A 72,089-nucleotide genomic window follows, 5' to 3' on the forward strand; every position below is an offset into this window, starting at 1 on the left:
GCAGTCACTTTTTTTGTAATTCATATATTCCCATCATTCAAATCGAGGCATTTAATTACATCAAAGACTATAACTACATTAGGGGCAACTTATGAAGACCCTATCATTTTTCAATCTCTTCAATTGGGAAAAGTCAAACACGTTTTTGCACCCTAAAACCATCCTAGGCTCTCACACTAAGGGCAATTTTTTTGAAGTCCCCATCATTTGCTTCATACGATCAATAACTGGGGAAAGTCCAAACACATTTTGTGCTCGAGACCAATTCAAATTGGGGTAACTACCTAGTTAATAATCATCACCTCATCCCAGCATTTCCAAGCCCTTGACAATTTCATGGATGTCATTCAAATAGAGTTTCAAAAGAAATGATTAAAAAAAAGTATTTATTAGTAAACTGATTAGACCAAAGAAATGATTTGAAAAAGTAAAAAAATATCAAAGTAGAATGATTCCATGAATTCGAAATAACAATGAAATGTGGAACAATTCGAATTTGTTTTCAAAAAAAAAAAATGCAAAAGAAAAAGTCATACATAAGGTAATTCATACATCATACCAAGTCATGCATACATGAGTCCTTCATCTTTTTGAATAAATTAGTTTCCACCTTTCCAATCAAAACCCTCTTCACTCATATGAATGGTTATTGAATCCTTTCGTTTTAGAAGGAAGGAAATTTAAAAAAAAAAATACACAATTTTGTTTTTATGATGTTTCTCAAATTTATGGTCCTCTTCATTCATATGAATTACCAATATACCCTAAGCTCAGTTTCCACTAGCCCCTAAGCCCAGTTTTCATTAGCCCTTAAGCCCAGTTCCCACATTGGCCCCTAAGCCTAGTTTTTACTGGCCCCTAAGCCCAGTTTTCACTGTCCTTTAATCTTAGTTCCCACACTGGCCCCCAAACCCAGTTTTCACACTAGCCACCAAGCCCAGTTTTCACATTGGCCCTCAAGCCTAGTTTCCACACTAGCCCCCAAGCCTAATTTTCACATTGGCCCCTAAACCCAGTTTTCTCTAGCCTCACAGTTTTTTTTTCTAGCCTCTAAGCCTAGTTTTCCTTACTCTCAAATTAAAATAAAAGAAAAATGAAAAATAAAAAAAAGCAAATTCCACCCATGCATCCACGCATCCATGTATGCATCATCATATAGGTTCAAAAAGAAATCATAACATGCCATGCATAATCAAATCATCTATCATACTCCATAAAATCATTGAAAATCATTTTCAAAAAAAAAATAAAGAAATTTGAAAAAAAAAGTCAGCAATGACAATTTTTTTTTGTAAGTCTCACGCTGTTTGTCGACGAGGCAATGGTCATTGATTCTCTTATGTTTACATCAAGACCCTCTACGAAGCAATGGTCACAAATTTTCTCATCATGGAGGCGCTCTACGAGGCAATGGTTATCGATTTCTTTACATCAAGACCCTCTGTGAGGCATTGGTCATTGATTTCTTTACATCAAGGCCCTCTGTGCAACAATGGTCATTGATTTCTTTGTCACATTGAGGCCCTTTGCGATGCAATGGTCATCAATTTCTTTACATTAAGACTCTTTGCGAGGCACTGGTCATTAATTTCTTTGTTTACATCAAGATCCTTTGCGAGGCAATGGTCATCGATTTCTTTACATCAAGACCCTTTGTGAGGCACTGGTCATTGATTTCTATACATCAAGGTCCTCTGCGCGACAATGGTCATTGAGTTCTTTGTCACATTGAGGCCTTCTGTGATGCAATGGTCATCACTTTATTTACATTAAGGCCCTCTGCGAGGCAATGATCATTTATTTCTTTCCTTTCGATATAGACCCTCTCCTCGGGATTGGTCTAATATGTTTTTTCAAAAAGTCAGAAAAGAAAATAATAAAACAATCTGATTTGTCAGATCGTGACTCTCTAAATGGTAATGGTCACTAAATCTTTTAGATATAGACCGTCTCCTCGGGATTGGTCTAATTTGATTTTTCCAAAAAGTAAAAAAAAACAAAAAGAATTTATGTGTCAAATCGAGACCCTCTACTTGGTAATGGCCACCTAGTTCTTTTCATTCAGATACAAATCATCTCCTCTAGAATAGTCAAGTTTGTCTTCAAAGTTTTCTTCTTTTGAAACCCGAAAGAAATTAGTGTTTTTATCTTTACTTATCTTTCATTATAATAATATGAAAAAGTCAAATTTACATATTATCTAGTAAAATTTAAGTAAAGAGGGGCAGTTGTTAATACCAAATTTCGTCTGGGTTAATAAATTTATTTAAAAAAAAATAAAAAGTAAAAAGCTTTTTTAGTTAATGAAAAATAAAAAAAATGTGAAACAAAATTTTCTTCAAAGATTTTCAAACATTAATTTTAGAAAAAAAAAAGAAAAAAAGAGAGATAGAAAAAAGAAAAAAAAGGAAAAAAGAAGGAAAAGCCTAATTTGTTATCACATTCATCTTCATGAGTCCAATAACTCAACATATCTTCTAACTTTGTTCTGATAGAGAAATTGGTGATATGATTCAAATATATAAAAGCAATATCTCTTCATATAATTAGAATCAGTATTACAAATTAGGATTGATTTTTGAGCTCTGATTTGTTAACTGTTAGAATCAATATCACTGATCTTGATTGATTTTGCGCTCTGATTTGCTATGATTTGATTCTCATATTTCTTCCTTATATTGTTCATTACACTTAAGGCTAAGATTGCATTGATATTGCAATTTGTAAATATAAATAGACGGTCTGTCACATGAAAAGGGACCCAAAGAAGAAAATATTCTCTATACTTCTCTAATTCTTTCCCATCACCACTTCCACCTACATATCTTCTTTTTTATCTCTCTTTCAAAACAAAGAAAAATATATTGAAGGAGATAGAAAATCGAAAGAAAATATTCTCTACACTTCCTCTTTCTCTTCCATCACCACCCACATAAAAACACCTCTTTTTTACCTTGGCTAGGAAAACGAGAGGGTGAGATTGATATAGATGAGAACATATATCGAAAAATTTTGAAGGTACGTCATTGACGTGCCAATTTCTAATTCTTTTGATTTCGTACTTTCATTTTTCATTATTTTTTTTAACCATAAACAAATATTTTTCTTTGTCTCTTTTATTGTCTGTTCAGCCGCTCGTGCCACGTGACACTACTTTTCAAATATATTTTTTTTAGAAAATATATCAAAAATTATATAAACAAATAAAGATAAAAAATAGTTTTCTTTGTTTAATCTTAGTGTCTGTTTGCCCACTCGCGTTACGTGACACTCATTGTCAAATAATTAAAAATACAAAAAACATAAAAAGGTTTTCAAAATTATAAAAATATAAAAAAAATTCAAATCAACAATTTCTAAAAGATTTTAAAGAACTACTTAACCCTGATTCTCCATTGTGAATGGAGATACGTAGGAGCGAGGATTAATTCTCGTCGGGCCCAAAAAACTAAAAAAATATTTTTACTTCTTTTGTACATTATTTTATTGCTATTTTTGGGGAAAATTAAATATTGTGAAAAACACATTCTTTTGCATGTTTAATTTAAGGCACCGTCTAAGGACGGCCCCTAGGTGCTAATACATATCTTCCCCACGCGTTACCGACTTCTGAACCCAAAATCTGGTTTTTCGCAGACCTTATCTTATCCTTTTGGTTTTCCCGTAGTTTTCCTGAATAAGCTATGGTGGTGAAACCAAACTTTATTTTTTACAAATTTTAATTTTTGGTTCGTCGTCCCGTCGCGATTTCGGTTGCGACAATTATATTATGTAATGTTTATTGAAAAGAAAAGCATTTGAAAATTGATTTTTGAAATTTATTGACTTTTTGAATGTAAACCCGATAAAGAATGACATCACTCCTACGTATTTCCGATCACAATAAAAAAAGTGATGATAAGACTCTGAACAATTATAATAATTAGGAAAATAAATAAATGACGTTAAATAGATATTTTATGTAAAAGATAAAATGGTTTATTAGTTATATAATTTAATTATAAAAGATAAAATGGTTTTGTATTTATTTAATTTAAAAGATTTATTAGTTTGTTAATTATTTATTTATAAGATTTATTTAATTTAAACGATTTTTTGAAAACATGGTTTGGTGAACAATTATTCAATTAATTGTGGTTACAAACCAAATTCGTTAATCAAAACGAGTAAATAAGTTGGTTTTTTGGAAATAAGAGAAGTTATGAAATGAGATTTGTTACATGAATCTCTCCTAAGTTGTGACATTTAGATATAATGGAGCTTTATAAATAGGATAAGAGGAAAATTGCATATTACTCTAAAATAGGACGTATTTGAAGCACAAGAAACAATGGAGAAAACATATGGAAGAACGAAAATGAAAAAGAAAGAAACTGAAATTTTTAAGAAATAAAGGAAGCTAACTAAATTTTTTTGTATGACATTTTTTAGCAGTTCTTATTAGAATTAAATCATGTATTGGGCGAGAATTGCTGCAGAATTTTAATTTCTTACTTTAACTTGAACTTGTGGATTGATTCAATTACTTTCAAAAGCATGAATTGGGCGAATGGGTATGATTAGAATGGTTTATGGTCTGTGATTGATAAGTTTAACATGACCTTGGCATTGGCATGTATGAGATGGTTGGTAATCAAAGTGGCATGGTATTGGTATGAGATGAAATTCTATATTCATGGTTTGGGAAGGATGAGTTGATATGGACTCCACATGTGATGGGAATGAGGATTGGTTATAGAGGTTGACATGAGATTTATGTGCATGATAAATATTACTTGATTGATTGAGTATGATTGGTCCATGGTCAGTGCGTAATTCCTTGAAGTCTCTAGGTAGGGTTTCAGGCTCACGCTTTAGTGGTCGGGACGTAATTCCATGGCTCCTGTTAGTGGGTGTCCATGGTGGTGCCCCATTTATATAATTTGGTAAGGATTCAAGGTAAGGATTGCATCCTGACACTCTAAGGAGTCAATTAGTCTCATTTAGAGCGGATTGACTTTTGTGGTGAGAGTAGCAGGAGACCTGAAACTCATTAAGGGCTAACCTTGTGTGTGGGGGATTGATTCATTATAACACTTGTAACACATAGCTCAGAGCTGGGCAGCTAGGGGTTGAGCAGAGGAATCCACCACAAGTGCAAGCATCCGTTGAATCCGACTAGATTATATGTATCCGGATGAGTCAAGTCTGAGTCTAGTGTATTGTTTGAAAAGTCATAACATGTTTTGGATGATATAGAGTGCTTGGATTGTGTAATATCATGTGACTGTAAGATAAATTGTTTTCTACTCTAGCTTACCCTATTTGCTTGTTGGTTGCCTTGTATGCGGTTCTTCTCCTTTTGCGATGATCATCAATTTATTGATGTGAGCAGATGCGAGAGGTTCTCGTGGTCAACAGGGAAATGGTGACTCTGTTGCTTAGTTCGCCTGGGCTGGTTCCCGCTTAGTGGATTTTCCCTTAAGGCTATGGCCCATGTATTAACTTGTTTTCAATCTTAATTGTATTATGGTTGTATTATGTATCCTGTGTGTATTGGCATCGTGATGTGCCTTAGGATGTTCTTTTAAAACTCTTGGATATTCTTAAGGAGTGAGTTATACTCCGAACCTTTTCTCGGAATATTGTTTATGTGTGACGTGTCATTTAATTAAGTCTATTTATTAAAATGAGACGTTACATTTATGGTATCAGAGCAGTTCGTCCTTAAAATGACCTGAGGTTGTGGGTTTGTCATGCCTCGCGGGCGTGAGTAGTCATGTCTAGTCAAGTTTGTAAGTGAAACCAAAAGTTTTGAGAACAGAAAATGCCTTGATAAAGTAATGAGGGTGTACACTCATGACTAGATTAAAGGTTGTTTTTCCTTTCTTAATTCTACTGGTTGAGGAAAGAAGGGTGACAGACAAAAGGGTTTGGTTGTTTATAAATGATGGAGTGTTGTTTCGTATGTTCTAGTTTATCTTTTTATGCCTCTATGCTCTGTATCTGGTGTCTATAGAAATAAAGGAATGCAGATCTAATGTCAACTTGGCTTGCTTACCTTTACAAGTGTTGGATGAGGTCTCTGAGACAACTTCTTGCCTCAAAGATAGGAAGTTGTTTTGTGATGTATATCGTTGAGCAAGGAAAGCTAAGTTTGGGTTAGTAGTTTGAGAAAAGATGTTGGAATTTAGCAACGATTGGACTAAGGGATCTTTAAGGACAAGTTTGGGATCAAATACCGCAAGTTTTCCAAAATAATTTGAATCTAGAGGTTAGAACATATGGGAGATATCAGTGCATGCAAGTGTAACAATGTTTGAGGAAAAATCAACTTGGTTCTACATTCCGGCAATGTCGGGGTTCAAAGTTCTACAAATACATGTAATGTTAAGAGTAGTGTCATTAAATTTGGTCGTATGGCCATATCTAGTGTTTTCTTGGATTGGTGGAAGAGAAGCAATTAGCAAATCCTGGGTTGCAGAAAATAATGAGATTGCTTGGCATCGAGCAAGCTAAGAAAGATAAAGACCATGAAGTGTAAAAAGACGACAAATCTCTAGTTGGAGGCTAAGATGGAGCAGAGCTTACGAATCAGTCAAGTAAGATGATGTTTCATAAGTAAAGGAAAAAAATAATAAAATAATATGTGGATAAAAAAAAAGGAAGTGGCATAAAGGTTTCGTACTAGGTTGGATAGTTAGAAGGAGATGATTGGTCTTTGGAGTTGGTTGAAGGATGTTTCAAGGAAAAGTAGTTCACATGAGCAAAACAATTGACCTTGGGCTGAGGCCAAGAAATGTAAGTGTTGGGTCTTGTATGAATGGCAAGAGCTAGTGGGGGCAAAATACACTAAAGAATGAAAGGAGAAGAAAAGTCTGAAGAAATTGAAATGGTGTATACTATAGTTGGTGCCAGAGTGAGTAGCGCAAATGATCAAATTTGAGGATACAAAGTATAAAAGTGGTGCTTGGGATATGGGTTTGGTTTTGTTTGGGATCATATACCTCTTGGTGTCGCGCATATGGTAAAAGAGTCATGGGTGCCTGCAAGAGGGAGTTGGAGTTGAGATGGTGGTTTGCTACAGTTGCGGTCAAGTGAAGTTTACTCGGGTGGGTCTCGTGTCTCATGGTGACCAAAGGATTTAAATTCAAAGCCAATTTGAATTGTTTCCTTTACAAGGTTGGGACATAATCTCAAGGGTGAATTGGTTGTTTTCTTAATCTCATTCTTAGGAGATGTGATCCCCAACGAAGTAGTATCCTTTGATTTAAAGAGATAAGTCAGTAGTGATGTAACAAGTGTGGATCAAGCTGAAAGGTGAGGGCATGATGTCATGTGAATCAAAGTTATACGACAAAGGCAAGCGAAAAATAGACGCAAGGAATCTTAGTGGTAGAAGAGTTATAGATTTGTTCTGAAGTAAATATTATAATTTTCGCTTTGGAGTGCTGAAGTTCACTTTTGCATTTGGGTCTGAAGTCGAACTTGTGCTAATAGTATCTAATTGGAGGATTTATGCTAGGATTGTGAAGTAAGAGAAACAAGTGAAATAGTTGTTGGAGACATAATGGTATAAACTCAGTATAATCACTAGGAGGACTGCAAGTTTGGTGAATCTTTAAAAAGAAGTTGTGGTGTGTCAAGCCATTCAAGAAGAGTATTGACTAAGGTTGGAGTGGCTAATAAGGAATATGGTTTTAAAAGGATAGATACATTGTTGAGAAAATGGAATGCTAAGGCTATCAAAAGAGGAGTTTAAAGGGTTCTTCAAGTTTTATAGGGGTCTCGAGGAAGGTTTCTCAATGGTGATTGCTTCGTTGTCATGGCGAACATGAAAGGATCATTATTTTGAGTAAACAAACAAGTGACCTTATGTATGGGTCAGAGTAGCGTAGTGGGATGGTGGCAAATGACGCTTAGAAATGGTAAGAGGTGCGCGAGAAGAACTATCTTACTTATGACCTAGTGATTACTACGAAGACCAGTTCTTTAAAATCATCAAAGGTTTCGTTCTTGTGAGTATCGGGTAAAAGTGTGCAATGATCATTCAGAGTTAGAAGTGTAGGGTTGCATAGAGGAAGTTGGACCAAGGAAATGAGAGGTGGTTGAATTAGGTTTTCAAGTTAGGGTACCAACCTAGAAGTAAGGAAGTAAGAGTCGGTGCTTATTTCTATAAGAGAATTCAAGATCTAGGCTTGGCAAGGTAAGAGTAAGAGTTGGCGGAGAAGTTAGTGTCTAAGTTGGGAGAAGAGGTGAAGAGATTTCATTGGTCAAGTCATTCGACTAGTACAAGGGAGTTTCTCAAAGAGGTTGGGAGAAAAGCCAAATCAGGCAATCTTAGTTTGAGGTGTATTGTAGAGTTGATTGATACAGATCAAACTAGAGACTTGAAGTCAGGGAGAGTTATGGTTCTGAGGTTTCTATGAAATGATGGTTTCAGGTTAGGGGATTAAAGGTGAAGGTAGGACGCCAAAATGATATGGTGAAGGAAACAGTTGAAGGTTTTAAATTGGAAAAGGAACAACTCGTTATTGAACTTGTTGCCTTGGTTGAAGCCAGCAGAGGAAGCAAGAGGTATGAGTGTCATTATACATAAAAGTGGTCAAGAGTGTTGATGGTGGGGTAGTAGGCCAGAACCCAAGAGTGATCAAGTCAATGGAGTGATGCTTTAAGGAGAGAACAAGGTGATGTGAAGTGATAACGAACATGCTTTAGTTTGAGATTTGAAGTCATCTGAGACTTTGATAACAACATACGAGAGGTAGTGGAGAGCATATGGTAGGCGAGTTAGTATATCAGATACAAGTTGGTTGGACCGGTACATAGGAGCATCCCATTTGTAAGGTTGCAGGTTGGAAGTTACTTCGAGAGTAGTGACTAAACCAATCTACACAATTGAACACATATCGCTTAGCACAAAGGCAAAGTTTCCAATGACTATAGGTGTGGGAGTCATTATATTAGTCGTGTCGGAGTGGTGGTTGTTAGTGAAAATAAGGAAAACGTAGTTTTCTTCCTATCTCATCGGTGAATTTTCGAGCTCAAAAATTTTTGTTGGTCGGAAAAATATAAGACCCACTTTATTTTCTGTCCTTATTTTTAAAGGCCCACCCAAATCAGTTGGGCCTAAAGGCTGACCTATAGGGTGCCAAGGCCCTTAAAACAACCAAGGTCTTTGATTCTGCATTCGCTTGCCAAAATCAGTGCTATAACTCTTACCTCTCCTCTCCACAGAAACTCTGCTAGGGCTCAGTACCACCATGGTCAAGCTAGTTTGAACTCATTCCTTCTTCAACTTAGTAAGTTGTTCCTAGAGTTGTGGTGCTCACTGTTTGGGTATACGAGTCTTTAGGCTAGCTCTTTTCAGGTAAGGGAAGTTAGGATATTTTTTTATGCTTTTATAAATAATGTGCCTGTTTTGGTTTTGTTGGGTGCTCTTGATGATTTGATGTGCTTTTGATGGTGTGAAAATAATTTGTGTATTGTTTATGGATGAATTTTTGGCTTGGCATGCGTGAGAGCAGGTGAGATCTGCTATGCTCGCCTAAGCGAGCTATTTTTTGCCTAAATGAGAAGCTCTCGCCTAAGCGAGGAGCTCTCGCCTAAACGAGAATGACAGTAACTCGCCCCCTTTGGTTTGAGTGCTCGCCTGAGCGAAGGCCTCTTGCTTGAGAGAGATGGGCTAGCTTGAGCGAGAACTCGAAGTGCTCTCTGTTTTCAATATCGCTTAAGCGAAAGCTTTTCGCTTGAGCGAGAGACCCTTGTCGCCTGAGCGAGAGTTCCTTAGCTTAAGCGAGATTGACAACAAAGTTGTTTAAATACTTGTATGCTCCCATGATTGATTTGTTTACCCTTTTAAAGCATGAAAATATGATGCCAATGTTTTATGCAATGTGTTTGTGTTTTCTTTAGTTTTTGTTGTTTGGGATTTTGTGTTGGTACATGTTGAAACCAGTGAAAAGTTGTCAGTTTAACTTAAGCGACAGATTTTAGCTTAAGCGAGATCAGTCTAGCTTAAGCGAGAATATCTTGCTTAAGCGAGACCAGTCTAGCTTAAGCGAGATCAGTCTAGCTTAAGCGAGAATTTCTAGCTTAAGCGAGATCAGTCTAGCTTAAGTGAGAATTGCTGCAGAATTTTAATTCCTTACTTTAACTTGAACTTGTGGATTGATTCAATTACTTTCAAAAGCATGAATTGGGTGAATGGGTATGAGTAGAATGGTTTATGGTCTGTGATTGATAAGTTTAACATGACCTTGGCATGTGGCATGTGTGAGATGGTTGGTAATTAAAGTGGCATGGTATTGGTATGAGATGAAATTCTATATTCATGGTTTGGGAAGGATGAGTTGATATGGACTCCACATGTGATGGGAATGAGGATTGGTTATAGAGGTTGACATGATATTTATGTGCATGATAAATATTACTTGATTGATTGAGTATGATTGGTCCATGGTCAGTGCGTAATTCCTTGAAATCTCTAGGTGGGGTTTCAGGGTCGCGCTTCAATGGTCTGGACGTAATTCCATGGCTCCTGTTAGTGGGTGTCCATGGTGGTGCCCCATCTATATAATTTGGTAAGGATTCAAGGTAAGGATTGCATCCTGACACTCTAAGGAGTCGGTTAGTCTCACTTAGAGCGGACTGACTCTTGTGGTGAGAGTAGCAAGAGTCCTGAAACTCATTAAGGGCTAACCTTGTGTGTGAGGGATTGATTTATTGTAACACTTGTAACACAGCTCGGGGGTGAGCAGCTCGAGGGTGAGCAAAGGTATCCACCACAAGTGCAAGCATCCGCTGAATCTGACTAGATTATATGTATCCGAATGAGTCGAGTTTGAGTCAAGTGTATTGTTTGAGAAGTCATAACATGTTTTGGATGATATAGACTGCTTGGATTGTGGAATAGCATGTGACTGTATGATAAACTGTTTTCTACTCTAGCTTACCCTGTTTGCTTGTTGGTTGCCTTGTATGTGGTTCTTCTCCTTTTGCGATGATCATCAATTTATTGATGTGAGCAGATGCGAGAGGTTCTCGCTGTCAACAGGGAAATGGTGACTCTGCTGCTTAGTCTGCCTGGGCTGGTTCCCGCTTAGTGGATTTTCTCTTAAGGCTATGGCCCATGTATTAACTTGTTTTCAATCTTAATTGTATTACGATTGGATTATGTATCCTGTGTGTATTGGCATCGTGATGTGCCTTAGGATTTTCTTTTAAAACTCTTGGATATTCTTAAGGAGTGACTTATACTCCGAACCTTTTCTCGGAATATTGTTTATGTGTGATGTGTCATTTAATTAAGTCTATTTATTAAAATGAGACGTTACATTTATGGTATTAGAGCAGTTCGTCCTTAAGATGACTTGAGGTTGTGGGTTTGTCATGTCTTGCGGGCGTGAGTAGTCATGTCTAGTCAAGTTTGTAAGTGAAACCAAAATTTTTTAGAACAGAAAATGCCTTGATAAAGTAATTAGGGTCCACACTCATTACTAGATTAAAGGTTGTTTTTCCTTTCTTAATTCTACTGGTTGGGGAAAGAAGGGTGACAGACAAAAGGGTTTGGTTGTCTATAAATGATGGAGTGTTGCTTCGTATGTTCTAGTTTGTCTTGTTATGACTTTGTGCTCTGTGTCTAGCGTCTATAGAAATAAAGAAATGCAGATCCAATGCAGATCCAATGTCTATTAAAATGGGATTTTACATTATTAGTCACAAGTGTTTTAAATGGTATGAAGATAAAATGTTTTTGCAATTGGAGGTGGGTGGGTATGTTTTTATTGGATAAAGCTGAGAGGATTTTGCCAAATAAGTGTATATATATATATATATATATATATATATATATATATATATATATATATATATATTAAAATATTATGGAAATTGACTGGTTGTATATTTCTTTATAAAACTTACTCGTGGTTTTGGTATTTATTAAAATACTTAAGATACATAAATGTTGATTTTGTTTAGTTATTAGCACTTTGTGTTTTATTTCTTGTGTGGTTTTAGTAATTGTGATGATTAATTTGGGATATGGAACTTTAATGGTGTATTCTTGGAAAATTAAGAAAAATATGATGTGAAGTGAGGGATGGTCTTTTAGCATATTTCAATTTCTTTTTAAAATTATGATTATAGAATTAAATTTTTTGTCTATTGTAGTTTGAAAATTGTTCTTAAATTTGTTATGGATTACATAAGTATTTGGGATAAATGAGTTTAAAAAGATGGGTTTTGTGAAGACATATATTTTGAAAAGTTTCTATCTGTTTGAATGTGTTTCACTATAGCTAGGGAGATTATTCGAAAAAGTGATGAGTGTGTGCAATATTTGTTCTATGTATTTGATTTATTATCTTTGGTTTTTAAATTCTAAAAGTTTGCATGTTGTGAAAAGTCATTGTGAATTTATTAAATAAGTTTCATTTTCTTAGTTTGAAGTAAGATATGTGGAAGTGATATGGGGAAAACTCAAGTTATGAAAGACAAGATTTTTAAGTTTATCCATTATGACTTATCTCTCTTTTTTAGGAGTCTATTTAGTAAACTTCCATATGTTTTACTTTTAATGAGGAGGATTCACAAAAGGTTATATTTTTATGTCTCGAGATTTTATTGTGAGTTTGTTTTCAAGATTGGGGTTTTACTTTGTTTGTTAACTTGCCCTTGCATCGATGATTTCCACCTACCATGACAACATTTTATATGGGAGCATATAATCGTATAGGTAGTGAGGAATATGTACAATAGTAAAGAGTGAGAGTTAGGGGAGAATAGTTTACATTTATGGGAAACTTAGAATTTTATTCCATTGTTATTTTATTTTCTTCAATTCAAGTGAATAAAAGTCCAATGATGTAAGACATGGATTATTTTGCTATTTTATTTGTAATTTAAATAAAGTGTTAACAATTTTATATTTAATAACAATTTGAAACATGAATAACTATGTAGTTATGAAACTTAACACATGAAAAATTGGAATCTTACATGATCATGTAATTCTTAAAGAAATTATTTGAAAAAATGATTTTTTTTAACCTAACAAAAATTGACCTCGCTTATACATATTTTCATTCATAATAAAAAATCAGGAATCATGTGATTCTTAAAGAAATTATTTGAGAAAAAAGATTTTTTATTTGTTTGATGAACCCGACAAGAATTGACCTCGTTCTTACATATTTTCATTCATAATAAAATATCAATGATAACATAGTTTTTATAAATAAAAAATAAAACTATTTTGACTTTAAATTTTTATGGCTTTTATATATTTTTTTAATTATTTGTAAATAGTTGTTACGCGACACGAAAATAAACACCAAAACAAATGTGAACAAATAATTTTTTTATAAATTTTAGGAAAAATATATTTGTTTCTTTTTTTACACCGAAAGAATCCATGCTAAGAATTAAGAAATAGTAAATTTATAAAAATATATTTGCATAAATCCATAAAATTATTAAACTGAAATAACAAATAATGAAAATGACTAATAGTGAAAATAATAGACTTAAAAGAAAAGTTTTAAGTTAGGTGTAAAACAAAATAGCATCCGATATTTAAAAAAAAAATGTAATAAAAATTTGGGAATGTATAGATCCAAAGAAAAAAGAAAACATTTTCACATGTAAGGAATGGAAAACACATAACCTTGGTCCAAAACACCAACACAAATGAATTTCAAAACTACTATGTGGGTATACTCATGAAGAACCCCAATATAATAAATGGGTAAACAATTTTACCTCGTAGTGAAAACTTTTGTTCCTCCTTCTTTATTTACAGGTTAAAATACCTTTTTGTTCCAATTTTCGTCAATTTTGTTCAATTGGGTCCTTTTTTGCTAACACCGTTTAAATCATTAACGGCCATGAACAGTGACTGCCACGTGTCATTTCGTGGTTTTTTTGAATTTTTTATTTTTATTTTTATTTTTTTAATTATTTTTTAAATTTTTTAAAATTTTTATTATTATTTTTCTAAATGTACACGTGTCAACCCAGGAGCGTGCCACGTGTCACTTCGTGGTTTTTTTGAATTTTTTATTTTATTTTTTTTGAATTTTTTTTGAATTTTTTGAATTTTTTGAATTTTTTTTAAATGTCCACGTGTCAACCCAGTAGTGTGCCACGTGTCAAAATCAATGTTCTATATTCAATTTGGTCCCTATATTTGTTATTTTTGTTCAATTAGGTCCCAATTTTTGTTAACATTAACTAATTTGGTCCATATCGAAGATGTGACCAAATATAATTTTTATATCAAAGTTATAATGATGTGAATTTTAATATATTATATAAAAATATTTAATAAAAATGTGAATTTTAATATAAAAACTAAATTTGGTTTTAATTTGGAGAGGGACCAAATTGGTTAATGTTAACAAAAATTGGGACCTAATTGAACAAAAATAACAAATATAGGGACCAAATTGAATTTAGAACATTGACTTTGACACGTGGCACGCTATTGGGTTGACACGTGACATTTAAAAAAATATTTAAAAAAAATTCAAAAAATTTGAAAATAATTCAAAAAAACCAGAAAGTGACACGTGGCAGTCATTGTTCATGGTCGTTAATGATTTAAACAGTGTTAGAAGAAAAGGACCCAATTGAACAAAATTGACGAAATTTGGGATCTATTTGAACACAAAACCAAAATTAGGACTTATTTAAAAAAACTTGACGAAAATTGGGACCAAAAAGGTATTTTAACCTTATTTATATTACTTTATTCTCTATCCAACTCCCTTTCTCATTTTTTTCTTTTTTTTTCTTCCATCTTGCCTCTTTCCCTAAGTTTTTATTTTTCTCCCCCAATGAAGATTCTCCCAGGTTTTAGGTTTTGGATTTTGGGTGTGACTCCAACATCATGGCTCATAGAGTGAATTACCTAGATTTTTTTTTCATTTGTTCTTTTATTTTGTTTATTATTATTATTATTAGTAGTAGTATTATTTATTTTACATTTTTTATGTTTTTTTTATCTTTCCTCCTTATTTTATTTTTTTGTTATTTTTATAGTTATTTTATTTTTATTTGGTTTAATTACTCGGATGGTAGTGTGTCAATTTGGTACCAACTTTTAAAAAAGTGTCAATTGCATCCCAACTTTTGAAAAAGTGCTTAAATTAGGTCCCTTTCAAACGGAGTTGACTAACGCCGTTAACAACATGTCGCGTGTCAGTTTGTGGTTTTTTTTTTTTTTTTGAAAAAAAAAATTAAAAATGCCACGTATCAGGTCCCTATGTGTGACACGTGGCATTGTTAGTGCCACGTGTTAGTGTCACTCTCAGATGACATTGTGTTGATTTCTATTTAGTCCCCATATATATCATTTTATTTCAATTTAGTACCTTCTTATGTATATCTAATAGTGACACTGACACGTGGCATTGTAATGCCACGTGGCACTATGCCACATGTCACACATAGTGACCTGACACGTGGCATTTTTTTTTTCAAAAAAATTTAAAAATCAAAAAAAAATAAAAAAAACCACATACTGACACGTGGTACGTCGTTAACGGCGTTAGTTAACTCCGTCCGAAAGGGACATAATTGAATCACTTTTTTAAAAGTTGGGATGTAATTGACACTTTTTTAAAAGCGAGTACCAGATTGACACACCTTTACCAAAGTGGGTACCATCCGAGTAATTAAATCTTTTTATTTTTTTATTTATTATACTTTTGTTTTTAACTTTTATTTATTTATTATTTTATTTGTATTTTTTATTTTTAAAACTTTTTCTCACCTATTCACATCGTATTTTTGGAGGGTCTTTTTTTTTAAACAAGTTGTATTTATCCATACGAAATTAGCATTTACAATTAAGAATGTAGATGTTTCTATTTGTGGTGGTGTCCCATTGGATCTCTTCATTGACATTTTAGAAGGTTTACAACACCTAGATTCAGCTCATTGTAGTTTTCAGACATTTCATAATTTTTTGACATCTAAGGAAACTCGTTTTGTGAAGGAATTAAAAATGACCTCTAAATGGACTAATATGCTTGACGAGAGAGGAGATTTTAATTCGGATGGTGATGATGAGACGATTCTACTACAAGAAAATGTAATTGGGTTAAACAAAAGAAAGTTAATACTAAATCTTCTAAACAAGTATTTCTAAAAAGCATTAATGAGTTATAATGGTCTTTTTTAGAATTTATATGATGATGAATTTGATTATTGTGCTTCATTTTCTTACTGGTGCAGTGTTGCTTTACTTTTTTTCTTCTATGTATTTACTTAGTTTTTACATAATAATTATACTTTGTTTATGAATATGATATTTTTTTTACCATGGATTTGGTATAGTCCTCTCTGTTTTTTTGTTATTTTTGTTATATTTTAATAAAATCTTCATTGTTATGTGCATGAGCTTATTTGGAAGCTAATCGAACTGTCGAGAGATAATGAAAATTAGTTTCGTAGAGCAAAAAAGTTGTTCAAATGAACCAAAATTTATGAATAAGAAGTAAAAAAGATAATTTCTTTATATTACGTAGTAAATGAACGATTTGTATTACTAAACAATTATACTGAGAGTTAAACATTCTCATGCATTAACAAAATTATTTAAAATAAATAGAAATATTCTTTTGAGTGTTATACAAGGTTACCTCATGACAACAAAAATGTGAAAAACTCAAATCTAGAAATATAATGAAAGAATAATAACAAACATTGCTAACGACTATTCAAAACATAAAAAATGTTGAATCAAATTTGTGGTATATGGATACAAGCTACATTAGCCATACGATTGGAAATAAATATTTCCTTTTACTTCCACATGAAGATGCTTAGTCTATTATGAGTTTTGGAGATTTCTCTATAGTGAAAATGATGGAGAGAAGGTGATATTAAAATAAAAACCAAGAATGGTTTTCTTGAAACAATTTCTAGTGTGTTATATGTTTCTGATTTACAAAGCAATTATTTAAATGTTGGAGAATTGCAAGAAAAGGGCTACATTCTGATCATAAGCAAAGGACCTAATGAAAATTATGATTCTGTTATCGGTGTTAACATTGACGTAAAAATGAGTTGAAACTGGCTCTTCTCTCTAAAGATTAAGAATATTCAATCTATTTTAATAGAAAAATAAAATGATCCTTCTTAACTTTGGAATTACTGTTATGGGCATTTGCATTTAAGAGGATTATAGTTCCCAAACAAAAAAGAAATAGTAACTGGACTTCTACAAATTTTTAGGTGGGTTGCATATGCCATATTTTAGATAAGAAGTGAAAAAATCTTGATAACAAAAGGAGAAAAATGCATTTTTCTGTGTTAGTGAGCGATCTAAAGGGTACACATTATACAATCCTATTACCAAGATAATTTTTATTAGTCGCGATGTAGTGTTTAATGAAGACCAATTTTGGACTTGGGATGCATAAAAAGTTGAACAACAACGACTAGTTGATTCTGATGAAATAATAAATTTGATGAAGGGAGGGAACAACCAACAATACAAGTACAAAATGAGAAACATGCAATTGAACCAACAAATGAGCGTTCTCAACATAACAAGTAGAAATGTCAAAATGGGTTCCACTCGTAAGCTAACTTGGCTCAGCACAGGTTCGAGCTGAGTTGGGTTGAGAAAAATTCAATTTTTTCAAAAGTGAGTTGAACTGAATTCGACTCACTTAACCAACGGGTTTTAGTCGGGTTGAAGGTGAGTTGAACCACTTAACCCATCAACATTTTTTTACTACTTCTAATTATATAGGTTCAAAATTTCATATTTTTAAATGTTAGAATGTTGCTCAATAATATTTGAATAGTTTGAATTTTTAATTAATTTATAATAATATTTCGATAATTAGGTGAACATTTTGATTCCTCTATTATAAAACATAAATTAAGTCAATTTATTCTCATTATAATGCAATAAATATATAAAATAAATTACAAAAGAAAAAGAAATCGTAAGTGAGCCAATCCACCAACTCATGGTGGGTCGAATTGGATTGCAAATTTATGCTTCACCAAAAAGTGAGTCGGGTTGAGTTGACCCTTTTTTAGCTCAACCCACATGGTGAGACAACCCATGTGAATCGGGTTGGCTCACTCTGACACCTCTAGAAACTAGAGGAGACATACTTGGATGGAGAATTTTGTGGTAAAAAAAATTATTAAAGAGGAAATTACTCATTTTCCTTTGTTTACATATTGTGATCCACAATATTTTAGTATACAATCAAGGAAGGAAAATGGAGAATAATAATGGATGATGAAATGAATTCCATTGAGAAGAATGACACTTAGGAGCTTTGTGATCTACCTGAAGGATATAAAAAAAAAACCATTGGTATAAAGTGGGGTTCAAAAACAAAAATGGCAATGCATACAAATATAAAGCATGCTTAGTAGCAAAAATGTGCAATCACAGTATGAGGTTGATTATACAAAAGTATTTTTTTTTTCTGTTGCAAGACATGTGTCAATCTATTTGATAGTTGCACTAGCAACACAAAATTCTTGGTCAATTTTCTAACTAGATGTCAAATCATCATTCCTACATAGATATTTAGAAGAATGGATGTTTATTGATCAACCCCTTGGATATGTTAACGTTGGACATAAAAATAAACTGTATGAATTAAAGAAAACTTTTTATAGGCTAAAACAAGTCCCAAAAGCTTAGTATATTTGCATAGACACTTATTTTCTAAATATTGGATTTATGAAATGTCGCTAAGAGCACACATTGTTTGTTAAACTAGGAGAGAAAGAAAAAAAATAATTCTTATAGTATGTTTCTTATATTCTCTAGAAATTGTACTGAAATCCAGAAGTCATGATGAATGAATTTGAAATGTTTGACAAGGGTTTGATGCATTATTTTTTTGACATGGAAGTGATTCAATTAGAATAAGGAATTTTTCTATCGAAAATAAAGTATGTAGGAGAAATTTTGCACAAGTTTCAAATGAAGAATTGCATTTGTGTATGTACTCTAGTTGAATGTGGCACAAAGCTACATAAAGATCATGATGAAAAGAAGGTTGATAAGACATATTTCAAGAAAATTGTTGGCAGCTTAATGTGTCTTACTACAATTAGGCTAGACATCATGTATTATGTGAGTTTAATTAACAAGTACATAAAAATCTTACTAAGTTTACATTTGTTAACTACTAGAAAAATTCTCCGCTATTTACAAGCAAGTTTGAGAAGAGAGGTAAAAAATATTATTTGATTGAATTTACAGATAAAGACTATGCATATGATTTAGGTGAAGAAAAAGCACATTTGGTTTAGTCTTTATGATTGGAACAAGTTTTATTTCATGGTCCTCTAAAAAGCAATTCGTTTTTACTCGTCTAGCATTAAAGTTGAATTTGTTGCAACTACAACTTGTGTTTGCCGAGCCTTATGATTGAGGAATATTCTTAAACAACTACAATTCCAAATGAAGGCTACTACACGTGATAATAACTCAACAATCAAATTACTAAAAAAATTCAGCCCTACATGGAAGAAGCATGCATATTAATGTAAAATTTTATTTCTTAAGGCATTTTGGAAAAAAAAAAAAAGTATTGAAATAGTACATTGTAGGAGTGAAGATGAAGTCGCTATTGTAGGAGTGAAGATCAAGTTGTTGACATATTCACCGAAACTTTAAAAGACAATCATTTTTGAAGTTAAGAGAGTTGCTTGATGTTAAGGCTAAATATGTATCAATTTGAGGGGTTGTTAAAATTTTAATGTAATAAACCGAGTCAGGTGAATATTATAGTAAACAATAATACGTTATAATATATGTTACACTCTTATGTTTCTTAAATTTATTTTTTAATTTTTTTAGTTGATAGACTTATTGATTTCTTGAAATGTTTATTCTCAATTAAACATGGAAAAAAACAATTTTTTATCAAAAAATAAGTTATTAAATAATTAGGTGCATATTGAATAGTTTTCTAGAAAAATATTAACAAATCCTAAAAGATTGTAATTCTTAATATATATATATATATATATATATATATATATATATATATATATGTATATTTACTCTACATTTTTAATAGAATAGAAAGAACGAGAAAATAATTGAGAATTATCAAGAGAACAATACCCTCCTAAACCGGAAGAGTGACAAATTCAGTGATGCACAGCAGCACAAAAAAGTACACGTGTAAATTCATTACACATATAACATTTAAGGAGCGGGCATTTTATTTTATGACCCACGACAAAACTGCCTTCTATTTCAAACTAAACAAAAGATAAGACGTCAAAAAAATGTTACGCTGTTCGTAACGACTGTGAAATCCATCTTTAAATAACATGTAACTGAGACTTTTTATTTATAAAAAAGCATTAACATAGTAGGGCTACTTACAGTTATTGCAAGGCCCTCCATTGACACCCTCGTTACCAGCCAAGATCATATACTTGTCTTTTCTGGTCAAGCTGGTGCACTCAAATCCTAAAGCATTCCCAATCTCACGTTGCACAGAATTGGCAACCTCGATTCTTGATTTCCCACCTTCCCGACATGTTTGTGACCGAGGTAACCGGTCTAGGATTTTTACAAAGTACGTAGGATTTGGGTTCAAGAAGTGAAAAAAGGGGTCCAAACATTTGTGCCCACTGGCTGTTGTTCCGTAGAACATGGTAACCTTCACATCGACAGCCACAGGAACAATGTCATCTGTGAGCTCTGCAAACAGAGGACTGAACCTTAACAAATAAGGTTCCCTGCAAGTTGTTCCCTCAGGACACACCACGAGGTTGCCCAGGCTCAGCAATTTATCCATTGTCTCTCTGTCTCGCTCTCTGTCTCTTGTTAGTCTTATAGTTCTGATGGGGGCAACAAGCTCGTTGAATCTACTCAAGCTGTATGTGACTGCGGAGAGAGGTTTGTCCAAGACATATGCAATGTAAAGTGGGTCAAGCAAGGTTCTGTGGTTGCACACATAGAGCACACCCTTTTGGTTTTCCTCATCGACCAAAGACAGAGGGTTGTTGTTGGGTCTTGATAAGGTTGTTCTTGTCCCTGAGAAGGCCAATATTGGAGCAGACACATTGAAGGGTAGCGCAATGCCAAAGGTGAATCTGAAGATGGAAAGGAATAGCCCAAAGGGTAGCCACATGAAGAAAGCCAAAGCTGATGCTGCGGTTGGTTTGAAAGCCAACCTTCCATCATGGAAGATCAGTGGCTTTGGATACCTCTCTTTTGGAAGGACATGCCAATTTCTCCTCTCCTGGGAGCTTAGAATTAGGCAAACCTTCTGCAGACACAGAACCGGTTAGAAAAATGGAGTCCCTCATAGTAATTTTAATCACAAGGTTAAGATTTTGAGATACTGACACACTGTGACTTCAGATACAATAACTTTGTTCACAATTTTTCAAGTTAATGAAAATTGTGCATAAAATAATCACAACACTGATTTTAAAACCTTTATATCTGGTATAAAAAAGCATGATACATATAAGAGTGCACATGTATGAATTTATGTATTTTGCTTGGAAATAGGCAAACCTTGAATTCAGGGAAAAGTTCTCGGTCAATATACCCAATATGGCTACCAGTGATGCGAATCATGTTTTCGTTGTCTTGTTTTGCCTCGTATAAACAAGTATTTTTTTCCTTAGTTTCCTCGAACAGTCCCAAAAAATACCCTTTGAAGGATTTAATGTCTCTTGCTAAAACACTTTCAACCCCTAAGTAGTCCTTCAAGAAACCTTCAACCATGACCCTGGGCAACTTACTCAATGCCACCTTTCTCTCACACCGCATAACAGCTTCAAAACCTTCCCACCCCACATCTTCTAAGAAGAACTTTGGCAGAACAGCTGATCCTATTCTGAACGTGTCCTTTCTGATTCCAAAAAGGCACAAGAAAACCATAATCTTTAAGCCATGTTGTTCTTCACCCAGCAGCCACACCAAAGGGTATGAGAGAAACAAAATGAGAGATCTTAGCAACCCACCGGCTTCAAAAGCAACCAGCATGAAGTAAGAGAAGAGTGAAGTTGATCGTAACAGGGTACTCTCAAATTCAAAAACCACTGTTTTATTAGACAGTTCTTGCGTTTTGTTGACAAGAGAAACTGTTTCTATCTTGCTGGGACTCATTGGGTATCAAAGGAAATGATTTTGGCTATGTTCTGGTTTTCAGCTTTCAAGACCAAAGAGTTTTATTTGCATGCTTCACTTGGCTAGATGGAGTGCGATGCCTAAGAATAAATAAGCATAGGTTGCGTGACTGACTGAGAGGTCATGTGTCAATTTCAATAATGGCTTCAAATTAGCAAAACTTTGTTGGTATCAACTTTGGGGTTACATTGATGTGGGTGAACAAAGGACGCTGATAAAAGCACTGACACTATTAATCATCCCCACGAGGCCACAACCGTACGAGTATTTAGTGTCACCATCACATGCCAACCGAACTAATTCAATTTTACTATTTAATGGCAAAATTACCTATCTAGACCTTTCGTCGACAAAAATGTAATCTACAACCGGTTTCGGATTGAATTGGGGTGAAAATGAAAAAAAAAATAAAAAAGTTGCCGGTAAGAGGAGAAAAATAAAATAGAGAAAAATTTAATATTTGATAAGTGATTTCACATTATAATAGCATATTCTAATTTCGTCATTCAATCAGATGGAATTGTTAAACATTTATTGGGCACTTATATATTTCCTATATTACATTGATTGAATTATTACATTTGTTGGATGAGAACTCAGTTAAAATCTTTTTTTATGTTTTTCACATTTTACATTCCAAAATTTTGTGAAACTTAGTTTGTTTGATTTCGGGTACACATTAAAAGAATAAATTTCACTTCATTTGGATGAAAATATAACATTGATGAAGATTCAAATGCTTCATCAAATGATGGTACAAGAAATCCAAACTTTTCTTTGCATGTACACCTATTACTACCTGAAAGTTCATCCTCTTCGTATAATCTGATCATGGTCACACTTTATCTTCTCAAAAGACTTTCTCCTTAAATGCAAACAAACAAATGGGAAATTATAACGTTGTCATTGAAGCAATCAAATCGATGCTACTTTGATTATAGGTTATATATTTTTTCATATATGGTTATGATTATAGTCATTGAGAGATTGTGGTTCTAGATGATTATATGACATTAGTCTTACACATATAAGACCTTAGACACCACTTTTACACCAAAATCTTAAGGCAATGTTGTTATGGGTCTTTATTCTTATATAGTGTTTAACTTTGTCTTTTCTATCCAATGTGGAACTTTAACTCACACTTGGACTATTCCCAACATCTTCCCTCAAGGGTGAGTCCCTTGTTTTTTTCTTTTTCATATGGTATATTTCCCTTCAGGTGTATAAGTGACCCCTTTGGTTGTGGTTATGCGGTCAGTCACTTGGACTATTCCCAACATAGTTATATGTAACAATTTCAGTATTGTTAAGAAAATAGCCAAAAGATTAATTTGGATAAAGATAACCCAAAGTTGTCTCCTAATGAATACGAAATTGATTCCTAACAAATTAGTCCTTATAAAATTTGTTCAAAAAGGTTAGTCAAATAAAATAAAGAATATAAAGAAAAAATAAAATAAATAATAAATGATAAGAAGAAATAAAATTTCAAAAAGATGAAAAGTTATAAAAACAATGATAAAAAAATAGATTGAATCCACTATTTTTTCAAAATAGATTCACCATCAGTTATCTAAAGATTCTTACTCAATTGATTATTGTCTTAGATTTTCAAATCAATAAAAGTATCAATTAATCTATTGTCGTTATTATTTTTAACCAAATTACAATCTCAACTAACTATAAGAACTTTTAGATCATCTACATTAAATTCAACCAAATAAAAAGTTGTAATAAATTAAAGTGAAGTCGTGATTAATTTTAGTTAAAATTATTACCTTTAATGAAAGGAAAGTCTCAATTATTGGTAAAAACTTATATAATAAAATGAAAGCTTCTAAATTAAATCAAAGTAAAGTCTTAATTGAATTTAAAAATCCTTCAACTAATATGATTGATAACGCTGTCGTTGACGCGATCAAATTAATACTACTTATCTATAACAACTTCAGTATTGTTAAGATAGTAGTCAACAGAATAGAAAGGGTAAAGTAACCCAAAGTCGTCTCCCAACGAACACGGAATTGATTTTTAACAAACTAGTTCTTCAAATTTGATAACGCTGTCGTTGACGCGATCAAATTAATACTACTAAACTATAGCAACTTCAGTATTGCTAAGATAGTAGTCAAAAAAATAAAAAGGGTAAAGTAACCCTAAGTCGTCTCCCAACGAACACGAAATTGATTTTTAACAAATTAGTTCTTATAAAACTATACAAATGAGTTAGTAAAATAAAATAAAATAAAATAAAAAATATAAGGGATTAAGATAAACAAAGATAGAAATAAAATTTAAAAGATAAAAAGAAATAAAAACAATAGTAAATAAAATAGATTAATTCCATTGCTTTTTCAAAATAGATTCATCATTGGTTATCTAAAGATTATTGCTCAATTAATTATTGTTATAGATTTACAAATTAATCAATGTAAAGTCTCAATTAATTTGTTGGGGTTCTCACTTTTAACCAAAGTACAGTCTCAATTAAAAGTGAGAACTTTAAGATTATCCACAGTAAATTCAACCAAAGTACAGTCTCAATCAAATTTACTATGCCTAATAATGTCTATTCTTTTATCTCCTCACCAAATAGAAAGCTTAATTAATCAAAGTAAAGTCTCAATTAATTGTAGTTAGAGTAAATACCTTTAACCAAAGTAAAGTCTCAATTATTGGTAAAAACTCATATAATCATATGAAAGTTTCTAAAATCAAAGTAAAGTTTCAATTCAGTTTAAAAATCCTTGGACTCATATGACCAACATGCATATAGATTTAAAATCATTTCTTCTTACATGATTTAAAGATAAAAGACATAGATGAATGAAAACCTCAACAATAATAAAAAGAACAAAGAAATTAATTGATCTAACCTCAGAATCCAATTAAGAAATTACAATGGAATCAACCCAAGAAGTTTAGAACTCCATGAATGCAAAATAAAGAGAGAAGAATAGAGAGAAGAAAAGAGAGAAAGAAATTAGGTCCCCCAAAGGGTTCCTCAATTACGACGTGTTGAGCTTGTCTTTCTGCTTCTCCCTTGGTCTCTTTATATAGGAATTGGACTAGGCTTTTCTGTTGCTAAAACCTCTCAAATATCTTTTAAAATAAAGATAAAGATAAATATTCAAAGATATTTGGAGAGATATAGACTATTTGACAAATATAATTGGTTAATAATTTATTATATAATTAAATAAATTAATTATTTAAAGATATATGATAAATTATCACCAAATAATATTTGTATTAATTTTCTAAATAGCCCATTTTCAATCCTATAGTCCAATTTTGCAGAGACATCCAAAAATATCAATATTTGCAGTCAAATCCCTCTCCTTTGACCAGTCTTTGACTTTTTGATCAGATTTGACCAGCTTTGCTGCTCCATTGACCAGTTGACCAGATTTGACCAATTTGACTAGTTTGACTGTACAATTAGAAGCTGACACGTGGCGTAGAGACTCTCTCTCCAGAATTAGGGTTTTTGCCTCCATGTTTCTCCCTCCCTTGGCAGCTGCGCGGATGTGCAAACTTGGGCACGGTGGTGGCTGAAAACATCACTGCAATCGGTGTGTTCTGCGTTCACGATCAAGCTGTTGCAATGGTTCGCGTCTCTTCTCCACTGTTGCAGATTCATGAAGGCTGCCATGGCTGCAAGTGCGTGAAGTTCGCTGCTTTTTTTTCTTCTCCAACAAGGTGATGTTCCGAACCTGGTGTTGTTTCATCTTTGCAGTGGTGGTTAAGGCTTCCGCTGCTGTTCTGGCTCATTCTTGTTCACGAGCTTGGTTCGTGTTCATCAATGGCTGCCGGTGCATTGTTGTTTCACAAAGTTGCAATGGTGAAGTTGTGTATAGCAGCTCTGGTTCGTGGTGATCGTCTCCTCCAGCGACGGTGAGGTGCAATGGCCGCCCATGGTGGTTCGGTGACGTGGCTCGTGCAGGTGCTCCCGGCGGCAGAAACATGGTGAAGATGGAGGCTAGGGTTTCTGGTTGTGTGGAGATGAAGATGATGATGTGGCAAAATGTTATTGGCTCAAATTCTTTAGTGGAGATTAAGCCCACGTGGCATGTGCAGGTTGGCCAATTTTAAGAGTTGACGATTGCCACATGGCAGCATCTGAGTGAATCTATTTTATGAGTGGAAAAAATGGTGCAAATAGACAAAGGCAGAGGTGCAGAAGTAGGTTTTGTGAGACCTATTTGGAAATAGGAGAGTGTTTAAGTAATGTATGGGGTGTAAAGTGATTTTTCCAGAACTTGCTGATTTTAGCCTTGTTCAAAGGTGTTTGTAACTTTAATCAATTTATTTTCCCACCTTGAATGAGTTTAATCTTAACTTCAGCTGCATCAACAGACGTTAAAATATCTAAAAATAATTTATGCAGCAAAAAATCACTTTTTAACACATGTTTATCACACAAGCTCAAATAGCCTAATTGTTAGAATTATCAATTAAATCGCTCTTTAAGCACATAAATTCAATTAAATACCCAGAATTAAACATTGAATGAGGGCAAAAATACGCACGCATCAATGATTAGCATACATGTAGATTTAAACACTTCGCTAATTAGCTAGAATTTAAATGATTACTTTTTATTTGATTCAGAAACAAAAGACATAGATAAACTAAGACCTCAACAATAATAAAAAGAATGAAGAAATCATTTTAATCTACCTCAAGATCCATAATAAAATTACAGTGGAACCAAATCTAAAAGCTTAGCACTCCATAGAATGTAGAAATAACAAAAAAAAAAGAGAGGGTGGAAAAAGAACGTGAAATTTGGCCCCACAAGGGTTCCTAAGCTCTAATAATTTTTATGCTTCTTATAGGTCTCTTTATATAGAACTTGATTGTGCTTTGGATCTGGCTTCTCTATTGTTGAAATATCTCAATTATCTATAAAATAAACATAAATATCATTTCTCTTTATAGTGTTTAAGAATATCTAAAAATATTTGAAGAAATATAGTCAGTTTTTTATAACTATTTGACAAATATAGTTGGTTGATAGTTTTTGAATAATTAAATAAATTAATTACTTAAAGATATTTGATAAATTATCACCAACTAATTTCTCAATATAGCCAATGCAATCATGTAGTCCAAATTTGTAGAGAAATTCAAAGATATCAATATTTACATTTTAGCCCCTTTTGTTTGACCAACTTTGACCAAACTTTGGTTGACCCCTTGCTTGTCCAATGAGGGACTGCCACATGGAATCTCCCTCATTTTCTCAAATCAACCATTTTCTTCCTCTTGCTCCATAGTTGTTGCATTTCGTAATGAAGATTTGGTGAAGCTATTCTGGTAAGGCTATAGTGGTGCAGTTTCTTTCGTCATTGGCACGGTGAGATGGAAATCTAGTGGTGGCTTCGTAGTAGCTGACGACATTGTTGTTACAGGTGGACGATGGTTGTTTAGTGAAACTTTAATGGTTGTGTGCGAATGTTTGTCGACCTATTGTTGTGTGGTTAGCTAGTGGCGCAATGGAGGTTGTCATTATGGCTTCGTGTTGTAGATATTTAGTTTTATTTTTTGCTATGTCTAGTAAGAGAGCAAGAAGATGATGATATGGCATATTTTGATGGGATAGATTTAGGAGTGGTGCATAAATGCCATGTGTATGCTTGTCGTTGGATAAGATATTAAAGTGATAGTGCCACATGACAACATATGATTACAGCTAATTTTTATGAGTGGTGAAAATAGATATATTAAAGGGTGGAGAAATAGGTTTTGTATGGCCCATTTGAAAAAAGGGAGTGTATAAGTAATACCCTGTGAAGAGATAACATGCCCCAGAAACTGTACCTCCTCCAACCATAATTCACATTTGGACAATTTTCCATAGAGCTGATGTTCTCTCAGCACTTCCAGTACAACTCTCAAGTGGCCTACATGCTCCTCCTTAGTCTGAGAGTAGATGAGGATGTCATCTATAAACACCACCACAAATTTATCCAAATAGGGGCGGAAGATTCGGTTCATATAGTCCATAAAGACAGCTGGAGCATTGGTCACTCCAAATGGCATAACAACATATTCATAATGCCCATATCTCGATCGGAAAGCTGTCTTCTGAACGTCCTCTGGCTTGACTAAGATCTGATGATATCTAGACCTTAAGTCGAATTTAGATAACACACCTGCCCCTCTCAGTTGGTCGAGCAAATCATCAATCCTTGGCAACGAATATTTGTTCTTTATCGTCAATTTATTCAATTACCGATAATCGACGCACAGCCGAGAACTCCCATCCTTCTTCTTCACCAGTAGCTCCGAAGCTCCCCATGGTGAGGCACTAGGTCTGATAAATTTCTTCTCTAGCAAGTCTTATATCTTTTTCTTCAACTTTGCTAGCTCTGTCAGTGCCATTCTGTACGGTACTGCCGACACTGGGCCCGCTCTAGGGATTAGATCAATTGAGAAATCTATATCCCTACTGGGTGGCAACTCGGGTATCTCATCTGGGAAAACATCGACATACTCATCCACCACTGGTATCTTACTGATCTGCTCTTTTGTACTCATCTTCTCCTGGGCCACTATCATAAAACAAGTGGACCCCCCCTCATCTCTTTCACTGCCTCTCCTGACGACACCAACTCTATCCCCTCAGTTTCTAGAATACAATTTTGCGACGTCCACAATCAAGCACCACATGGTTGATAGACAACCAGTCCATTCCCAGTATGACCTCTAGTCCCTCCAAGGGCAAGCAAACGAGGTTCACCTTGAAGCATATGCCCTCTACTTCCATCAAGCATCCAACACAGGCTAGGTTTGTTGAAACCTGTCCAGATGCTGGTGTCGAGACTATCAACTCGCATCCCAGGTCACGAGTAGACAATCCCAATTTCTCCACACAATCATGGGATATGAAGGAGTGCGAAGCTCCTAAATCAAACAACATTAGCACACTGTTACCAAAAAGGAAACAATAATCCAGAATCAGGTTACCTGACCAGGTGGCCTCAGTACTAGTCATGGCGAAGACCCGACCTGCTACTCTCGGCCTATCAGATGAAGGTGGCTGAGATCGCGATCCTGGAGTGGTCTTCTTATTAGGACATTTGTTGGCAAAATGCCTTGGCTGGTCACATGCATAGCACTTGCGAGTGCATATACTGCTGCCTCCGCTGCCAGCTGGTCTAGTGCAATCCCTCCTCAAATGCTCTCCTCTACAGTTATAACATCTCAACTTCTGTGAGGAGGATGTAGGTCGGCTGTAGGGATTTTTCTGCTGTCTGTCCTCTCCATCACTCTTCTACGGTCGACTGACCCTACTGGGCCACATCTCTAGTTGTTCCACGCTTTTGGCCTGCTCGACCAAAATGGGAAATTCCCTGACTATCAACGACACAATAAAGCGCCTCAGTTCATGTTTGAGGCCGCCTTCAAACTTCCTGCAGTGCCATTCTTCAGTCACTGTCTGGGAGTAGAACCTCGAGGGATACCCAAACCTCTCTACATAGGCCTGCACGGATAAGTTGCCTTGCTGCAGGGTGAGGAACTCGACTTCGCGCTCATGTTTAGCGCTATCAGGGAAGTATTTCTCCAGGAATCTCGTCCTAAAGCTGGTCCATGTCACCTCCTCATCTCGGTTCTGCATCTGCTGTTGCATCCCCATCCACCAATATTCAGCCTCGGTCACCAACAAGAAGGTGGCGAAGGTGAGCTTTTGTGCCTCAGTGCACTCTATTACCCTGAATATCTTCTCGCATTCTCGGAGCCATGCATCTGCCTCATCTAGGGTGGCTTTCCCAGTAAACTTTGCTGGTTTATGACGCATGAAGTCTTCCATCGTCACAGGTCTTACCAGTGGAACCATCGCTTGAGGTTGTGCTGCCACTAGTTACATTGCGTCCACCATCCTATGAATTGCATTAGCTATCTCGTCAGTCCTTGCGGTATTCCTACGCCTCCGGTTTGCCATTCCCTGTGCACGCCACATAGTTCAGCTGTTAACATTAAACAGCTAAAATTAAAACAAACACTATCAATTTCTATCAATTAACCACACATCATACAACAATAACGGTCAGCTCACTCCCCAATTTTCCCAAAAAAAAAAACGTTTGCTCTGATACCAAATGTAACATCCCTAAGGAATATTACTAATTTAAATAAATAAAGAAAGGAAATAAGATTAAAAGTCATGATATTATTATTCCCAAACGCGGGAAATTTTTCAAATATTTAAACACGCGCCAAAATTATAAGATAGTAATAATAATGACATTACAATTTCCAAAAAAAATCCATAATCATAAATAAAACGTCATAAATACAAGGTGAAACTCCTAGCTCTAATCCCCAAGCTAGCCGTCACTCCGTCGCTTGAGCGTCCTCAGCATCACCTGTATCCACATCTGCTCCCGTGTAACGAATCACACGATCATCGCCATACACAAGCAAAAAGGGTGAGCTGAGAAAATAAAACAACATATATGCACATATATATATATATATATATATATATATATATATATATATATATTAACATCAGATAAATAATACACCCATTTAATTCCACTTACTTAGTTCTTGGTCAAGACGTTAAACCCAAGGCTTTATAGCCTTCAAATCACACATATGGTTAGCCTTGGACTCGGGAATATGATGCTCACACGAACCTGCCCGCTCGTGGTCTTGCCTCTATGAACCTCCCCGCTCGTAGTCCTACTCTACGAACATCCCCGCTCGTAGTCCTACTCTATGGACCTACCCGCCCGTAGTCCAACACATGTGATTCACCAACCCCGTACCTCCCCGCACGTGGCATCTCTCAAGCGTGAGCACGGAACATACAAACCTACCTTGCTCGTATCCCCACGCGAGAGTAATTGGATATGAACCTCCCCGCTCATATCATCACATGTTATACACCATCCATGAACCTACCCTCTCATGGCATAGCATCTCCCGATCCAAGTGTAGCATCCTTGCTCAAAACAACACACAAACAAATCAAGGACATCAACCTTTTCGCCTGGCTCAGCCTACACGCCGCCAGGCGAAAACAGTCTAGATCGCCTGGCGGTACCTACCCATCGCCAGGCGCCATCGCCCTCCTAGTGCCACTATTTTTCGGTCACCGCCCGGCGGAACACACCCGTGTTGCCAGGCGCTACACCAGTGGCACACATACTGTCAGATTTTCTCACACAAGTCTGAGCGCATGGGCTTATACCACTAAACAACACCAAGATACTCATGTTCTCTTATTCTTCAACCTCAAATTGGTGGAATATGGTCACACTACACATGGTCCATTACCTATGATCCACTTCCTAAGTTACTCTAGTCATAGCTTGGCCCTTAGCAAACATAGTATCCCACTCTCCAAAGACTTGCTTTAACTTAACACCACTACTTCTCCATCCAGCATCTCCACCACATATAATTGGTATTTCTATGCAATGTTTCATAATCAAATATCATCCATCAATACATTTAAGTCACGAATGATACCTAAATCCAATAAGTCTTGATTAACAATTATCCAATCACACATATGCAAAAACTATGCTTCCAGAACCTGAACTATTAACTAAAATTACTATCCTCCCTTTCTTTCCTTAACATTCCTACCAACACAACATATCTTAGTCATACTTTCAACCTATTACCATTCACATAATTAATTACCACACTATATTGCCTTTCCAATGTTACCAATAAATTCTAAAACCACTCACTCACCAAGATTCTTCCTCATTTTCACTACCTGAAATCAAAAACCAATATCTGGCCTCGCCATCGCCTGGCGGCAAGCAAAACGCCGCCAGGCGGTGTATCAGTTCCCCATATAAACCAGGCTTCTTCATACCTGCGACAGATTCATCCATTTTCCAGTATTCATCCCTACCACTTACATTCACCAAGATGCAACAATACATATATAATGGACTAACTTTATGCTCTTAATTCGATTCATAAAGGTTCCTCGATCTTTAATCTCCTGAGTAAACCCAACTCAATTCATGCACGAGTATATCTTAAGCTTTGCCATACCCCAAATTTTAATTGATTTCAGACCAACAAGGTATCCAATAGAAGCTACATACATCAATTCCAGAAACCATATTGATTCCCATATAAACAACATTAAAACCACCAAAAAGAATGTGAACAGTGTCGCGCCACCTGGCAGAAATTCATCGCCGCCAGGCGGTTCAAGCCAAAACAAGAACAATGCCCATCTTTGATGTGCCGCCTGGTGGTAGGGATTGAGCCGCCAGGCGGTTTCTGGGAAAAACCCAGAAACCTCAATAAAACAGTGCAGAAAATAGATAAGAAACATGCAGTTCCAATCACGCAATGCACAGTATAGGGTTCACGACTAAAAACATGCAAAACAACTCCCCTTACCTAGAACCCTTGCTCCCAATTCAAATTCGTGTGTGTCTCGAACCAAAACACTCTTGTCTCTTGTTTGTACCCGTAAGAATGGTTTTTCCACTCCACTTCCTCTCTGAATTACGTGCCAAATGCTAACCCTCGCTACCCAACGTTCACACCAGAATTTTTAATGCCTCTCCCCTTGCTAATTCCCTCTCTCTCCAATTTACTACATCTCTAATTACCCATTTACTCCACCAAACGAAAATTAATAAAAAAAATGGGTTAATGGTTAATCAAGGCTCATAAACAGAATGTTTCTAGCCCTCTAAGTTACCTCTCTATTGGCTGCTAGGGTTCCTTAAACCCTTTCATATTCATGCCAAAGAAAATTTGGCAAAAAGAGAGCAATTTTGTTCTTAGCAAGGTTTGAACTCACAACCCTTCAATCACAAAGTAAGTGCACAACCAATTCAACCAACTCATATTCGTGATAATTCATCTAATTCTAAGATTATGTTATCACGTCTCACATTCAAATATATAACATAAAAATGCATAAGTTAAATAACATACAAATGGCATACATAGGACTTGAACCTAAGTCCTCTCACACAATCAAAGTACTTTCAACTATTTAAGCTAGTACTTTCCACATCATGACAATCCACATTAAATACCTTAAATGCTCTTATTACCCGCATTAATTAAATAATTATTTAATTAACTATTTAATTTTCTCGGGTCTTACAAAGACGTCTCATGAACCACACGTCTCAACTTGTGAACTACTTCCAAAACTTGTTATCTCTTCTCAGTCTTCAATTTGAGACACCCCTATTCTACCTCTAGGTACTCTGAGATGTATCTGGTCCATAATATTGCCAGTTTTGTAGATATGGATGTGCCTGTAAAAGATATTTTGACGCTTAAGTCAAATATGTGCATTAGATGGTAATAAATGTAGTAATGAATGCATAGTATTTACCTCATGAACAAAACTACTTACAATGGATTTATAGGCTTTTACATAGTTAGGCCTAGGTGGTCTAGGTGATTAGCTTTCTTGATCCTTTTAGGGTTTCTTTAATATTGCTTATGGCTAAATCTCCCTGTCAATTACGTTTGAAACTTATTAGTTTTTCTTGAGATGCTTAGTCCTTAATAGCTCTAATCGATATGGTGTCGAGCTATGTTGTATGAGATGTACTCGGTCATATATAGTATTGTCTGTGCTACATCTTTAACTTCTCAATTTTGCATTATTTTATTTTTTCTATGCATAGTGTTATGCCACTCCATTTCAATTTTCTTTTAATCAATATATATTGTTTCTCAATAACACACTATGCACTCCAAATGTTTGATAAAATGCAAGATGAACTTTGACATGCAGCAATATGGAATATGTCTAAATGATTGAAATAACTAAAATATGTGTATGGCACTGAACATAACCTAAAGAAATGTAATAACACAATTAAAACCAGAAAAGTTAGCAATTGTTCATGAAAATGTGAGGAGGTTGATACTTGTGTAACCTGGAGAGGTTGATACTCATATGACCTGAAGATGTTGATACTCGTGTAACTTGGAGAGGGTCATACTCATTGTTGTCAAGTGTCTTGATTCATGAAACCTCTTAAGTTGTGTGCTTGAGAGAGCACATGACGTAGACCAAGTGTTAGAGGTGAACCAATATAAAAATCCTTTTTATGCTTGATTTCTTTACCATTTTATTTTAGATTATTTCACGCACAAATATGAGTTTACTCTTTATTCAATCCCTCACCCTTTTCTATAGGCATTTGCACCAACACAATTTGCTCTTTACCCTTCTTGGTATTAAACAACTTCTTTTTACTTATTAGCCTAATATAGAGCTTCAACATTTTGAGAGAGTTTTCTCTTGTTTATGTCATGAATTATCGCTATTTACACCTTGAAAAATTTAATCATAGGGGATTTCCACATCGTATTTAAAAGTACGTAGCTATGGTGGTTTGAATATACCATTAGGTTACTTAAACGATAATACTTTTCAATTTAATTTTTCTAATAAGTGATAAAACATAAACCATACTTAAAAACATCACTATCTACTTGAAGATATTTTAAAATAATGATTTCAACAACTCGCGTGAATTCAATAAATACATCTATTTTAGATTTTTTTTTAACGGTTAGGGTCTCGTAATCTAATGATCCTATCCTTCTCCTAAATCTAGTCTAACACCATAGAAAGGAGAAAAAGAACAAATACGAGAACCACTCACCTAAAATAAAAATTTGTTCCATAGAAATTGATGAGGAGGAAGAAAAAAAGTGATGGAGATTCTAGAAAGGATGCAAAAAGATGGACTTAGTAATCTTTATTCGTGGCTTGAGTAGCAAGAAATTATTTTTTAACTCTTATTTATTCATGTTAAAATGAGAAATAGAATCAATTTAAAAATGTTTCTACAAGATTGGTCGAGCACTTCTAACTCCTTCATATCTTAGTTTATGGGTCACCTCAATCTTCTACTAACTCAACGTTGACGAGTTCTGATCGTCCAAACTGCTCAGGTGTACCTGTAGAAGACACTCTGATGCTTAAATTAGTAGGTGTCGGAGTAAAGGGTGTATTGAATGTTGTAATGAATATAATCTAACTACTTTGCGTAGACTTTATATTTATATTATTTTTTATAGGCTTTTATGACCACCGGTCTAATTGTAACTCAATCAAACTTTAATACCTTTTTTTAGTTTACTTACACTAAATGACTTTTAAGTTGGTTAATTATGTCAAATGTCTAATTGATCGATCTCCTTCGATATGTCCAAGTACCCTGACCGATTGACCTTATGTTGTTCGAGTATCACTTGGTGTTTGACCAAGAGGTCTGTACTATACAATGTTCACTAAAAAAAAGTAGATTATCGACAGGCATATATTTGTCGATAATAAATAATATCCATCGGTAATCATGTTTTTCTGATAGATTACCAACGGGCATATATCTGTCGGTAGAAGTGGTGTAGCTAATAATTACCAATGGATTACGCCCATCAATAATTACCCAAGAGCGAATATTATTTCCAATTTGCAAAGAATAATTAGAATATTTTCCTCCAACATTCTCATTGAATGCTCCTTCAGTGTCGTTGAGCACAAGTCTTTGAAGAAGTGACTAATTTCTATTAGAGGATTTAATACGTGCATTGGCAATTAGCTGAACGCAACAGGGATTAATGTCTCCATGAAGACATGGCAATCATGGCTTTTCATACCATGAATACTACTACCCTTTTCGATATTAGCACATCTAGCCAAGTTTGAAGAATAACCATCTGGCATTCTTAGTTCCTTGATCCAATGACAAACTATTTTAGATTCATCTTTTGTTAGTTGTAATTTTCTTTAGTTTGAGCAACTGCTTGTTAGTTTGTGGCTTCAAATGCAAGTCTTTTCACCCACAATATAAAGATAAATATTTTCTTGCCTTGTCATTATCTTTGGTCTTACCACTAACATTCATCACGGTGTTGAAGATGTTGTTAAAGAAATTTTTTTTCTATATGCATGACATCGAAATTATGTCTTAGCAAGTTATCTTTCCAGTATGGAAGATCCCAAAAGATGCTTCTTTTGGTCCAATTATGCCACTCTTCATACCCATCTATCCTTTTCACAACGTTGTCAATCACTTTTAGATAATCTTTTACTCTTCTCCAAACTTATGATGGGGTTAATCTAGGAGGTGGCCTATCTATTTCAACTTCCCCTTTGTGAAATGACTTTTTGTTTCTCCTAAATGGATAGTCATTGGCCAAGAACCTCTGATGGCAATCAAACTAACAACTTTTCAGACTATAATTCAATGTGAATGTCTTAGTGTGCCGCATGCAATGCGGACAAGCTAATCTACCATGTGTGCTCCAACCAGATAACATTCCATATGCAGGGAAGTCATTAATAGTCGACATCAAAGCTACCCTCATAAGGAAATTTTTCCTTCTTGAAACATCATATGCCTAAATACCATTTTACAACTTATTCAAATCATCAATCAAAGGCTCCAAATAAACATCTATGAATGCCTTCAGATTATATGGACATGGTATTAGACATTTTAAAAACATGAAAGGCTTTGTCATACACATCTTAGGTGGAAGATTGTATGGAGTAACAATCACAAGCCAACAAGAATACGGTGAAGACGACGCCTAGATGTACAGATTAAATCCATTCGAACATAGACCAAGTCAAACGTTACGGGGATCACTAGAGAAGAATTCATGCTTTCGATCTAAGTGCTTCCAGGCTTCACCGTCAAATGGATGACATAACATTCCTTGATTTTTGTTCTCATAATGTCATGTCATGTGTTCTACTATTTGCATTGAAGCAAACATTCTTTGTAATCTTGGAATTATAAGCAAGCAGAACATAGACTTCAATGGAATTGGTTTTTTTTCCTTCTTCCTGCATGGATTGTGTGATACTGAGCTTGTCCACAAAATTTGCATTCAAGCAATGATGCATCATTTTGGCCATTATCATTGTCATAAAAAAGTATACACCCATTAAAACAATAATCAATCTACTTAGACTTCAATCCTAACTTTGAAACTAATCTTTTGGCTTCATAATAATTCTTTGGCAAAGAATTATTTGGTGGTGTTAGATCTAAATATATTTTTTCCATACTGTCTAATGTTGGGTTGGGAACATTCCAATTAGATTTGCAAGCCAAAAGTCTAATGCATACTAACAGTTTCGACTCTGTTACCCCTTCACATACAAGTTGATTTGCCTATGCCAATAAATTGTAAAACCTCTAAGTGTCTTCATTTGGATGCTTTTCTAAATGACTGCCATCTTATTATTTAAATGAAGGCAATTTTCACGTGTAGTCAAATCAACAAAGGGGATTTCTTCACCATGAAATGTCCAAATCTTGTAATTTGGCATGAATCCTTTTTGGTATAGGTGAACTTTAACCACCTCATTCAAAAATTTAGTGCATTTGCACTTTAAGCATGGGCATATAATCCCTCTATCAAGAGCATCATATTTATATTGTCGAGTTGTCCGAACAAAGTCTTCAACTCCTATGAAAAAATTTTCCTTCAAACCTCTTCTTGCAAGATAACAACAGTCATACATCCAACTATGGTGGATGGGAACATCGGCCATGTCCTAGGGCAAGCCAAAGGAGAAAAATGTTACACCGTGCTAGTGCAACAAAGGATAATTATCAAACATGGGACTTAAGTAATAAACCTATTACTACTTAAGCTCATGCATGTAGAAGGCAAAGACTAAGGGTGCACAAATAATTTCTTCATTCTGGCACACCTCTAATTTACTTGATTTCAATTTGCTATAATCATACTTTAATCATATATATTCAAACAACAAAAACAATTTTAATGAACCCTACATACCAAGAACACCAGAGAAGGGTTGAGGTTGAGTCAAAGAAGAAGGAACTACAAAAGAAACTTGTCAATGTACCTCCAAAATAAGAAGCCATTTAAAAAGTAGACATGAGAGTTTTATGTGTACAAGAACTTGATTCAATTAAAATATTACTAAATAATGATGAAAGTTTGACTTTGGGGGTGTCATTTGGAGTTAAGGTTCAAATTGATGTTTTAAGAGAGACCCTTAAAATAATTAAAATGGAGTTGTAAAAAGTTAAAATAGTAGTGTACTTTTGTACAATGAATTAGCTAACTTGGTTTAAATGTTTTTGTGCTCAAAAGGAACAAGTGCATACATGTGGAATCAAACTTGATCAAGGATAATTAAAACCAAAATGTTCAAAAGGATAACTAGATTGGATAGATTTGGCAAATATGTTGAAAAGTTGACCAAGAGTTGATTTTTTGCCTTTTGCTCAAATCTAAAATCTATGAAAACTGGTACAAAAAGCACCAAGAACCTACACAACAAAAATAAAATGACTAAAGGAACCTAGGAAAGAACTCAAAACCGAAATCCTACTTAAAACTCAAAATTTCACTACCTAAAACCTCTAAAAACACCATAAAACTAGGCTAAAACTAAGCTTATGCTAAAGCAAGGGTAGAACTACCACTAAACTACTTAGACAAGGTTAAAATGACTTAAGCAAATTTAATCCTAAGTCACAAACTATCTCCTAAATTATTTACCAAAAATCACTACCTAAAACCAAGACTAGTCTACAAAATTAACCCTTTTCTATGTGCATGTACTAAGCTAACCTATGACACTGTAATCTAACTATCCTAACAAGTTTCTAATGGCAAAGTATGACTATAAAACAACTCACACTGCTAAAACTGACTACAACTTAAAATCTAGCTACCTAAGACCTAAAACTACCACTAAAATATGCTTAAACTTCAAAAAATTAGAACTGAACGAAACTACTGCATATAACTCTTATAACTACTTGGACAAGTTCTAGTTAGCAAAAGAAAGGTTGAAAAAGATATCACAAATCAGATGCTACAAGGAAATTTGAATCTGTCTTGTGAAAACCCATAAAACTAACTAGAAATTGGTCAAAATGAGCTAATACTACCAAATTAGCAAAGGAAATATTAAGCAATGATGCAAACACAATCTAATTAGTATATGAAAGATGAAAACTTAGCTAAAAGTGAGGAAGAACATGCAAAACAAAGATTGATATGTGGAGACTAAGTTGTGCGGCTAGTTTATGCATAAGTAGTCTGGTAAAATACCTTAGTTATGTTTTTCTCATTGAATTAGAGTGACTAACTTGTGTGGCTTATTTTGATGCAGAAATAGTGAACTAAGGGCAGAAAAAATTACAAAAACAATGGCAAAATATGCACTTCATTGGCTAAAAAAGTTGCTAAGTTGACCATGAGTTAACTTTTTTTTTTCTTTTTTCCTCTAACATGAAATTTATAATAAAAACTGGTAAAAATAGCACTAAGAACCTATTCAACAGACTTAAAATGATTAAGGAACCTAAGAAAGAACTCAAAACTTAAAATCCTTCTTAAAACTCAAACTTTCACCACCTAAAACCTCTAAAAACACCTTAAAACTAGGCTAAAACTAAGCTTATGCTAAAGCATGGGTAGAACTACCACTAAACTACCTAAACAAGGTTAAAATGACTTAAGAAAACTTAATCCTAACTCACAAAGTATCTCCTAAAATATTAACCAAAAATCACTACCTAAAACCAAGAATAGTGCATTCAAGTTAGGCTTATTTACTCTTTGTTGGTACGTGGAAGAAGAAGCTTGATCAAGAGCCAAGTAGAGAAAAACTAACAACAAAAAAAGAAATTATGCACTAAATTGGATGAAAAGTTGCTACGTTGATCATGAATTGACTTTTTACTATTCTTACTTAAAGCTTGTACCAACTATTGTAGACTCAAAGAGGCATTAAATGGAACTTGTGTTGAGGTAGAGAAACATTAGACATGGCTGGAAGTGAAATCAATGAACTAGATTGCATCCTATACAAGATTAGTTGAGTGGTAGTAGATTAGATTAGTTCATTTTAGATTACATTATTTTCTTTTAGTAAATTCTTGTATTTTATAGAATTAGTGTTAGTATAGTAATTTTAGCATACTTTTTAGGAGTGTATAACTACTATTAGTCTTTGCACCTTAAGCATAATATGCATTCTTACCATTTAGCTTTCTAGTCTAGCTAAGTTAGTATTAATAACTTAGCATGGATTGTTTTGTAGTTAAGTGAGAAAGGCAAAATATGTTGCTATAGCTATAGCTAGTGCTTAGGTTGGTGAGTGAAACACATTCACACATACTATAGTCAAAGTCAAGAATAAGAGTATGCACAAATGGCCCAAAATCAACACTCATTAACAACCACAATCAGACCATTTACTTCCAAATTCCAACCTTTTGGACATGGTCAAGGTTGTAGTGAGGAAACAATATGCTTAAGCATTGGCCAGGGAGCAATTGGTGTTTTTGTTTTCATGTTGGCATACCAAAACAAATATTAGAAGGCATTCTAAAAGGATTTTTTAAGTGTTGAACCCAATTCATGCAACCATTGCATACATAAGCAAAATTGGTATCAAATTCTAAAATAATCAATCCATCAATTATCTAACTATTCATAATGGCATTTTGTGAAACCATGCACGCTCAAGTTCATTTTCAATGCAAGGGTTTTAATTTTCCAGGTTAGAATTAAAGTTCATCCAAAACTGAACTTATGTTTCATTTTCAAATATTTAATCAAGAACGAAGACATTTGATTTAGAATAACATCAAATTTGTAATCAAACAACTTCTTTGAACCAAAAATAGCAAATAACACTCAATTAGGGCTCGAGAGAAAGGGAAGAATGGGCACACCAAGCAATGGCTCAATTCTCTCACAGACGCCTCCTAACAACGCAGCTTCAATGCACGAAATGCTTCGAAAACACAATCCAACAATAGTTACCGCTGGCCAGGGAATAGAAAGAAGGATAAACCACAAAACAACGATGAACGGTGAGAAATTGACTTAGCACTGCCAACCAACGAACAAGGTCACAAAGACAACAATTGCAATGGTGGGAGGACCACGACGGTCCTTGCTGAGTTCCCACAACCCACGAACAATAAAACACCGTAGTGTCACGACGATTTCACGACGGGCAACAGCGCGATTTTGATTTGGTTTTTTACGCCACAAAAGCATCAATTGCAAATTCGCATTTCATGGCAGCGCAGGACAACTGTGTTTGGTTTGCGTTCTCGGAGGGAGACTGAAATTGAGGGCAGGCCAAAGTGAAATGTAATTTTAATTTCATTGACGACTTTACCGAAGAAAATATTTGTCGGTAATTTCGTCGGTAAGAAGTATTTACAACGAAAACATATGTCGATAGACTAATCAAGGATATTTGTTCAGTACATTCGCCAATAAGAAGTATTTACCGACGAAAGAATTTGTCAGTAAACCAATCAACAAAATTCGTCGGTAATTTTATCGATAAGTTGTATTTATCGACGAATATATATCTATCATAAAAGATCTCTTGTTAATCAGTGTTTTTCTTATAGTGATTATTTATACTACACATATAAAAGTCAATCCAGTATATTCCATTTTGCTAAGTGAATTACCAATAATTTTATTGTCACCATCTTAAATTCGATAAAAGGATTTAAAATTGCATAACAAAAACATGGTCATCAAAATGAGTTTAGAGAACAAAACTTTAATTTCGAGTTGCATAATTCAATTTCGTTAAGCAAAAGATAAACTATTAAGTTAGAGATAATGAATGGAGCAAATTTGAAATTACTGAATATATAACCAAAAAAAAAACTTCAGATTTTGTATAATTTTTTGTATAATTCTTTTGTCATCTGGTTAAGAAGGACAAGAAGAACAAAGTGCAATAGTTTAACAAAATTAAGTATTTATAAGAAACATTAGAGTAGTGTTTTTCAACCATAAAAATATCAACGTAGATATTGAGAAAATCGTATAATTATTTGAAAAGATTTTGTATTAAAGTAATTTTTAAAATATTGACTTACATAATGGGTTGTTTCTTATATTACAAAATGTAAAATATAAATTGTCTTGTTTCTTAAACAAGTTGTACCCAATTTATTGCAGAAGAATAAATTTTTAAAAATTCTAAGTAATTTTGTTTTTTACTCTTTTGTTCTCTATATCTTTTTCCTGTTTCAAAATATTATTTTTTATTGACAAGCAACCTTAATTTTTTGTAAAAAGTATTTTTGACGCGAGTTTATATTTCTAATGAAAAATAATTTCATGTAACTGATATTTTTTGTCAAGTATTTAATGTCTCCATTACTCGTAACAGTACAATGATAGGTGATGTAAACTATCGACGTAGGTGATGAAAACAACTTATCAAATAATAGACATGTCACATATTTATTAGTACAACTGTCTGGTTATTTCTTAACTCATGCTCAAAAATATGGAAGTGTAACGATACCATACCATCTGTTTAGTCTTTTTCTTTTTCTAAATTAAAGGAGGTCTACTTCCAGACATAAATTGACAATTAGTTAAAAATATTATTATTATTATTATTATTATTATTATTATGATACGTGTGTATTATTAGATGAATATATATATATATATATATATATATATATATTTATATTTAAACAAATTTACATAGATTTATTCGGAACAACCATCTATTTTATATTACAATATATATTATTTTCATAGTATTAATATATTAATCAATAATTCAAAAATATGTATTTTTTTTCTAAAATATGTATTCTTAATTATAATTATAATTAGAAAAATGCAATTTAGCCACCGATATTAGCTGTCGAATTATAATAGTCACAAATAGTTATCGATTTAGCGACTGAATAGCGACTAAAAATTTTTAGACTCTTAATATTATAATTTAGCCACCGATTTAACGACCAAAATAAATTTTATTCTATAAAATATATTTAATATGATAATTAGCCACCAAATATTTTCAGTCGCTAAACATTATTTAATATGTAATATTTTAGCCACCATTGCATAATCGAAACAATACCCAAATTCATTATTTCATTTAATTCTTCATTGAAACAACTTAAAAGATTTCATCTAAACAATCCATCAATTATACCTAAGTGTCAGGTTTATAAAGGAGGGGGTTTCACTGGGAAGAACAACACCAATGAGATCTGAGCCTAACCACATAAGACACTGACACCACTCTCAACCCAAAACCTTAAGGCAATGGGTTTATGGGCCTTGATCCTTATATGGTGCTCTACTTTCTCAATTCTGGTCAATGTGGGACTTAGACTCACACTTGGATTCCTAACATTCTCCCCCTCAAGGGTGAGTCCCTTAAACCACATTGGTACACTCACCCTCCAGCGGAAGCATTCCCAACCACGAGTACCCCTTCTCGTACCGCCGTTCATCTTAACGGGACACGCTTACCTGGAACTCTTTGCCAGGAAGACTTTCGATACAGGGACCTTACTGCACTCGTCTGAACCGATTTTAACCACCGGCTTTGATACCACTTGTCAGGTTTATAAAGGAGGGGGTTTCACTGGGGAGAACAACACCAATGAGATCTGAGCCTAACCACATAAGACACTGACACCACTCTCAACCCAAAACCTTAAGGCAATGGGTTTATGGGTCTTGATTCTTATATAGTGCTCTACTTTCTCATTTCTGGTCAATGTGTTGGTGCCTTTATTTGTGCTTTTGGTGATTTATTATTGCTGCTCTTTGATTATTGCTCCTCATAGATTCTTGCAAGTTAGGGGAAATTATATTCGCTGCATTCTCTGGTATATTGTTTGTTGTTGTTTTCCCCATCAGAGTGGTATCAGAGCTCTTGGTTGGGCTATATTTACTTGCTTGAATGATGGAGGCAAATGCAAAGATGGTTGCTTTGAATGGTACAAATTATCATTTGTGGAAGGGCAAGATGAAAGATTTATTATTTGTCAAGAAATTGCATCTTCCGGTCTTTGCTACACAGAAGCCAGATTCTATGTCTGAAGAAGAATGAGACTTTGAGCACCAACAGGTATGTGGTTTTATTCGGCAATATGTTGAAGATAATGTTTATAATCATATTGCTAATGAGACACATGCCAGAGCTTTGTGGGAGAAGATTGAGTCTTTGTATGCTTCTAAGTCGGGCAATAATAAATTGTATTTGTTAAATTGCTTGATGAATTTGAGGTACAGGGAGAATTCTTCTATTTCTGATCACTTAAATGAGTTTCAAGGGCTCCTAGATCAATTGTCAGGAATGGGCATAAAGTTTGATGACGAAGTTATGGGATTATGGTTGCTTAATACTCTACCAGAGTCTTGGGAGGTATTTCGGGTTTCAATTACAAACTCTGCCTCGAATGGTGTTGTTTCTTTTCAGATGGCAAAGAGCGGTGCTCTTAATGAAGAGATGAGAAGGAAGGCACATGGTTCTTCATCTCAGTCTGAGATGCTTGTTACAGAAGCTAGGGGGAGAAGTCAGAAAAAGGAACATAAAGGTGGTAGAGAGAAGAGTAGGAGCAAGTCCAAGTCAAGATACAAGAATTTAGAGTGCCATTTTTGTCATAAAACTGGGCACATTCAGAAATACTGTTTTAAGTGGAAAAATGAGAACAAAGACAAGAAGGGCAAACAGAGAGAGAATGATCATGATGATGATGATCGTGTCACTACTGCTACAGATGGTGATCTTGTTCTTCTTCGTGACTTTGAGTCCGTTAATCTTGTATCTGATGAGAGCATGTGGATTATTGATAGTGGTGCTACACTGCATGTTACACCTAGGAAGGAGTTCTTCACATCTTACACTTCTGGTGATTTTGGAGTGTTGAAGATGGGTAATGATGGTGAGTCTAAAGTGATTGGTGTTGGTGATGTTTGCCTGCAAACCAACATGGGAGTGCAGTTGTTGCTTAAAGGAGTCAAACATGCTCCGGATGTCCGTTTTAATTTAATCTCTGTGCAGTTGATTGATGATTGTGGTTATGACAATCACTTTGGTTCTAGTAAATGGAAGCTCACTAAAGGTAACTTGGTTATGGCCAGAGGGGAGAAACAATCTAAATTGTATTGGACTAAAGCTTTGGTTGCTAAAGACAGTGTGAATGCTATGTATATGGAGGCATCTTTGTGGCACCGGAGGCTTGGTCATATAAGTGAGAAAGGGCTTAACTGCTTAGCTAAAAAGGATGTGCTTATGGGATTGAGAAATGCAGAATTGGAGAAATGTTCTCATTGCATGGCTGGTAAACAAACCAGAGTATCTTTTAAGAAGCATCCACCCTCAAGGAAGTCAGAATTGCTTGAATTGGTGCATTCTGACGTTTGTGGCCCATTAAAGGTAAAGTCATTTAGTGGTGCACTTTACTTTGTTACTTTTATTGATGATTGTTCCAGGAAGCTATGGGTCTATGCTCTTCAGCGGAAAGGTCAAGTACTTGAAAAGATCAAGGAATTTCATGCTATGGTTGAGAGGCAATCAGGCAAGAAGCTGAAATGCATCCGTAGTGATAATGGTGGTGAGTACCGTGGACCTTTTGATGTTTACTGCAGGCAGCATGGTATTAGACACGAGAAGACTCCTCCTAAAACTCCTCAGTTGAATGGTCTAGCGGAGAGGATGAACAGGACCTTGGTTGAAAGGGTTACATGTATGCTTTCAGAAGCAAAGTTGCCTAAGCACTTTTGGGGAGAGGCATTGCTTGCAGCTGTGCATGTTATTAATCTCAGTCCCGCAGTTGCTTTGAATACTGAGGTGCCAGACAAAATTTGGTTTGGTAAGAATGATAGATATGATCATTTGCGTGTCTTTGGTTGCAGGGCATTTGTTCATGTTCCTAAGGATGAAAGATCCAAGTTAGATAAAAAGACAAGGCAATGTATCTTTATTGGCTATGGTGAGGATGAATTTGGCTACAGGTTTTATGATCCTGTTGAGAAGAAGCTTGTTAGAAGCCGTGATGTACAATTCATGGAAGACCAGACCATTGAAGACATTGATAAGGTGGAGAAGACCACACCCGAGAAAGACAGTAATCTCACTGATGGTAATCCGATGAGGTTGCCCGCTCACAATTTGGATAATGTTGAAACGGAAGCTCAAGACAATGAGCAACATGGTGATGTTGATGATCAACAGTTTGGAAGTGGAGTAGAGGTTCCAATTGATGATGCTCAAGAGGAACATGATGATGATGACGATCTTGGTGATATACATGAATCACCTCAAGTCCAACTCAGGAGGTCTAATAGACAAAAACAACCTTCTACAAGGTATTCCTGTGATGAGTACATAACCTTGACTGACGGTAGAGAACCTGAGTGTTTTGAAGAGGCTTTGGATAGTGAAGAGAAGAAACAGTGGCTGGATGCAATGCAAGATGAGATGAAATCTTTGCATGATAATCACACTTACGACTTGGTGAAATTGCCTAAGGGCAAAAGGGCATTGGAAACAAGGTGGATTTTCAGGGTGAAACAAGATTCAAATTCTACGCTTCCAAGGTACAAGGCCAGATTAGTGGTGAAAGGTTTCAGACAGAAAAAGGGTGTTGATTTCAATGAGATTTTCTCACCTGTGGTGAAAATGTCATCCATCAGAACTGTGCTAAGTTTAGCTGCTACTCTTGATTTGGAGGTTGAGCAGATGGATGTGAAGACAGCTTTCCTTCATGGTAATTTGGAGGAAGAGATATACATGAAGCAACCTGATGGTTTTCTTGTTAAAGGCAAAGAAGATTATGTGTGTAGACTAAGGAAGAGTCTATACGGTTTGAAGCAGGCTCCAAGGCAGTGGTATAAGAAGTTTGAGTCTTTTATGTGTGAGCAGGGTTACATGAAGACTACTTCTGATCATTGTGTCTTTGTTAAAAGGTTTTCTAATGATGACTTTATTATCCTGTTATTATATGTTGATGACATGCTTATTGTTGGGAAAGATATTTCCAGAATTGACAGGTTAAAGAAGACACTTGGCGAGTCTTTTGCCATGAAAGACTTGGGAGCTGCTAAAAGGATTCTTGGCATACATATCTCACGTGATAGGAGAGAAAAGAAGATTTATCTATCACAAGAGCAATACATTAGGAAGGTGTTGCAGAGATTCCAGATGGAAAATGCTAAAGCTGTGAGTACTCCTCTTGCTACTCATTTTAAACTGAGTGTTAAACAGAGTCCTTCAAATGAAGTTGAGAAGACCAATATGAGTAGAGTTCCTTATGCATCTGCGGTGGGCAGTTTGATGTATGTGATGGTGTGTACAAGACCAGATATTGCACATGTTGTTGGTACAGTTAGTCGATTTTTGTCAAACCCAGGTAGAGAGCATTGGAATGCTGTGAAATGGATTTTGAGGTATCTTCATGGTACAGTTGATATGAAGCTTTGTTTTGGAGGTGATAAACCTACTTTGATGGGTTACTCAGACTCAGATATGGCTGGCGATATTGATTCCAGAAAGTCCACTTCGGGCTATTTGATAAAGTTTGCAGGAGGAGCTGTGGCTTGGCAATCAAGACTACAAAGGTGTGTAGCGTTGTCTACTACAGAGGCAGAGTTCATTGCTATTACTGAAGCATGCAAGGAGGTGTTATGGTTGAAGAAATTCTTGCAGGAGCTTGGTTTTAGGCAAGATAACTATTCATTGTTTATTGATAGCCAAAGTGTTATCCATCTTGGTAAGAATCCAACTTTTCATTCTAGATCCAAACATATTGATGTGAGGTATCATTGGATACGTGATGCTTTGGATGCTAAGTTGTTGGAGTTGGAAAAAGTTCATACAGATGATAATGGTGCTGATATGATGACTAAAGCATTGCCAAGAGGAAAGTTTGAAGTTTGTTGTGAGATCGCCGGTTTGGCGGTTATCTCCACATAGTTGTGAGGGGGAGATTTGTTGGGTATTGGGCTCCCTTCCTATGTGGAGAAAAGGCCCAAAATTTGAGAAGCCCATGTCTCACTTAAACCTGGTGGAGAGGAGGCTATAAAATAAAGAGAGAGGCAGAACAATAGAGTCAGAATACACTGAAAGCCCTAACACATAGAGGGAGAGGTAGAGGGAAAATTCTGTTCACGTTTTTCATAGAGCTGTCGCAGTAAATTCGGCGCTGCGGATTCGTTCACCGTTGGATCGGGCTGAAATTTTTACAGCAGGTTCGGAACTCATTGGTCTTTATTCTGACCGGTCGGATCTTTGATACGAGGTCTGAGTTGGGAGATATTAATTTCGCACTGAAGCAGTGATTTGTAGAGGTTTTCTCCTCTTGTTCTTCTCTATTTGAAAGCTTTGTTGCTTTGTTATTTGGTTGGGTGTTGGCATTAATTTGTGCTATTGATTGAGACTCTTTTGTACTCTTGTTGATCATAGTGGAACTATTTCTTTGGTCTGGACGACTCGTGATTTTTACTCTTAATTTGAGGGGTTTTCCACGTTGGATTCCTAACAATATTTTTATATAGATTTGAAAGATAATCGTTACAACTTTAATTTTGTTAACACTAGTCTTCTTAAACTTAGATACTTGATACGGAAAGTTCTATTTTGGATCTTCAGAACACTTCTCTCTTGGTTCTATTTTTGGATACAATTCAAAGAAGATTCGCATGCATAACAATTCATCATAATGACATTAGTTAATTCTTTTCCTCAATTATATTATTACTTGACTGTTTATTTTAAATCCTTTCTAAACATAAATAATATAGTTGTTAATGAAATATTTCAAATATTTAATTTTATCTACAAAAGATTTTATTGTTATGATATATATATATATATATATATATATATATATATATATATATATATATATATATATATATGAGTATCTGTACAGTTGGAAGTTTAATACGAGTCCACGTTTGCTAGGTTAATTATATGTTCAAGTGCTTAACGGACAAGTGTCTTTGCTCTGATTGTTTCACATGCATCATGCAAACTTTTCTTCAAGTTCAAACAGTGTTGTCAAGATGGTAATATCATCAAATTATGAACTGCACCAGCCACTACCTAATTGAAGGTTTAATTAAGTAATTAATGTCTGAGCTTTCAACTTTATTAAACTGGTAAAATTGCTACACGTGGATTTGTGGAGTTCTCAACATGTCTCCCAAAGATAATGCATACTTATGTTTTTAATTGTTTATTTTTTCTTTTACAAGTGTCATATGCAAGAAGAAAAGAAAATGAAAAATAGCCATCAATTTTATAATTTAGATTATGAGGTGGTTATTAGTCACAGAACTAATGGCCCAAAAATATTTAACTTTCTTTTCTTAATTTACTGATTCATTCAGTAGTGGCAAAAGGAGCGCCACTAAATCTGTCACCATATTATATAAATATTAATATATGTTAAGATTTGACATATTGGTAAAGAAAATAACTTAATTTGTAACTATTGCAATCATTTTCTTGTAACTGAATTTCGTTCTCTAAAGTAATGCCAAGTACACTATGAATTCTCACTAATATATTGTTAATTTAAATTGTCCCTTTTAAAAAACATTTTATAGATATTTATAGGCAAAAATATTTATGCATAAATGACAAGAGCAAAATTATAATATTTATAAGAATAAAGTATCGACAAATAAAAACAAAATATCCTAGCTGTAAATACAAGATAAAATATTAAGGATAAGAAATAAAATTACCTATACTTCAAAGATCATAAATATCTATAATTATATACAAGAAGATTCTCATTTTCTATTTACATTTTATAATTTCAATTATATCATTTTCAAATTTAATAATTATTTTTACATGTTTTCTTTTAAACAATTTATTTTTATTATTATTTTTTTATTTATCACTAATTATTCTCTCTTATTTTCTCCATTCATTTCATTCTATTTTTAATAAATATAAATCTATTTCGTATACTAACTTAATAACATTGTAATATTATCACATATTAATATAATATAATATATATTTAAAAATGTGTGCACAGACACAATAATATTATATTAAATTTTACCAAATTTTGCCAGCATTTCGCATGGGCCTTCAGGATACACAAAATGAAAGTGATTATAAATCACACAATCAAATATGCACCCGAAGATCAATACAAAACACAGTTGACAAATATTCATGAATTTTAAGATATGTATTTTAAAATATATATGCACTAATAAACTACTAGAAAGTGATTAATCTTCTTAAACTGTGCAATCGGACAATTCAAGATTCAATAAATTTAAATTATTAGTATTGTATCCCCTTATATCTAATTTTTAAAAAAATGTAGCTTCTTCAAAATGAAAACTTGGGGACAATACATAATGTACCACACCTAGCCAACTCAACCAAGTAATAATAATAAACGATCACCATATCTACACGCGAAGTTATTCAGGTAACCGGCCTAGGCTGATCTAAGCCTAACCGGCCTGAACCGATAACCTAAAACGCTGAAAGGAATAACCAGCCTAGGACAGCGTATGAGCAATGGCAGCATAAGCCGCCAAAGGGGGTAATCGGCCTACGCTGACCACCCTAGGATACTCAACGAAATCAAAGCACCCCTGAAATCCAGCAAACCCACAACAGTCAAAACTAAGGGCCTGGGCCAAGGTCCAGGCCCACCTATGGCCCAAACCAGAGCCTGGCCCATCGAATGGGCAAACATAATTAATAATCTATAAATATACATGGACCCCACGAATTAAAGGTACGCATTCATTACTCAATTAATCACCTGATTTGACTTTTTGAGAGCTTTGGCTGACTTAAGCTTCGGAGTCCTTTCTACAGGTAACCCCTCCTGGGTCCAAGCCGATATATGCCAAATGGGAAGAGGCCAACCGAGGAGATAGCGGATATGGGTAAGGTGATACTTGTGCCGAACTGATCTTATTTGTTCTCTGCAGGAACAATTGGCGCCCACCGTGGGGCACGAGATAACACTTTACTACTCGTTTTCTCCGAAGATGGTTTCAACCCGTAGTAGAGTAGGAGTTAACAAGCAAGTTGACGCTGGCCCCTCAGGACCCGCTAACATCACTCTAGATATGGCCGTCATCCTGGACGGTCAAGCCAAGATGCAACAGGAGCTGGCTGATCTGAAGAAGCGCAGCGTTGATGAGATGGAAGCACTGCGACAGGAAAACTCTCGCCTCAAGCGAAAAATCGAGGCCGATCCCACTCAAAAGGGAAAGGCCAAGAAGGCATCTAAAGCTGTAAGGTCCCCGACCTTCCAGCCCACAGAAGAAGAAAGCGAGTACAATCCTACCCCACACACCTTCACCACCACCCAACAAACACCCATCCTCTCAACCCATCCCACTCACCTCGACCTCCTACCCGAGCTAAGAGAAAAAGCTCAAATACGCAACTTAGCCGCCAAACAAAGAGCTGCCATGAAATATAACGCCAACCTATGCCCAAGATCGTTCATAAAAGGAGACCTAGTTTGGAGAATGGCCAGCAGTGCAAGAAAGAAGGATGACAAGTTCTCTGCCAATTGGGACGACCCATACCGAATACGTGAAGACGTTGGGGAAGGAGCATATCGGCTGGAGCAGTTATCTGGGGAAGAAATACCCAATACATGGAATGTGTCTCATCTCAAGTTTTACTTTAGTTAAAAACATGTATTGTATCACACCAAACATTTGTAACCCTGGGTGTACTCTTTTTCCTCACCTGGTCTTTTTTCCCTAAGGAGGGTTTTGGCCGGGGAGATTTTAACGAGGCACCCCAGATTCAATGAATAATATGAAGGGTTCCCAACTTTACGACCATTCTTTACTTCACTTCTTGCATTCGTTTAAGTTCCCAACCTTTTTTTTTTCTCCTCCCAACTTTCCTTCTCTTTCTTCCAGGCCGCCCTCTCTTCCGCAAACTTATCAACCTTCCCCTACAACTCCTCCACCTTTTCCCGGTTTCCCTCCTCCACTTTCCGACGGAACAAAGATCCAACCCGGTGACTTAAAATCAACGCCTTGCTTCCAAACTCCACCATAGTCCTCACAAGATGATTCGGCTCTATACTGTCGATAGAGTTGATGATCGTCTCCAGAAGGTTGATATTGATATCTTTCCTAATAGAAGTTTCTGGCAGCTCAATCAAACCAGATTCTGGTCCTTTGGCCCCACTCGATGATCCCGGCCCAAACAAAGCCGCCCTGACCTTCTTCAAGTCCTTACCCTTGTCGGGTCGAGCTGGTAACTCAACCTTACTTTTAGTGTCGCCATGCACGTGCACCTCAACTAGTGACTCTTGTAAGTTTGGAACATCAGTGTTCCCAGCTGTTTTGGCATTTACGACCATCTCCTTCCTCAGTGCTTGAAAAAGCGCCAAGTTCTTCTTCCCGGACTGAGTCATGTACCCTACAAAAATGCACCAAGATCCGGTTAAGTCAACTTAGAAACATTAATATAGTTTAAGTCATAAACAAATACCTTAAATATCAATAATCGGGTGAACCGAATTATAAACCCTAAGTAGGCCCTTAGTGGGCAACTTATCAGAAAACTTCATCAATACCACCACCACCTCCTTATCCGCCGCCGACAACTCGTCGGTGCCCATGTCCTTGTACCGAGAAAGGTTGCCCGTCCAACTAAACGGGAATTTGTACTCCCATCTGTATTAAGGAAATAGGACATGCCCTCCTCCTTCACCACAACTTTAAAGTAACCGTCCTTGAAATGCTTGAAGGACTGTGAGAACACGTCTAATCTGCTAATACTAGGACGGCTCACCAAGGATAACCAAGTAGTCGGCTGGTGGGGCCTAGTGTTATAAAAATACAAAAATGCACGAGGAGAAGGTTGTAGATATAGTGATTGACATAAAACACGAAAAGCTTGCATATAGGCCCAACTGTTTGGATGTAGTTGTGTAGGTGCCACATTGAGCTCACGAAGCACCCCCATGGTGAAATCATCCAGCGGTAACCTCAGATGTAGCTGGGAGAAATGACACATATACATATAAAAAAACTTCTCGGCCTCCCCTTCTTGCCCATGACATATGCGGTCAATGACGCTCACTCGCTCCAAGGAAACGATACCCCGGTTTACACCTTTCGCGATAACAAGGGTAGAATTTAACCAAGAATTCAGCAGACGAGACTACCGAAACAAAGACGATTGGTTACGAACATCAGCCGCCACCCACGCATAACTGCCCTTAGCTGGCCAGTTACTCTCTGTCATTTCTTCTAGAGGGTTTTCTCGCACCTCAGTCACCGTCTCCATCGGAATTCTGCCCACCATAGCCACTAGGCTAATACTCTCCTCCTCAACATGTCTACCTATACTCCTCCCGGACTCCATACTCTCAGTACTGGAAGAAGACAACGACACACTATCACTACTACTAGACATACCTTTTTCTGAAAAGATGACGTCAAGAACTAGGAACTAGTCAGACATGTATAACGCACGCAAGGTCTCTGATTATGAAATTCTCGCAAATGAACCAACAAACATAAACCCATCGCGAAAGCCACATTTATAATTGTGAATCCCAAACGATAAAACTTCTTCCCGCCAAAATCACAGCCCATACCAATCGACACAATCACCCCAAAGGCCATGAGTATAAAAAACGACAGCGCAAAAACCCCTTTTTGATTAGACCTCTGACACCCCTTCACCTGCTACTAACCTTTTCCCATCTTTAGCCTTAACACTGTTCATCACACTTAAGGGTTAAGGGACTGGTGTATCACACCTAGTCGGCCTCACTGGCATATCCGCACATATCATCCTTCACCGACATACCTATATCGGCAAAGGCTGGGGGACTGGTGTACCACACCTAGCCAACTCAACCAAGTAATAATAATAAACGATCACCATATCTACACGCGAAGTTATTTAGGTAACCGGCCTAGGCTGATCTAAGCCTAACCAGCCTGAACCGATAACCTAAAAACGCTGAAACGAATAACCAGCCTAGGACAGCGTATGAGCAATGGCGGCATAAGTCGCCAAAGAGGGTAATCGGCCTACGCCGACCACCCTAGGATACTCAACGAAATCAAAGCACCCCTGAAATCCAGCAAACCCATAACAGTCGAAACTAAGGGCCTAGGCCAAGGTCCAGGCCCACCTATGGCCCAAACCAGAGCCCGACCCATGGAATGGGCAAACATAATTAATAATCTATAAATATACATGGACCCCACGAATTAAAGGTACACATTCATTACTCCATTAATCACCTTATTTGACTTTTTGAGAGCTTTGGCTGACTTAAGCATCGGAGTCCCTTCTGCAGGTAACCCCTCTTAGGTCCAAGCCGATATATGCCAAATGGGAATAGGCCAACCGAGGAGATAGCGGATATGGGTAAGGTGATACTTGTGTCTAACTGATCTTATTTGTTCTTTGCAGGAACACATAATTTTCGTATTGAATCTCAAACGGGAAACTAAGGCTAATTCACACTATAAGAAAAGCAAACAACATATTTAAATAAATAATTAACCACATATATAAAATTTAAAACTACTACATAACAAACTACAAAATCATAGGAAAATATTAGAATTAGGAACCTAGGAGCGTAAAAAGCGAATGACAATGGAAGATGATGCAATGCAACGCGTTCAAGAGCTACAAGAGACAATAAAAAACACAAGAGAAGGTCATAAGTAACAAAAAAATAAAAAACAACCAAAAACCATAACAAAATATATTAATTGTTACAATTTTCTTAAATTCAGACTCAATGCTCTAAATTTCAGACGCAATGTTCTTAAATTGAGACCCAATTCTCGCACAAAATTACCCAAAACACTCTAAACAATTTCAATCCTAATGCAAATCAATACTCGCAATAATCAAAATTGAAAATTAATATATACAAAACAGAAAACGAAACAAAAACACGTTGGAAACTTACCTTGAAGGACGACGACGCGATAGTTGCCGGAAAATGGAGAATGAGGTGCACGAAATGGCTGTGCACGAAAAGGAGGTGCAGCACCAGCGGAGGCGACGTCGCGACGGTGGTTGGAGGAGCATGGTGGCAGCGACGGTGGACGTGCAACAGGGAGAGAGACGAGAGAGAGAGAGAGAGAGAGAGAGACGAGAACCTTGCAGCATGCACGAAATGGAGCTGCAGGAAATGGAGGTGCAGCACCACCGGAGGCGACGCAGGACGGTGGTCGGAGGGTGTGGTGGTAGCTTGGTGGTAGTGGAGAGAGAAGAGCTTGATGTTGTAGAGAGATGGCGCGGGGAAGAAAAGAAAGGGGGTTCGCGAATTTTGTCCTAAATAAATCCTATGGCCTTGGTTCAATTAAAAATTGAGGCATATAACACTATTTGGCACAGGTGGAGTGCCATTCGAGGCCAAAAACATAACGGCTAGTGGCATTTTTGAAATATGTAGCCACGTTTTTGGATTCGGGTTTTTGGAACCAAAGCATATAATTGCTTTTGGCATCGATTTTTTGTGAACCGAGGCCTATAACTGTCTTTTGCTTCAGGTTTTTTCTGAATCGAGACATAAAAGTTGTCTAGAATTGCAAAAATGTCACCGTGTCATTATATGCTTCGGTTCCTAGACAATCGATACATATAAAGCAAGTTAAAATGTGAAATTTGCACTAGTATAAACTATTGCTAAAATTTTGTGATATTAAAAATAAATTTATTCTGCAGTTGTCATCCCTATTGTTTCTTCTTCTTCTGAAATTAACTTTTGAAAGACTATTTTTTGAAATGGATAAAATTTCAATACCTTTCAAAAATGTTTTTTAAAATGGATTTTAAAATTTTATCACTTTTAATTAACATTTTAAAACTTATACTGGAATTTGATTATTACAAAAGGTATTTTTAAAAATACTAAGAATACAGATAAATATTAATTACAACAGTCTAAAATTATTTCTATAAATGACATAGTAATCCAGGTACAACTAAAAAATATAAAAACTATGTAAAAGCATGTTTTTATTCCACCTGCCTCATTGATGAAAAAGATAAGTGAAAGAGTTATTAAAGAGGAATTAATATAGTCGTACAAGTTTTAAATATTGCTACCCACTTTACCTTATTCAAGATTTCTCATGCTAATGAAAAGACTTTCGTCCGGTGTGCAAAAAGAGGAAAAAATTATATTATTTCATTTTACTTCCATCAATTTATTACAAACACGGAATTAATTATGGATATTCAATGTGTTAGAGCAGTGATGAATCTTGATTATTTATTTTGGTACTCCATTCTTGGCTAATTTATTTTTTCATTCATCCGATATTAACATCAAAATTCTCACTTTTTATTTTTCTGATTAAATCTTTAGTATCATGCTTAACAAAAGGAAGTTGAATATGCTTGTTTTCATATTCATCTCTAACTTCCTTTTATTACTTCTGAAAACATAAAATTATTTTTTTATTCTACATCTTAAAAAATAAAATTTAAAAATAATTGATCATAATCTAATTGATAATTTATAGAAATAATTACTAAATTTTTTTTATAATTAAATCATAATTAAAAACTATTTATTTAAAAATATGAAATATATTATTTTTTCTTTTATATTCATAAACAAATGATTTTACAAAGACTCATAAAATAAAATAAAAATGTTACCTATCAAACTAATATTTCACTATTAAGTGAGACAAAAGAGAGAGATTTTTTATTTTCAAAACTAGAAGAAAACATATGAGAAATGGGAGAAAAAAAATGAGTTTGTTCCTAACTTTTTTTTTTCAAAAAAAAAGGTGAAAAAGGAAAATGAGTACAATAGATGAAAAACTCAAAAAATAACAAAATAAAAAATATATATTAGACTCGTATGTTTTATTATTTAATAACATTAAATTTTATGTTTTATGAAAGCAATTAAAATATACTTAATTTAATTTTCATCGATTTTCAACGTATGGTGAATATGATTTAAAAATTTTAATATGTATAATCTAAAATTAAAACAAAATGGGGGGCGAGGGGAGGCGGGGGGTGCGGGCGGGGAAAAAGGGTGTGGGCATGACCCCCTTCTATCATGCTAAAGGCCCCATCATTGAGTTGGAGCAAATTACTTATACACATTCAAACTCACTATTTAAGAAAATTTAAATTTTGTAACAAACACTATTAAAAAAACTTATATTTCTTGCGAATTTTGTTTTGATTTTTTTTTTGTAGGAAATACTTGCAAATTTTGTTGTGAAAATTTTTTTACAAGAAATTGTTACTAATTTTTTTACAAAATATTTTGTATAAAACATTTTTCGCAACAAATTTTGTAGGAAATACTTGTAAATTTTTTAATTTTGTACGAAATAATTACCCACGAAGAAATTACCTACCAATTAAGATTCTTAGAAAAATGGCAGAAAACAGTTTTTTCTTGCAAATCTTTTTAACAAATTTGCAAGAAAAATCCCATGTAATATGAGAATTTCTAGTAGTGAAAAGAAACCCATTGCAAAGTAAAAAAGTGTCCCCCCTATTTTATGATGACAAAACTAACTATTAATAATTCATTGTGTAAGTATCAAGAAGTCATATAATTGATCAATCATATATAAGAGTAAAACATATCAAAATATAAGATTACAAATATAACAATTTATGTCAACATTTATGATTTGTAAGCATAATCTCGATAGCATATAAGATTATGATATCAAAGTTAATCTACACAATATCACATAACAAAATTTTAAAACCAAACAAATAATAATCAACTTATTGAAATCAAATCCCAAGATGTTTCGATGAAATAAACAAAAGTTTCAATAAAAAGAAAGACTTAAAAACTGAAAAGTTCAAAATTTTAAAACCAAAAGACTAAAAGTTTCAAAGTTTATTCAAAACCCAAATTTTTTAAAATTATCACTGCTTCATTCTTCTTTATTCCTTCCTTTTCTTTTCCTTTTTGTCAGCATCAAAAAGAGATTAACGTAAAAAGAAATGTAATCATAGCTATGGGAAAAAAGGCTTGGGTGAAGAAAGAGTTGTTGTGTCAATAAGATAATAGACATCAAAAAGCATATTCTTCATGTGACAAGTTGCATGTCGAACTTGATCATGTTGTCTTTCTTCAAATGAGTTTTGCACTTGAATAACATGTTTTCTTTCCTAGACTAATGATCATCTTAAGCATATTTTTCAAAACGAGGACCATTTTTATAGTTAGTGGTGAATCTATCCGAGGTGCATCTAGGACAACTATAGTGGATTGAAGAATTCTAGTGGAAATGGGATAGGTGGAGACATTGGTGACACAAAGGACATAAAACCTTTTTCATTTGAAAACAATGTGGATGGAGGATTGCAACGTGTTGGACGTTTTTGTTGTATGCTTGGCTTGTCATAAGGACAAGGCTCAAAAGATATGAGAAGGAAGATTATTCTTGTTAGAGCTCATTGTCATACAGAGTTTTTAAGTTAAGAGAAGAGGTGTGATTGTGTATGAACCAATGATTGGAATACATAGACATTGGTTATACTTTAGAGAGCATGTAGCTAACACATTTTAGAAAGATTTTATAGTTCACAACACTCAATATTTAAAAGTGGGAAATAACTGAAATTATTTAAAAAAGAACTAGAACATTTCAAAACTAAAGAAATTTTCGTAAAAATTGAAATCGGGAATATTTCCATATGCAATTTTGAAAACTTTTGAAAAATGAAGTAGTGATAAATCAAATGAATATTCAGTCTCAATGACATTTAAGTATGCATCTTACTTGATTGTAATTCACGAAGTTATGAGAATGATATTAGAAAGCATGTAGTGAAGTTATATGTGCACATGATCTTATAATGTTCTAATGCAACTTGTATACGTTTAGTACTTAAATGCGTCTGATGCACCTATATGCGTCTAATATAGTAGATGTGTTTGATAGGCTACATGCGTCAAATAGACTAATACTAAATACATATAATAAGATGCCTAGGCTAAAATGTTTCTACTACTTCCACATTGCATTAAATTAATTCACTAAAGTCATGCTTATAAGGCTTCTTAGATACTAAATTGCTCTTCAATAAGAGGTTTTGTAAATATATTTTCCAATTGATCATTTGTTGATATAAATTTTGAATTAATGACACTCTTATGAACATAATCTCTTATGAAGTGATGCTTAATTTTAATGTCTTTTGCCTTATAATGCAAGACAAGATCCTTAGCTAAATTTATAATAGCATTATTTTCACAAAGGATAGGAATGTTAGTCTCATTTATATTGTAGTCCTCTAATTGATTTTTGATCTAGAGAATTTGAGAACAACAATTGGCAATTGATATATATTCTGCTTCAATAGTTGATAATGTAATTTTTCCTTGCTTTTTGTTGCACCGAGAGAATAGATTTCCACCAATGAAATGAAATCCTCCACTAGTGCTTTTTTGTTCTACATTGTCTCCTGCATAGTTAGAATCACAATATCACTACAAAGTATAACTTTCTCGCCTTTTATATAAGAGACAAAGATTAATAGTACCTTTAAGTTATCTAAATATTATTTTGACAACAATTAGATGTACTTCTCTTGGATCTAACTGAAAACGAGCACATAGACAAATACTAAACATTATGTCAGATCTACATGAATTAAATGAGATATAACAATGACCTTATCATTTACTTGTACTTAGTGTGATCTACTGTGTTAAACTCCTTTTCCAACCCTAAGGATATATTAGGATGCAATGGTGTTTTCATCTCCTTTACATGTTCTAGATTAAATTTCATGAGTTCTTTAACACAACTAGTTTGATGGATGTATACATAATCCTAAGTTTTTTTTATTTGCAAGTATAAGAAAAATTTAGGTTATCCCATTGTACTCATTTCAAATTCACTTTTCATAAGATTTGAAAAAACCTCAAAGTGTCAATGGTAGCACAAAATATGATGTCATCTTTATAAATTTACACTAATATGAATTCATCAGAGTAATCTTTCCTAAAGAAAGTAGTGTCTACATGACCTCTAGTAAATCCATTATCGGTTAGGAGAATAATACCTTCATGACTTCTAGAATCGAATTTTCCTATATTAGCCTTTTGTATTTAGTATAAAGCATTACACACTTAAAGGATGAAAATATGAAAGGTTAGGTTTTATATCTTTCCACAATTCATAAGGATTCTTTTTAGTTAAAGGTACTATGTAGACACTATTTTGTAAGTAGAAAGTTCTATTAACTGCTTTTGCCAAAAACAAAAATGTTTAGGTTGGAGTTAATATTTAACATTGTTATAGCTACTTCTTGAAAAGCTCTATTTCTCCTTTCTACTACATTGTTTTGATGTGGTGTTCTTGGAGTTGAAAATTATGTGTAATGCCAAAGATTTAAAATAGTTCACAAAGATTTTCATTTTGAAATTCCAACCATGATCACTCATTAGTGCAAAAAGCGCTTTCAAAATTCTCTAATAAATATGCTTCGATTTCAAGCAAAAACAAAGCCTTTCAAAATACGGTGGCACTTTTGAAATTTTCTGCACAACTATAGGCTTCGATTCTTTATATAACCCAAGTCGTATAGGTTGTGGTTCTTTAAAGAATCGAAGCCTGTATTTTTGCAAATGATTTCAAAAATGCCACTGGTGGAAATTTTGAAAATATTTGTTCAAATGCGAACGCGAAATGCAAACCACGCTGCCACTGGTGGAAATTTTGAAAATATTTGTTCAAATGCGAACGCGAAATGCAAACCACGCTGCCACTTTAGTTGCCATTCCTTCACTATTCTCCCTTTCCTTTCCATTTTGAAAGGGGCTAGAGGTTCGTTCTCTCATCTAGCAATTTTCTTTATCTATTTCATTATCTTTTCTTCCTAATGCAAGTATTTTTTGTTCAAATTCTTCACATTTCATACATGGTGCTCTAAATGTTTATAAGGCTTACAGTTACCTCTGAGATTGTTATTGAGTTAATTATAGTAAATTTGTATAACAGTTTAATAGTTTCTTTGATTGAGTTTTATTTTAATTTATATATGTCCATTACATAACTTTAATTCAAAGTAAATTGGCAAAGAATCGTATTTTGTTTGTGTTTTGTATCTAGTATTTCTTGTGATTCTTTTTGTGCAGGTTAAATTATAGGAAGAAATTAGAATAGTAATTTCTTTTGTTTTTTTAAAAGGAATAGGCTTCAGTAATGAACTGAAGCCTGAAATCCAACCCTTTTTACCTCGTCGGAATATATTTTGGTTAAAGAACCAAAGTAGAATTCTCAAAATAACCAGTGTGAAAAGCCTTCCCTATTGTCAACACTTAATTTCGTCTGGACAAATAAAATGTATTTTCAAAATTAATAAAAAAAATAATAACGCAAAAGATAAAAAAAGTGAAATAAAACGTTAAAGAGAAAATTAAAAAATTGAAAGAAAATTAAAAAATGATAGTAAAAAAAGAAAGCATGTTTGATACATTATTTTAGCCCATTTTAGACTTTTATTTTCTCTATCTACACCTCCACTTTCTTTTTTCACACCATTCCAAAATCTCTCCAATCTCACGGCCCCACACTACTTCTCACAATATCACCTTTTTTTCTTTCATCTTTTATTTATTTATTTATTTATTTATTTATTTAATATTTTTCCCTTTTATTTTTTCTATCTCATCCATGGGACCCACACTCTCACATACACTCTAATATTCACTTTCTCATTCACTTTATTCACGTCACACACACCACTCCTCACAATATCAGTTTTTTATTCTTTCCTTTTCTCTCTCTCACATCTGCGGGACCCACACTCTCTCACACACATTACTTATTCACTCTCTCACTCACTTTATTCACGTCACACACTTTTCACTCTCTCACTTGCCATTTTCATACACTTTCACATATTACCTCACATTTGAATTCAAATTTTTTATTCTTCCAAACGAACCAACGGGCAAAAAAAATAGGGCACAAACCCATCAACACACGCAAACCCGTTTTAGAGACACACATCACGACACTCACCTTAAAACCCCCACCATCAACCACCTTCGGGGCTTCCTCGGCACGTTCTTAGTTTTCTCTCCCAACCCATAAAAACAACAACCTATAATGCCTTCATGGTGGGAACCCAAAGCATTCCCACTTTATGTTCCGTCCTCCATTTTTCTCCCTACACCATAATCCACTCCAGAGCCATTTTTCTCTCCCTTTCCACGCACAACACACGTCACTAGTGTTCTTCACCATTCACAACCCTTCCAAAAGCTACCCCATTCACCATTTCCCCTCCATAACACCACCTATATCTCCCACTTGTAGAAAAACACAAAACAAAATACAAGCACAACAATAATCAACACTTCCTTACAACCTCCATATTCTTCATCTTCACCATCACACAAACTCGTATTCCCCTTCTCACCCATCGGTCACCTTCATCCACACGGGCCTCCATTTCAATTTTTTTCCAAAACCCATTTTCATCACATTTTTATCCTACACCCACAACCAAATCGGAGTAAAGAGGGGGAAGAAAAAATATGGTTTAGTGCTGATGGACGGGGAATCAGTGGTAGCGCCGATTAGATTCTTGACCAACGAAAATTCGCAACGATAAGGGATGCAGTGTTTGGAAGCTTCTGAGATCATGGCGTTGCTTGGTTTGGTTGAGCAGAGGCGTGCAAGGATGAAGGCACGACGAGTGACAACCATGAACACAACTCATTGAAGACGACGCCATTGGGAGAGGAGAACGAAACCCTCACGCGAATGAGGGGAGTTACAACGAGGTGCTACAACGGTCCCGACAAGACTCTGGTGTTGGCTGACGTCGTCGCTGGCGACTGTTGGACTCACGGCAGCGACATGGAGGCTGGTCCAAGATGGCTCGTGCAAGGAAGAAGATGGAATTGTGAAGCCCTGGTTTTGGTGTTCTGAGGAAGAAAGAAACAAAGCTTCGGGCATGAACCCACCATTTCTTCGTGCACCCCTGGTTTTCACCTTTCATACACCTTCCGTATTTATTGGGCTCTGTCTTATTTTGTTGTGCGCACTCCCGTTATTTTAACCCCGCACCCCCTTATGTTTTGTTTGTTATTGGGTTTACTCGTTACACCCCATTTTTCACTCCACATGCCTCACAATATTTTGCTCACTACATCATGTCTTTTACTATTTTGCACCTGTATTGGTCTCACTTTCTGTTGGGCTATTTTTTATTTTGGACCTTTATTTTAGCTCTTGGATACACATTTTAAACTTTTCACCTCATTCGCTTTTTAACACCTCACTTTCTTGTACATTAACATTTTTAATAAAATAAGATAAAAACATAAAAATTAAAAAATGTTTTTCTTTCTCTTTTTTGTGTCGCTCCGGTCGTTCCCGCCGTGTGACACTCATTTTCTAAAAATATCAAAAATAGTTTTCTTTCTCTTTTAGTATCTGTCCGATCGCTCGCGTCGTGTGACACGTATTTTGAAGTAATTCAAATATATCAAAAAAATATAAAATTTCAAAATATAAAAATATCAACATTTTAAAAAAGAGTCTTTCTAAAGAACTATGTAACCCTGATTTCTCATTTTGAATGAGAGTATGTAGGATAAAGGTTTATCCTTGTCGGGCCCAAAAAATCAAAATTCTTTTTTCTTTTTAGTATTATATGTCTTATTTTTGGGGAAAATTAACATTTTGAAAACCACATCACCTTTGCATTTTTAATTAAAGGTACCGCCCTCGAGCGGGCGTTGTAGGATGGTAACACCTTCCCTACACCGTAATCGACTCCCGGATCGAAAATCTAGTTTTTCGCATACTTGTCTTATTTTTATGCTTTTCCATAGTTTTCCAGAATAACTATGGTGGCGACTCCAAATCTCTTTCAAACCCGTTTTTCTTTTCGGTTCGCATTCCCGTAGCGATTCCGGTTGCGACAGTTGGCGACTCCACTGGGGACGCTAGAGAGTCAAGTCATTTAATTAGAAATGCAAACTTGATGTGGTTTTTCCTTATGTTTTCTTTCCTCTTTCTTTTTATTTGTTTATTATTGTCTTTATTTGCATGTGTATATATTTGTTTCTTGGAATAATTGTTTGTGAATTGTTTTGCTTATTTGTTACATATCTGTCTGGGAAATTTTTTGGCTATTTTGCATGTAGGGTTATGGTATGCATCACTCTCTCTCCACACACATTGTGCATATCATGAGTGGGGCCTTATATCCGGGTCTGTGTAACTTAGAATTAGAGGAGATTGTGTAGCAGTGCCACAGTGGATGAACTTCTCAAGTGGTCATTGTAAGAACCCGAGCTAGAGTTTGCTCGTTTCCTTGGTACTTTCACTCCTTGTTGTATACCAACTATTGTGGGGAATATCATGAAGTGGGTCATAGCTCTAGTGACCTTGATCCCTAAGTTTAGCGAACCATCCCGGTGAGCGCATGCACTTTACCTTAGATCCATTAGGCACTAAACCTCTGTTAAGCACAAAGGGAGATTTCTTGCTTTAATCATCATCTTTTGGTATGCATAATGTACATGTGAATAAGTGTCTATTGAGGCACAATCACGCATAACATTTTTATATCATACATCACATCTCATGAAAACATGCATTTCATTATGTCACTCTACATTCATGCATTTCGCTATGCATATCATGCATGGTGTTTCCAAATAATTGTATCACATTCCATCATCATATCATGGGAATAAATGCCTCTTGAGGCACATGCATTACCTCTCATGTAGGTTTTTCAATTAGTTGCATATCATGCATGATGCTCTTTAATCGCCTCGACATACAAGTGAGTAAGTGTCTCTTGGGCACAAACTTGCGTTGCAATCAATTGTTGTCTTTATTCATAGTGGCATGTACATAGTTTTTTATTCATATCATGCATCTCACTTCATATGAATAAACAGTCTCTGCAAACATGAGAGGAAGGAAATAAAAAAGGTTGTCACATTTTGAGTCACTTGTTTTTCTCGCAAATCGTCAAGTTCACTTCTTAGAAAAAAAAGAGAGAATAATGGGGTGTCACCCTTTTGCCGGGGTCAAATGTTTAATCAAGAATAACGACATAACTTTTTCTTTTGAGACGTTCGTGTACGCATGGTTTGAAACAGTCCATCCTTTGGCTTCCCTACAATGAAGGATTTGCCCTATCAACATTGACATTACCCAAGTTGATAAACATAAACCCTTAGAGTTGGTAGATTTTCTAAGTTTATCCTTGTCAAAACTTGTTGGGTGGTCCTTGAATCCATCGAGACAAAAAAATTCATTAAAAAAAAGGAAAATGAGAAAAGAAGAAAATAAAGTTCTCTAGACTGAAAATCAAAAAAGGAAGTTTTGGCCAAAAAAAAAAGAAAAAAAAGGGACAAAACATGCTTTGGTCAAATCAGTAGGTTGAATGAATAGATAATGTTTGATATCATATCTTTTGAAACATTTGTCTAATTTGCATAACATGAGAATTTCAAACTCATCCTTTTTTCATTACATTTCCACCATAAAACCTACATTTTGAATTTCATGGAGGATCAACGTAAAAGGGGCACACTAGCCTAGATAGACTACGAGCAAATCTCTTAGCATGAAAATAAAAGATAAAAAATGTCTGCTAGACTAAAGACCTGAAAGGGTGGTTTAAAAAAAGAGAGACAAGAATAAGAGCAAGGGACAAACTGTAACATGAACCAAATTCTTTCCTGAGTTAAAATTTCTTGAAAGAGAAAATAATCATGTTTTGGAAATGATGTGTGGCCATGTTTCTTTATCATAAAACACAAAATGTGATCCTTTGTTACCCCTTTGAGCCCTAAATGAGCAAATATTTTTATTCCAAAACTTTGAACAAGGGTTACCCTCTCACCGACGGTTGACATAATGTTTGCACTTTTGTTTGACAAATGGTTCACCAATAAAAAAAAAATATCCATCAAAATAAAAAAGTTTGAAAAAGAAAAATGATGATGATTTGGTCACATCAAGAAAAAAAGAAGAGAAACGATATTTGAAAAACAAATGGGGAACACAAAAGAGTGAAATAAATTTTGGATGCAGCATTTTTCAAAGATCTTTGTGCAAAATACCACCACATCTTTTTGGATTTTTTAAATCCATATTTGCTTTCATACCCTTAGCCTTAGCCACAATACAAGCCTAATAAAGCCCACACAGATCCAAGATTGATTGTCATTACCTTTCAAAAATTTTAAGTCACGGGAAATCATTTTGACCTACTAAAGGGTTTGTCCAAAATTTTGAAAAAAAGGAAAAATAAAAATTGAAAAATATGTTTTGAGATTTGCTTTTAGTGAGTCAGGCAGTTTTTTTGATTAACAAGTTCCAAAAGCTTCTTAAGATAAGCATGGTTAACCAGTCAGATAAGAGACATCCCCTTTTATTGTTTCATTCTTACTATCCTCATGGACTCTATCTTTATTTCTTACTAAATCATGCACTCTTACCCTAAACTTGTCCAACAATTTCATACAATTGTCTAACCTTTTTCTCTAAAATCCAAACTAGATAGTTGTTTCATTTCACCATTCATATATGACTTGTCATTTATCCCAAGATAGGGTAATTTCACCCTAACCATCATGGTTACACTAGGGGCAATGTCTAAAGTCCCTACCACATTTCAACCTTTTCATGCCTTACTATAACTAGGGCAGATCAAACACAATTTGTGTGTCAATCCAGGTCCTCAAATCAGAGAAATCTTTGAAGTCTTCTTAATTGGTCTAGCCTTTTCATCAATAAATGGGGAAGTCAAACACATTTTGTACCCTGAAGCCAATCCATACTCTTAAGTTGGGCCAACTTTTGAAGTCCATATCATTTTCTTCATGTCATCAATAGCTGGGGCAAGTCCAAACATACTTAGTGCCCTGAGACCAAATCAAACTGGGTCAACTCCCTAGTCGGTCCTTGTCATCTCATCCAACCCCTTCCAAGCCATCAGAAATTTCATACATGTTGTTTAGATAATGCTTCAAAAGAAATAATTTTTTTTTTCAATAAATTGATCAGACCAAAGAGTTGATTTCAAAAGTGAAGAAAAAATGAAAGAAAAATAATATCTCATGAAGAAGGGAACACCCTATTATCTGACCGAAGGAAAGTGAAAGAAAAATAAACCAACTGGGGGAATCCTTTTCACCCAATCCTTTCCATTTCCACTACCTCTTGAAATAACATCCCCTCGTTCATTCAAATTCTTCTCCAAACACCAAAACTGGGGCAGTTTTGTGAGTCTCACTTGAATTTCTCACCCCAAATGCTCATAAATCCCCATCTTCTGAAATAAAACACATTGTTTGATCAAAATATTTTGTGTATACCAAAACTAGGGTAGTTTCGTGGGTTTCGCGTGAATAACTCACCCTAACATTCATTGATCAATATCCTTATACTCTTTTTCCATACACCAAAACTAGGGCAATTTTCGGGATTCTTGTGTTTTTCAACCTGATATTCACATATTGCTTCTCCTTTGAAGGGTGTGTGGAGACAACATGCCCGCACGACTATCTTAGTCCCCTGCACACTCTTTCCAAACATTTCTAGCTTTTCACTCACTTGTGAAATCAAGCACGCGTGCACTAATGTCGCAAAATAGAAAGTCAAAGATATAATCATTTCAAACGTTAGACCTTGATAAGTGTGACATTCCTCACTTTCATGAAACATTGAAAATAAATATGAGTTTGATGATTGCAAATGAAACAATTGACTCATACTTGCATAGAGTAATCAATAAACAAGACACGACCAACATTGTTTTCATCAGGCATTCAACTTTTCATGCATATCAGGGTTTCGACACCCTGGCTTTGGCATTAAGGTTTTGACACCTAGTGGCAAGAAATTGAAAAATCTTTTTCATTATGTGTGCTGCCACCATCAATCCATCCAAAAAAAAATCATCAGATCGAAGCCCTCTTCATTCATATGAATGGTTATCTAGTTCTCCCTTTTCAAAAATGCAAAAAGATCAACATACATTAAGGTTTCCTCTTTCAGGCTACAAAATTCTTATCAATAAAGTTTCTCTAGCATATCGGGGTTACGACACCCTGATTCCTGCACAAAGGTTACGACACCTTGTTTCTCATGCATATCAGGGTTATGACACCCTGATCCCTACACCAAGGTTTTGACACCTTGTTTCTCTTGCATATTGGGGTTATGACACCGTGATTCCTGCACCAAGGTTTTAACACCTTGTTTCTCCTGCATATCAGGGTTACGACACCCTGATCTCTGCACCAAGGTTTTGACACCTTGTTTCTCATGTATATCGGGGTTACGACACCTTGATCCCTGCACCAAGGTTACGACACCTTGTTTCGCATGCATATCAGGGTTACGACACCCTGATCTCTGCACCAATGTTTTGACACCTTGTTTCTCCTACATATCGGGGTTACAACACCCTAATCATTGCACCAAGGTTTTGACACCTTATCTCTCTTGTTTAAGTCAGGGTTTTTATGCTCCGCCAAGGTTCTACACCTTGTTTTCTCCTTTTTTTAAGTTAGGGCTTCAACACCATGTCATGGTTTCAACACATTGTTTCTTCTCTTTAAGAACATGGCTACCAAAGTATGAACACCTTGTCAACTCTCTCTTGCAATCATTACTCCATTTCAAAATTCGTTGAATTTTATTCTACGTATTTCTATAACAATGAGTCTGATGATTAAAAAGAGAACAATTGGCTCTGGAAAATTTTTTCAAAAGGTAGAGCATAACAAGTTTTTCATCATGCATTCATACATTTCAGGATCTTGATCTCTACAATAATGTTTTGATCCCTTGTGCTTGAAATGAGAAAACATGCTTTTTATCATGAATAACCATTTGCATGATATATCATCGTTCATGTATTGACACCAGATTCGAAAAGCACAAATATCTTGACATCATAACATGAGTGAGCATTTTCATGCATCATACATCTTCAACCATTGTTTCTTCTGAAGGAGTCGATTTACAAAAATCTCTTCTTGGCATTTCTCAGATTGATGGTAATCTTCATTCATATGAAAGACCTATATGTCCTCCAAGTCCAGTTCCGTACTACCCCCAAGCCTAGTTTCGTACTGGCCCACCAAGCCCAGTTTTATCTGGCGCAAGCCCAGCTTTGCCTGGCCACCAAGCCCAGCTCCGTATTGGCCCACCAAGCCTAGTTTCGTATTGGCTTCAAATCCTAGCTTAATCTGGCACCCACAAAGCCCATCTCACTTGGCCCACTAAGCCTATCTCGAAACCCTCTCCTTAGGAATGGTCAACTCTTGTGTTCTCCTTTCGGAGAACGACCCTCTCCTTGGGATTGGTCAAGTCCAGATCCTCCTTTCATCAAGGCCCTCTCCGATGGAATGGTCATTGATATCCTTATGTTTACATCAAGGCCCTCTCCGATAGAATGGTCATTGGTTTTCTTATGTTTACATCAAGGCCCTCTCCGATGGAATGGTCATTAATTTTCTTATGTTTACATCAAGGCCCTCTCCGATGGAATGATCATTGATTTTCTTATGTTTACATCAAGACCCTCTCCGATGGAATGGTCATTGGTTTTCTTATGTTTACATCAAGGCCCTCTCCGATGGAATGGTCATTGATTTTCTTATGTTTACATCAAGGCCCTCTCCGATGGAATGGTCATTGATTTTCTTATGTTTACATCAAGGCCCTCTCCGAAATGGTCATTGATTTTCTTATGTTTACATCAAGGCCCTCTCCGATGGAATGGTCATTGATTTTCTTATGTTTACATCAAGGCCATCTCCGATGGAATGGTCATTGATTTTCTTACGTTTACATCAAGGCCCTCTCCGATGGAATGGTCATTGATTTTCTTGTGTTTACATCAAGGCCCTCTACGATGGAATGGTCATTGATTTTCTTATGTTTACATCAAGGCTCTCTCCAATGAAATGGTCAGTTTTTTTCTTCCATTCTAGATAAGACTTGGTGAATCCTTTTTCTTTCTACTTTTCGGATCCTGACCCTCTTCGTAGAATTGGTCATCGCATCCCTTCAAATAAGTTTTTATTCACCCTCTTCCTCATCCTCTTCAAAACTCCGATGAAATTAGTGTCTCTCTCTTTACTTATATTTTACTATTATAATTTGAAAATATCAAATTTTCATATTATCTAGTAAAATCTAACTAAAGAGGGGCAGCTGTCAACACCTAATTTCATTCGGACAAATAAAATGTATTTTCAAAATTAATAAATAAAAAGTAAAAAAATAATAACGCAAAAGATAAAAAAAAGTGAAATAAAATGTAAAAGAGAAAATTAAAAAATTGAAAGAAAATTAAAAAATGATAATAAACAAAGAAAGCATGTTTGATACATTATTTTAACCCATTTTAGACTTTCATTTTCTCTATCCACACCCTCACTTTCTTTTTTCACACCATTCCAAAATCTCTCCAATCTCACGGCCCCACACTACTTCTCAAATATCACCTTTTTTTTCTTTTTTCTTCTTTTTATTCATTTTTTATTTATTTTTTTTCCTTTTATTTTTTCTCTCTCATCCATGGGATCCACACTCTCACATACACTCTAATCATTCACTTTCTCACTCACTTTATTCACGTCACACACACCACTCCTCACAATATTAGTTTTTTATTCTTTCCTTTTCTCTCTCTCACATCCGCGGGACCCATACTCTCTCACACACATTACTTATTCACTTTCTCACTCACTTTATTCACGTCACACACTTTTCACTCTCTCACTTGCCATTTTCATACACTTTGACATATTACCTCACATTTGAATTCAAATTTTTTATTCTTCCAAACGAACCAACAGGCAAAAAAAATAGGGCACAAACCCATCAACACACGCAAACCCTTTTAAGAGACACACATCACGCCACTCACCTTAAAACCCCCACCATCAACCACCTTTGGGGCTTCTTTGGCACGTTCTCAGTTTTCTCTCCCAACCCATAAAAAAAACAACCTACAATGCCTTCATGGTGGGAACCCAAACCATTCCCACTTTATGCTACGTGCTCCATTTTTCTCCCTACACCATAATCCACTCCAGAGCCATTTTTCTCTCCCTTTCCACGCACAACACACGTCACTAGTGTTCTTCACCATTCACAACCCTTCCAAAAGCTACCCCATTCACCATTTCCCCTCCACAACACCACCTATATCTCCCACTTGTAGAAAAACACAAAACAAAATACAAGCACAAAAAGAATCAACACTTCCTTACAACCTCCATATTCTTCATCTTCACCAACACACAAACTCGTATTCCCCTTCTCACCCATCGGTCACCTTCATCCACACGGGCCTCCATTTCAATTTTTTTCCAAAACCCATTTTCATCACATTTTTATCCTACACCCACAACCAAATCGGAGTAAAGAGGGGGAAGAAAAAATATGGTTTAGTGCTGAGGGAGGGGGAATCAGTGGTAGCGCCGATTAGATTCTTGACCAACGAAAATTCGCAACGATAAGGGATGCAGTGTTTGGAAGCTTCTGAGATCATGGCGTTGCTTGGTTTGGTTGAGGAGAGGCGTGCAAGGATGATGGCACGATGAGTGATAGCCATGAACACAACTCAGTGAAGACGACACCATTGGGAGAGGAGAACAAAACCCTCACGCGAATGAGGGGAGTTACGACGAGGTGCTACAACGGTCCCGACAAGACTCTGGTGTTGGCTGACATCGTCGCCAGCGACTGCTGGACTCACGATAACGACATGGAGGCTGGTCCAAGATGGCTCGTGCAAGGAAGACGATGGAATTGTGAAGCCTTGGTTTTGGTGTTCTGAGGAAGAAAGAAACAAAGCTTCGGGCCTGAACCCACCATTTCTTCATGCACTCCTAGTTTTCACCTTTCATACACCTTCCGTATTTACTGGGCTCTGTCTTATTTTGCTGTTCGCACTCCCGTTATTATAACCCCGCACCCCCTTATGTTTTGTTTGTTATTGGATTTACTCGTTGCACCCTATTTTTCACTCTGCATGCCTCACAATATTTTGCTCACTACATCATGTCTTTTACTATCTTTCACCTGTATTGGTCTCACTTTCTGTTGGGCTGTTTTTTATTTTGGACCTTTATTTTAGCTCTTGGATACACATTTTAAACAT

At 35.2% G+C, this 72,089-nt stretch overlaps 2 protein-coding genes across 2 annotated transcripts; both read right to left on the reverse strand.

Annotated features, from left to right (window-relative positions):
* Positions 1 to 20,117: 20,117 nt before the first annotated feature.
* LOC114195483 (probable glycerol-3-phosphate acyltransferase 2) lies at positions 20,118 to 22,302 on the reverse strand. Its single transcript, XM_028085971.1, has 2 exons — positions 21,515 to 22,302; positions 20,118 to 21,260 (listed from the first exon to the last, which is right to left on the reverse strand). Exons 1-2 carry the CDS (start codon positions 22,109 to 22,111, stop codon positions 20,361 to 20,363), a joined length of 1,497 nt encoding a protein of 498 aa, XP_027941772.1. The 5' UTR covers positions 22,112 to 22,302; the 3' UTR covers positions 20,118 to 20,360.
* Positions 22,303 to 28,483: 6,181 nt separating this feature from the next.
* On the reverse strand, positions 28,484 to 29,981 carry LOC114195001. Its single transcript, XM_028085400.1, has 4 exons — positions 29,446 to 29,981; positions 29,111 to 29,331; positions 28,828 to 29,047; positions 28,484 to 28,742 (listed from the first exon to the last, which is right to left on the reverse strand). Exons 1-4 carry the CDS (start codon positions 29,979 to 29,981, stop codon positions 28,484 to 28,486), a joined length of 1,236 nt encoding a protein of 411 aa, XP_027941201.1.
* Positions 29,982 to 72,089: the final 42,108 nt, after the last annotated feature.

Source organism: Vigna unguiculata, chromosome 8, assembly GCF_004118075.2.
Source record: "Vigna unguiculata cultivar IT97K-499-35 chromosome 8, ASM411807v1, whole genome shotgun sequence".
NCBI lineage: Eukaryota > Viridiplantae > Streptophyta > Magnoliopsida > Fabales > Fabaceae > Vigna > Vigna unguiculata.

Bases quoted from the DNA above. Each gene is read 5' to 3' on its own strand.
- LOC114195483 (XM_028085971.1), bottom strand. From the start codon at position 22,111: ATGAGTCCCAGCAAGATAGAAACAGTTTCTCTTGTCAACAAAACGCAA. The intron at 21,261-21,514 runs GTTTGCCTATTT...CTGTGTCTGCAG, and splicing joins AACTTTTCCCTGAATTCAAG to AAGGTTTGCCTAATTCTAAG.
- LOC114195001 (XM_028085400.1), bottom strand. From the start codon at position 29,981: ATGGTTCCACTGGTAAGACCTGTGACGATGGAAGACTTCATGCGTCAT. The intron at 29,332-29,445 runs GTGGCCCAGTAG...TTATAACTGTAG, and splicing joins AGCGTGGAACAACTAGAGAT to AGGAGAGCATTTGAGGAGGG. The intron at 28,743-28,827 runs GTTGTCTATCAA...TGGTGTCGTCAG, and splicing joins GTCATACTGGGAATGGACTG to GAGAGGCAGTGAAAGAGATG.